The following is a 63,321-nucleotide window of genomic DNA, read 5'->3' as shown; positions in this document are numbered from 1 at the left end:
ACTGGAACGAGATGTTTTTGCTGTACATAGAAAACGTTAGTACATTAGTCCCCGCTGCCTCAGCCTTGTATACCCTGGCAGGCAGCAGCGTGCAGAACGACAAATCTTCGAAATCCTATATAGGCAGTCTTGCAACAGAGCTTCACTGGGGCGATGCAGCGATACGAAGTATAACTAGGGGAGAAAAATCTGAACTAGAAATGGGTTGATTTGCAGTTGCACCTCCTAGATGTTCACCTGTTCGTGGTGCAGAACAGGACCTACTCGGTGCTGGCACCTGCCGTGTGGAATGATCTTCTGGCAGAGATTAGGTGGCTGCTACCAGAGGCCTTTCTCCTGGGCATAGCTGACCAATCAGTGTTAAAGAAGGATGGAACTTTCTTTATGTACGCTACAACAGCAGCAAGAATACTTATTGCAAAATATTGGAAGACACAAGATTTACCCACTCTGGAAGAATGGCAGATGAGGGTGATGGATTACATGGAATTGGCGGAAATGACTGGCAGGATCCGAGACCAGGGAGAAGAGTCAGTGGAAGAAGACTGGAAGAAATTTAAAGACTATCTACAGAGATATTGTAAAATTAATGAATGTTAGAATGATGTTGGATTGAAATTAAGTGGTTTCTAGCTGTAATGGTATAAAAGAATATGAAAAAATGGTTTTTTATAAGTAAAAATTCAAGGTAATAATAATTTAAGATTAAAGATCAGGGTAAAATAAAGAGGGAAAGAAACTGCTGAACTAATAAATAGAACTGGAATACAAAAAAGGGAGGTATGAGGAGGTCCAGGAAACAAGAAAATGAAAAATAAGTGATGAAAAGATTGACTGTTTTTAACTGTTTTTATTTGTATTTTTTCTTTTTTCTTTTTCTATTTTGTAATATTGTAAAAACCCTAATAAAATTTTTTATATATATAAAAAAAGAGATTAGGTGGCTGCTCATGTGGGACGGTTTCCGCAGGAAGTGAAAAATGTGCTTGTTTACTTGGATGTATTCCTGACCGTTTCTGCTGCTATTTATTATGACCATTATTATTTATTTTTATTCACAAAAAAATAAGCGAAGCACCAAACTGAAAGTAAGGGGGAGGGGGAAGACAGTCACAAGGGCAGGAGGAAGAAAATTGCAAGATATAATAATCATCATTAAAAACTTAAAAAAGAAAGAGTAGCAGAAAATATATTCCATAGTGCAATGCAAGGTGCATATCTGCACCAAACATCAAATAATCATGCAGGTTGCCAAATAAACTCATATTCAATGCAAATATGCATGAGATTGTTTGGTGATGTAAATAACAAAGTTTCCCCAAGCAGAATCAAAGTTGGGGGGGTCCATATCACCCCTGGCGATATGTATTTTATGAGTCAGGGTTTCCCCCCCTGGAAATGGCAATGGCGATGACTTTTTAAAACAGTAAAGGTAAAGGGACCCCTGACAGTTAAGTCCAGTCCCGAACGACTCTGGGGCTGCTGCGCTCATCTCGCTTTATTGGCCGAGGGACCCGGCATACAGCTTCCGGGTCATGTGGCCAGCATGACTAAGCCACTTCTGGCGAACCAGAGCAGCGCACGGAAACGCCGTTTACCTTCCCGCCAGAGTGGTACCTATTTATCTACTTGGACTTTGACGTGCTTTCGAACTGCTAGGTTGGCAGGAGCAGGGACCGAGCAACGGGAGCTCACCCCGTCATGGGGATTCGAACCGCCAACCTTCTGATCGGCAAGCCCTAAGCTCTGTGGTTTAACCCACAGCGCCACCCGCGTCCCTTTTAAAACCATAGATCTATTTAATAACAAAACGTGTCCTTCCCAGGGTTTTTTGTTTTAGGAGGAACTCGCCAGAACACACTAGTTCTTCTACCCTTTGAGAGAGCACTAGATGAGCAGCAATCACTAGATATAAAATTGATTGTTGGGAAGTAAGATCCATCATCACCATCAAAAATAGATACCATAGCCTAGTGTCCAATGTAACCTGTTTGCTGATATTGACTTAGTTTCCCCTCCCCTTTCTTTCTGCTGTTCTGATTCAGTTTCGATAATTGGGTGTTACTGATTATATTATGTTATATTTTATATGCAATCATCCATGGAATCAGCAGGTGCCACAGAAATAAAAAGACACATATAATTCCTCCAAGTAAAAAAATAAAATCCTGCCGCGTTGCGCTCCCAGACCTCGTTTTGCTGCCAAACAATCCTTGCCCTTAATGAAGAAAGCAGAGTGAAGGAGCCACTGATATTCAATTATTATCAAATGGCTACTTTATTTTTTTAAAAAATAAAATAAATAAAGCTTAAAAGAATGGGACAATAAAGAAAGAGAGTGTAGTTGCCTTGGCAACTACCGGTAGTTTGTTTAAGAAACCCAAGAATGCAGAACTGAATAAATGGATGCCTGCATATTTATAGTGGAATTCCACGTTGGAAAGATTATGTGGTACAAACAGGCAGTTTAAAAGAATTCATGTCCTCTCTACCTATTAGGAACGCATCTCCAAGATGTTATTTTTTAAAATATTCATTTCAGGAAAGCAAGGAGGGAGGGAGAAGAAGAAGAAGAATTGGGAGAGGAGGAATTGCGCTCATAGCAAATGTCAGCCTGATGAACTAAAGATGAGATGAGCAACAGTTTATAGATACACAACCGATCAGGACAGGAGCAAGCAGCTGTTCGACAACAAACCTTCAGGAATGGACTTCACAGGCAAGGAGAGGGCACAAGAGAACAGCGCCACCATCTCTGAGTTGAGGAAAGAGCTGCCGATTTGTCAGAAACCATTCCTCCTGTACCCGATACCCAGGATGTGAGTCTCATTGCTTGTGTAACCAAAACAGCACCATTCATACACAAACAGGGTGCAGGGAACATAATCTGCAGGTTCAAGGCAGCCCTAAGGTTTGCCAAAGGGACACGGGTGGCGCTGTGGTCTAAACCACTGAGCCTTGGGCTTGCTGATCGAATGGTTGGTGGTTCGAATCCCTGCAATGGAGTGAGCTCCCGTTGCTCAGTCCCAGCTCCTGCCAACCTAGCAGTTTGAAAGCATGTCAAAGTGCAAGTAGATAAATAGGTACCGCTCCGGTGGGAAGGTAAACGGCGTTGCAGTGAGCTGCTCTGGTTTCGCCAGAAGCAGCTTAGTCCTGCTGGCCACATGACCCGGAAAAAATGTCTGCGGACAAATGCTGGCTCCCTCGGCCTGTAAAGCAACATGAGCACCGCAATCCCAGAGTTGTTCACGACTGGACTTAGCTGTCAGGGATCCTTTACCTTTATATTTTTAATTGCTTTAGGTAAAATCCTTAGCTGCAGAAATACTCTGTGCTGCAACGTTTTGTTGCAGATCACATGCACACACACTTCACTAATTTGCATAGACTGTTCTGCTATCTCTTCTCTTGCTGCATCCTAAAGGATCTCCAGGAGAGAGATCCCTTGATCCAAAGGCAGCCCAAGGTGGGGGAAAAATGGCAGTGGAAGAGATAAAATTTATAAGCGCTAACTGGTAGGTGAGGTTCTGATGGAAATGTGCCCAAGATTGGAAGTCCTGACGCCGGCAATGGAACAGCATATTCTCCACAGACCCCTGAAGGCAGCAGGCCAGGGTCAGAGGGCACAGGACAGGCCAAGTGGTACACACAGCTCTGCCCTCCAGCCTCTCTCTCTCTGGGCTGCATCAATAGGAGTATAGCATCTAGATCAAGGGAAGTAATAGTGCCACTGTATTCTGCTCTGGTCAGACCTCACCTGGAGTACTGTGTCCAGTTCTGGGCACCACAGTTCAAGAAGGACACTGACAAACTGGAACGTGTCCAGAGGAGGGCAACCAAAATGGTCAAAGGTCTGGAAACGATGCCTTATGAGGAACGGCTAAGGGAGCTGGGCATGTTTAGCCTGGAGAAGAGGAGGTTAAGGGGTGATATGATAACCATGTTCAAATATATAAAAGGATGTCATATAGAGGAGGGAGAAAGGTTGTTTTCTGCTGCTCCAGAGAAGCGGACACAGAGCAATGGATCCAAACTACAAGAAAGGAGATTCCACCTAAACATTAGGAAGAACTTCCTGACAGTAAGAGCTGTTCGACAGTGGAATTTGCTGCCAAGGAGTGTGGTGGAGTTTCCGTCTTTGGAGGTCTTTAAGCAGAGGCTTGACAACCATATGTCAGGAGTGCTCTAATGGTGTTTCCTGCTTGGCAGGGGGTTGGACTTGATGGCCCTTGTGGTCTCTTCCAACTCTATGATTCTATGATTCTATGATCCCCACCCCTGAATTTGCCGCCTGAGGCAGCTGCCTCATTCTGCCTAACGGCAGAGCCGGCCCTGGGCCATAGCTGTCAACCTTCCCTTTTTTTGTGGGAAATTCCCTTATTCCAGCACTGTTTCCCACTGCTATCCTGGATTGTTAGATACCCCATAGACCGTCCCTGGGACAGGTGAGGCTGCTGATCCCTTATTTTCGAGGCTGCTGACCCCTTATTTTCAAATCTGAAAGTTGACAGCTATGCCCTGGACAAATAAGAGATTCAGTTGTGCAGGACACAAGCAACTGGGAATGGGAGGAACTTTTGCTGACGCGGTTCATATGCTTCCAGATATTCGCCTTTGTGAGGGCAAGAAGCTTCCTTAAAATCTGAATGTGAGGTTTACTCAAGCACTGCGCCGGATAAACAGGAATCCTTTGCGGGATAGGTTCAGGAAGACGCAGCGAGGTTTTTCTCGCTAGCTTTAGCCAATGGGCACAGATTGCAACGATTGGGAAAGGAGAAACCACACCAAATGTGACTGGGGGAAAAGATTTGACCTCACTCTGCACCATAATGTCATTCTGTCTTCTAGCCTGGGATTGAATTATCTTTTCTTTGTCTCCTCTTGAAAGTGCGCCTATCTAGTATTTCGCTTAGCACAGTTGCATGATTGCAGGAGAGGTTTCTTTCTTTGGTGGGTATTTCTGTTTCCCTCAAGATAAGGACAAGGCCAGAGTCCCGCCAAAGCTCCCAGGCGCTGGGTGTGCCATACAGCTTCTCACAGAGATCGAATTATCTTAAGCTTTGACCTGTGACAGCCTCAGAGACTTACCCTAATCTTCTTAGCTCCTTATGAAATGTGTGGCTCCTTAAAGGCTTCTCCTTTCAAAGACAAGACCTGCTCCTCCTTTCGCAGTTAATGAGAAACAGGAAAATAGACTGATCCACACGGGAATAATTAATGCCACCCCTACGACATAGGCTCCCCCCCTCTCCCAAGAGAAGGGTTCTGGTGGATGAACTTCTCTGAATCAGCTAATGTCATGTCCTTGTTTAGGTCCCTGGATTCATTCTATTCTGCCTTGGAATACTGTGTCCAGTTCTGGGCACCACAATTTAAGAAGGACGTTGACAAGCTAGAAGGTGTGTAGAGAAGGGCGACCAAGATGATAAAGGGTCTGGAAAACAAGCCTTAGGAGGAGCAGTTGAAGGAGCTGGGTGTGTTTAGCCTGGAAAAGAGGAGACTGAGGTGAGATATGATGGTGTTGTTTAGTCATTTAGTCGTGTCCGACTCTTCGTGACCCCATGGACCAGAGCACTCCAGGCACTCCTGTCTTCCACTGCCTCCCGCAGTTTGGTCAAACTCATGCTGGTAGCTTTGAGAACACTGTCCAACCATCGCGTCCTCTGTCGTCGCCTTCTCCTTGTGCCCTCCATCTTTCCCAACATCAGGGTCTTTTCCAAGGAGTCTTCTCTTCTCATGAGGTGGCCAAAGTACTGGAGCCTCAGCTTCACGATCTGTCCTTCCAGTGAGCACTCAGGGCTGATTTCCTTCAGAATGGAGAGGTTTGATCTTCTTGCAGTCCATGGGACTCTCAAGAGTCTCCCTCCAGCACCATAATTCAAAAGCATCCATTCTTCGGTGATCAGCCTTCTTGATGGTCCAGCTCTCACTTCCATACATCACTATTGGGAAAACCATAGGAAAACCATAACCCTCTTCAAATATCTGAAGGGCTCTCACATGGAGGAGGGAACAAGCTTGTTTTCTCCTGCTCTGGAGGGTAGGACTCGGACCAATGCCTTCAAGTTGCAAGTAGGAGGTTCTGATGAAACATCAGGAAGAACTTTCTGACAAAGCTGTTCAGTAGTGGAACAGACTCCCATGAGAGGTGGTGGACTCTCCTTCCTTGGAGCCTTTTAAGCAGACGTTGGATGGCCATCTGTCAGGGATGCTTTAGCTGAGATTCATGCATTGCAGGGGGCTAGACAAGATGACTCTTGAGGTCCCTTCTAACTCTACAATTCTATGTTTCTACGATCCCACCCCAACCCCCTCTGATCACAGAAGGACCATTGACATATGGCCCATGGAATGTTACCCTTGGGTGAATGTGGCCCTCAGTCTGAGAAAGATGCTCCTGGCTATAACAACAACAACAACAACAACAACAACAACAACAACAACAACAACAACAACAACAACAACTTATTATTTCTACCCAGCCCATCTGGCTGGGAATCCCCTGCCACTCTGGGCGGCTCCCAACAGCATATTAAAAGCACAATCAAATATTAAAAACTTCCCTGAACAGGGCTGCCTTCAGATGTCTTCTAAAAGTCTGGTAGTTGTTTATTTCCTTGACATCTGATGGGAGGGCGTTCCACAGGGCGGGGGCCACTACCGAGAAGGCCCTCTGCCTGGTTCCCTGTAACTTGGCTTCTCGCAGCGAGGGAACCACCAGAAGGCCCTCTGTGCTGGACCTCAGTGTCCGGGCTGAACAATGGGGCTGGAGACGCTCCTTCAGGTATACTTCGCCGAGGCCGTTCAGGGCTTTCAAGGTCAACACCTACACTTTGAAGTAAGCCTCACCTCAGTGTCCGGCTGAACGATGGGCTAAATGGAAGTGGCAGCTGAAGAGGGAAATTTTCTTAGGCAAAGGGTAAATTTATGCAGCAGTAAAGTGATGGAAGGGTTTCACCTGTCAAATGTATGACATCCATACTGTGAGTGAAACTGAGCAGCAGTGCATGCGTTCAATTGCTTCTGCAGCATGATTTGCAGAAGCGAACCCCCAAAGCATCTCTCTTACAGAATAACGCAATTTGGCTTTTCAGTTTACTGTGCAATAAAAGTCGGAGGGCGAAGAGAAGATTATTACGAGGGCCTTAGGAAATCGCACCATCAGTGCAGGATTTTCTGGGAACAGTTAGAACATGCCGTTAAAAAAGTTATGGCATAATAAAAAAAGTGACTTAGACCATCAAGCAGCCAAGAAGGAAAAAACTGCAGATCCTCGGAGCCAGAAAAGCCACGCTGGAAAGCAGATGCGGTCTGCCGTTCTCAGGGCCACCAATTATTATTATCATTTATTAAATTTGTATATCACCTTTTATAGATCTCAAGGCAGTTCAAAGCATAAAAATGCAAGATGAAAACACAAAATACAGAATAAAAGCAAGAACGAAACAAAAAAATAATCTGTGCTCCCTCTACCCATTCCCACAAACATATTATTAGTAGTAATAATATATTACTGTTATTATTAAACAGACACGAACCTGGAAGTGATAGAAAATGTCATTCAACATGTCGTGAAAAGGGGTGGAGAGTGGGGACAGGGTTTGGTATGGTTATATGCACCCCACTGACGTACTTGGGGGCCAGGAACGGAACCCCCATGCGAAATGGTTTTTGACTGTACTACACTGAAATGTTGAAATGTTTCTTTGCTTGTTCCAGAATCTTCCCAGATAATATTGGGAGCCCGAGAACATGTGTTTCAGCAGCATAATCCTATGTATCTCTAATTAGCAGTACATTCTCAGACCCTCCAAGTGCCCCTGTTTGATAGGGGTAGTCCCGGATTTACAGAAGCTGTCCCGGTTTCTGATTTGATCCCGGAATGTCCCGCCTTTCCTTAAGATCTCTGTATTTTCATTGGAGAAATGTGGGAGGGTAATAATAATAATAACAATAATAAAATTTTATTTATATCCTGCCCTCCCCAGCCAAAGCTGGGCTCAGAGTTGCTAACAACAGTAAAAATAGCACGGTTTACATAAAATCACAATCAATTAATTGAAAGGCATTCTAAAATCAGTTCAGAATAAAAATAATGGGAACTTCTGGGCTGGAGTTCTATGAAGATTACCGAAGGAGGGGGTCAGACTGTGCCTTGGCCAAAGACCTGGTGGAACAGCTCTGTCTTGCAGGCCCTGCAGAAATACGTCAAGTCCCGCAGGGCCCTATTCTCTTTTGACAGAGCGTTCCACCAAGTCGGGGCCACAGCTGAAAAGGCCCTGGCCCTAGTTGTGTGGCATCTGAATATAGACTGCATTTTTAATCAAGGCATATATTGGCTTATATTTGATCAGGTTCCTAAATTAAATGGGCTTAGATTTTCAAATGTTTCATGCCAGGCAAGAAGGCCAGCTGTTTATAGAGAAAACCTTGGCCATTCTCCTAAGACAAGGGGCCCCCCTTTGATTTATAGCAGAAAACAATTCTCAAAGTCATAAAAGCTGGAATTACAAGTTAAAGAGCAAGGTTACGGACCCAACATAATTAAGAGTTAGTAAACAATAAAATAAAACCATGTGCCTTAAACTTGAGCCAGATCTTCTTTCTAAGGTTAAAAGGCCAAGACCAAATGGAAAAGCATCTAGCTGGCAGAAAGAGAGGCTTTTTGGGAAGTCTTTTTAAAGCATTTTTGGGAAGTCTTTTAAAACTGTTTCTTTCTTAAACTGAGAGAGTTTGAGGAAGAGCTAATGGAAACGAAGCAGCTGGCTGAAGGGGGGGGGGGATGTAAACTAAAGAACCTTCTTTAAAAACTGTTTTTTACTGAGTTCCTTCCTTTTTACTTTGAGAAGCTTTATTCTTTTAAAAGGTTACCTATGATAATGTATGAAATATATTATCTTAAATATATTGGTTTAAATGTAATTATGCAAAGGATCTAGAAAGAAAGAAATGTTAAATTCTTATTTCATAGAGTCATATTGCTGTAGGAGACCAGGGGGGCAGATGAGCCTAGCTCCCTGCCAGAAATGAGACGCCAATCGAGCACTCATGACAAATGGCTGTCAGACATTTGTTTAAAGACCTCCAAAAGGAGATATTTCATTGATGATGCATGAGAATATGAACCCAAGGTCTCTGACATCTGTTCAAGATAAAAATTTAAGATTAACCATTTGTTTTAGAAGGCAATAGGGCAAGGAGGGCAAAGAGGTGAGCTGGTAATTAAGATTCCTTGTTGAGACACATGTAAAGATATATTAATACTTGTTTGCCAATTATAAATGGAAGGAAATATAGCTCTTTGTCTCCCATAAAAGGCAATAGGAAATGAGTGTATTTTTGTGATTGGTCATACCAATCAGCCAATAGGAATTCCAACCAGGCTGGTTGGACAGATGCAGCCAGAGGAGAAGCAAAGGGGGCTGGATTAAGGAAATATAAGTGCTGGCCATAATGGCAGGAGGCCAGGCCAGAGCTTGGTAATCATATACCACTGTGCCTCACATTTATTTGTCTGACAAATAAATTATTATTTTAATTTCTCTGTTGCTGCGTTGAATATTTCATTCCAGCTAAGCGTTAACCACAAGCAGGGTGCTACATTTTATGGTGCCCTGTGACTCGGATAAGTGGTCTGCTGGAACGCAGCCCCTTCGCCTACTGAGCAGGGTACAAGACAGAGGATCACTCACTGCCTACTCAGCGCGCAATGGAAAATTTTTTTCCAGGGGAACGCAGCAGTCTCGTCTGTCTGATACCCTGCCCACCGACGGCGACGGACCGGGGGGAAACGGAACCAGCTAAGGGTAAGTGCACTAAAGGGTTTTGGCCCTCCAATTAATTGGGAGGAAGAGAAGTCCTGATCAAACTTCTGCGTCTCAGTAAAGGGGAACTGAGTACGCTAGGTGGCTGGGTACATCAGATGGTGATCTGGTGTAGGGAAAAGGGAAGATTGGGAGGTAGAGTGTGGGTGAAGTATCTTGCGCATTGCATGTGTGAGAAAGTACAATGTGTAGCTGACCTAAGTGTGGAGTGAGTGCTACTTCGTTTCCCAGTAAGGTGTGTGTGTGAGTGACTGAGTGGATACTTCACAGGGCCATACAATGGGAGTTGGGGGTTCAAAGGGGGGAAATACACCTCTTGAATGTATGTGAAATAATTTTAAGAAAGCCTTCTCAGGGGCATATGGAGTCAAAAGGACGCCAGAGCGCTTGAGAACGTTATGTGAACTAGAATGGCCAAAACAAAATACTGAATGGCCATTTCAAGGAACCTTTGATATAAATTTAGTAAGCAAACTTTGGTCTAACATCACCAAAGAAACTGGAGGGTGCCCAGAACAATTTTCATATATAGATTCCTGGCTGAGCACATTAAATAAAAATCCTCCATGGATAAGGGAATGCAAAGTCCAACGATGCAAATTATTGGCTGTAAAAGCCAAAGCTAGGAAAGGAATCTTGCCAAACAAATTCAAACCCTCCACCAGTTGTAACCCCAAGGCAAGAAAGTGGAATGAATAATGGGGGTGGAGTCATAGAACTTGATTCCTTGATAGATTATGATAAATATCTTCAGGAGGCATTGGAGTCCTATAATGAAGCCCAAGCAGAAGTGGTTATTCCACCTGTGAGTCCCAGTAGAACTCCATCTACAGTCTCTTTTAGTGGAGCAACTGATTGCCTACCCCAAACCCCTGTACATCCAAGTCCTAGAGAATTATTACAGAAGTTACAGGGAGACCTTAATCGGTCAGCAAGCAATACAGCCAGGCGTATTAAGCTGCTAAAAGAACGCCTTGGGACAAATACCATCCCCTATGATTTGAGGCCCCTAGAGCAAAGTGAAGAAAAAGGTCACGTAGTAGCCCCTCTCAGAAGAGTATTTGATGCACTTAAGGAGCCTGTGCTGGTTAATGGGCAACCTGGACCAAGGCCACCTCGAACTTCGACCCTGCAATGTATTCCATTCACAACTACAGTCTGATGAATTGGAAAACGCCCCATCTTTCGCAGAAAAACCTCAGGCTATGATGGACTTGGTGACTTCAATAGTAATACTCTCTTCACCACTGAGGAAAGGAGAGACATAATTGAAAAGGCACAGATATATTTGCGTGAGCAGGCCAGAGTGGGAAATATTTATAATATTGACCGTCATCTCCAAGACAACTTTCCCTTGGAAGATCCTAATTGGGATCCAAACAATGCAATTCACCTGGCCAGACTTACCACCTACCGCCAGACGCTTGTGCAAGGTATTTGCAGGGCATGCCAGAAGCCCACTAATGTGTCTAAAGTTTCAGGAGGGTAGATGTGTTACCCATAACACTGTTTCGTGTTCGGTGCGCACCCACAAAAAGACTTAAGTTGTCACCTTTTGAGCTCCTGTATGGGAGGCCGCCCTCCTTTGTTCAGGATATTCCAACTGACCTCAAACAAATAGGAGACCATGTGACACAGGGATAAGTGCAATCTCTCTCCCGTGTTTTTGTCTCTCTCCCGTGTTTGTTTGTTTGTTGTTGTTTTTTTCTTAACAGGTGGGCCCTCAAGCACACGCCGTGCAGCATTGCCAAGCCGATTCATCAGCTCCAGGCTGGCATAGCATATGGGTGAAAGAGTGGAAAACGTGATCCACTTGCACCTAAGTGGCGTAGACCTTACACCGTCTTGCTTTCTACTCCAACAGCGGTGAAGGTAACTGAGGTGACCCCCTGGATTCATCACTCTCGTTTGAAGAAGTCTGAAGGCAGTTGGACGTGCAAAGGTGACCCCTCTAATCCTTTAAAATTGACTCTTTCTAAAAACCCCTGTATCTAGCCCTACCGGTAACGGGTTAGGTCACGGGCAACATTAGACGACCGGCCTGCTGCAGCCACAACTTGGAAGCTGGCTGACCTGCGCACGCCTGAAGCTTGAGGAGCGTCTGAACCAGCGACTGTGAGCGGGAAGATTCTCTTATACAATTGATTGACTGCCCCCTTGTGGAACAATTATCAGAGATATTACACATTGGGGATCCTTGGGATATATGTTTTGGTCTTGGTGGTTCCCCATTTCTGTCACTGGGGGAATTATATTGGGACTAATAGTTTTATGCTATCACAATAAGGTAATCTTTTGTGGAAGGAATGCATATGCTAGACATCAACATGATTTTATTATTAATCCTGATCTCTTGGTAAGGGGAAGGGTCCTTGAATCTGACCAAATTTGCTAAATATGGATTCAGCTATGACCACAATATGTGGGTAGGTTTAGCTGAAATGGTAGCCAATGTTGCAAATAGGACCAATTGCCTTGTTTGCTCTCTTGGGCCAGATGATTCAGAGGGAGGTATGCCCTTATTACCGATACCATTAGATGCCATTGGTATGGTAAGCGAAATGCCACACCAAACAGAAATACAGAATTCCCCCGGATGGAACTCAACTAAACCATTACAGTTACACCTGTACAAGGGGAATTCTGTGTACATAAATCATCAGATGCAGCTGATTCTACCATGATAGGCTCTTCTCATTGTCACTATACTTGGGATTATATTAAGAATAGTCATACCTGGGCACACGGTACTACCTATCGAACTCGGAATACCTTGCCCTGTGCACCTCCTTTTATTCATGCATGGAAAGTGGTATGGAACATAACTGTGACAGAGAAAGGCAATCTAACATACTGCACTGTGAACTCTCTGCCTCTTTTGATATTTCGCCTTCTGTACTCCACGTACCAAAAACCTCAGACCCGATGGTTGTGGTGGATATGTGGAGAATGGGCATACAAGAAACTCCCTTCCAAATGGAGTGGGACTTGTTTCCTGGGACGGGTATTACCACTAATGTGGATTTTGCCCACTAGTTCAGCTAAGCGAACACAAAGAAACGCTGATATTTCTCATATAGCAGGAGGAAGTACCCAAAGTTGGAGCGGTACTGATGATTGGCCACCAGAGCGCATTATAGCCTATTATGATCCTGCCTCCTGGAATCCTGGTGAGCTCATACAAGGGGCATGGGATCCTATTTATAATCTAAACAGAATAATTCGATTGCAAGCAGTAGTGGAACTTGTAACCAATGCAACGGCCCAGAGTTTGAGACTTATTGCACGACAGTTGGATGACTTGCCAAGCAGGGAGGCCTATGTGGAGTCTTGAACTTGACAGGGAATGCCTGTTGCTTTAACATTTCAGATAATGGTTTTATGTATGGTGCCATGTATCATCTCATGTTTTAGGAGTACAATTAGCAAGATGATTTCAAATGAAACTTTACCTCATATCATGGCACTATATAGAGCCTTACCTCAGGAATATGATGTAGATCAAGCTATCAAGGACGCTTTGTAGCCAGGTCCTTGAGCTTGAAAGGGGGGAATGTGGCATCTGAATATAGACTGCATTTTTAATCAAGGCATATATTGGCTTATATTTGATCAGGTTCCTAAATTAAATGGGCTTAGATTTTCAAATGTTTCATGCCAGGCAAGAAGGCCAGCTGTTTATAGAGAAAACCTTGGCCATTCTCCTAAGACAAGGGGCCCCCCTTTGATTTATAGCAGAAAACAATTCTCAAAGTCATAAAAGCTGGAATTACAAGTTAAAGAGCAAGGTTACGGACCCAACATAATTAAGAGTTAGTAAACAATAAAATAAAACCATGTGCCTTAAACTTGAGCCAGATCTTCTTTCTAAGGTTAAAAGGCCAAGACCAAATGGAAAAGCATCTAGCTGGCAGAAAGAGAGGCTTTTTGGGAAGTCTTTTTAAAGCATTTTTGGGAAGTCTTTTAAAACTGTTTCTTTCTTAAACTGAGAGAGTTTGAGGAAGAGCTAATGGAAACGAAGCAGCTGGCTGAAGGGGGGGGGATGTAAACTAAAGAACCTTCTTTAAAAACTGTTTTTTACTGAGTTCCTTCCTTTTTACTTTGAGAAGCTTTATTCTTTTAAAAGGTTACCTATGATAATGTATGAAATATATTATCTTAAATATATTGGTTTAAATGTAATTATGCAAAGGATCTAGAAAGAAAGAAATGTTAAATTCTTATTTCATAGAGTCATATTGCTGTAGGAGACCAGGGGGGCAGATGAGCCTAGCTCCCTGCCAGAAATGAGACGCCAATCGAGCACTCATGACAAATGGCTGTCAGACATTTGTTTAAAGACCTCCAAAAGGAGATATTTCATTGATGATGCATGAGAATATGAACCCAAGGTCTCTGACATCTGTTCAAGATAAAAATTTAAGATTAACCATTTGTTTTAGAAGGCAATAGGGCAAGGAGGGCAAAGAGGTGAGCTGGTAATTAAGATTCCTTGTTGAGACACATGTAAAGATATATTAATACTTGTTTGCCAATTATAAATGGAAGGAAATATAGCTCTTTGTCTCCCATAAAAGGCAATAGGAAATGAGTGTATTTTTGTGATTGGTCATACCAATCAGCCAATAGGAATTCCAACCAGGCTGGTTGGACAGATGCAGCCAGAGGAGAAGCAAAGGGGGCTGGATTAAGGAAATATAAGTGCTGGCCATAATGGCAGGAGGCCAGGCCAGAGCTTGGTAATCATATACCACTGTGCCTCACATTTATTTGTCTGACAAATAAATTATTATTTTAATTTCTCTGTTGCTGCGTTGAATATTTCATTCCAGCTAAGCGTTAACCACAAGCAGGGTGCTACAGTTGAAGCCAGCCTAACCTCCCTGTGGCCCGGGACCTCCAAGATGTTTTTATTTGAAGACCGTAAGGTCCTCCGTGGGACATACCAGGAGAGGTGGTCCCATAGGTATGGTATGGAGTTAATGGACCCCCCCAAGCCGTCTGAAGACAGCCCTGTATAGGGAAGCTTTTTTACATGTTTAATGTATTATTATGTTTTTATATATGTTGGAAGGCTCCCAGAGTGGCCGGGATAACCCAGTAAGATAGGTGGGGTAGAAATAGAAAATAATGATAATAATGATAATGATAATGATAATAATAATAATAATAATAGGATAGGATATCCCTACTTTCATTGGGGAAATATTGGAGGGTATGCATTCTGTTAAATTCAGTGGCACCTACTCCAAGGTAAGACTAAGTGCTTTCCCATATTTTTGATTTCAACAGGACAGCTAATCACACGCTTTTGTTGAAACAATCACAGCTTTGCTTTGATTGCCATGGGGCAAGATCCAGCCCACTGAAACCAATGGGCCCCCCTACCAAAATCGCTTTACCCAGGCTGATCTGTTTCTTGCACTTTGATGCTGTCCATGTTTACTTGGGAAACTCCCGCTGAATTTGGCAGGCCTGTCTTCTGGATGTGAACGCTGAGGACCGGAGCTGTCATCTTGCGCTCAGCAGCGAGGTCACGATCCGGACTGACATTTTCAGTCAAAGGGAGAGTCTCTCGGGCCCTCAAACGGCATTAGGTTTCCATGCGTTGGCACGGAGAAAGTTAAAAGGAAGAATTCTCACAGTGTATGTTACTGGGGATTTATTTTAAGTCCCTCCCCCCCTCCCCGCGAATTCTCAGGGTGGGTTATCCCGAGAAATGATCGGATGAGAACACAGATTAACAAGCAGCTGGGTCTTCCTCTTCTGAGCCTCTGGGACACGGGACTGACGTCACTCCCTGGCGTGACCAGGGTCCACCACTGGCTCTGATGGCCCCAGTCTCCCCAGGGAGTGTCTATTTACTGCCCTGCTCCCTCCAGGATGAAGCAAAGCCTCTGAAATTGGAGGCTTGGGAAGGGCGAGCCAGCCTCCCGATGGGTTTGAAATGTCTTTTGAAGGGCCCTGCGAAAAAAGTGGATGTAGAGTCATACCTTGGGTTACGGACGCTTCAGGTTGCGTTTTTCCGGCTTACAGATGCGAACCAGAACGGGTACTGCGACAGTCGCGCATGCGCAGAAGCGCTAAATTGCACTTTGCGCATGCGCAGCGGCACTTAGGGCTGCGAACGCTGTGGGTTGTGAACATGCCTCCCACACAGATATAATAATAATAATAATAATAATAATAATAATAATAATAATAATAATATATTTATTATTTATACCCCGCCCATCTGGCTGGGTTTCCCCAGCCACTCTGGGCGGCTTCAATCAAGTGTTCAAAACAATACAGCATTAAATATTAAAAACTTCCCTAAACAGGGCTGCCTTCAGATGTCTTTTAAAGAGAAGATAACTGCTTATTTCCTTCACATCTGAAGGGAGGGCGTTCCACAGGGCGGGCGCCACTACCGAGAAGGCCCTCTGTCTGGTTCCCTGTAACCTCACTTCTCGCAATGAGGGAACTGCCAGAAGGCTCTCGGTGCTGGATGTCAGTGTCCGGGCAGAACGATGGGGGTGGAGACGCTCCTTTAGGTATACAGGACCGAGGCCATTTAGGGCTTTAAAGGTCAGCACCAACACTTTGAATTGTGCTCGGAAACGTACTGGGAGCCAATGCAGATCTCTCAGGACTGGTGTTATGTGGTCCCGGGTGGCCACTCCCGGTGGCCACTCCTGTTGCAAACATGCCTCCCACCAGATCACGTTCGCAACCCAAGTGTTCACTGTAATTGTTTCAGAAGGCCTTCTTTTTCACCCATCCAGGCAGACCTGCCTGATGCTCAGGCACACCTCTGTGGCTATCAGTGCCATAGAGAGAACGGGGCCCTTGAAACTAACAAAACCAATTTCAGCAGGGTCAAATGTAAAGTTCTGCAATTAGGCAGGAAGAACCAGATGCACAAATATAGGATGGGGGACACCAGGCTTAGTAGCAGTACATGTGAAAGGTATCTAGGGGGCTTGGTGGACCACAATCTTGACATGAGTCAACAGTGTGATGCTGCAGCAAAAAAGGCGAATGCTATTCTAGGCTGTGTCAACAGAAGTATAGTGTCCAGATCAAGGGACGTCATAGTCCCACTCTATTCTGCCTTAGTCAGACTGCACCTGAAATACTGTGTCCAATTCTGGGCACCACGATTTAAGAAGGATGTTGACAAGCTGGAAGGTGTTCTTATAGTCCTACTAGCGTAATTTGTTGATTACAGCTGCTCTTCAAATAATTCATATACTTCTTCCAATCTTCTGTAAATCTCTGGTCCCGCAGGTTTCGAATCCTTCCTGTCATTTTGTCCAATCCTGCATAGTCCATTAATTTCGCCTGCCATTCGTCTTTCGTCAGAAGTTCTTCTTGCTTTCATTTCTGGGCTAACAATATTCTTGCCTCTGTTGTTGCATATAAGAACAGTATGACACCTCGTCTATTAATGTCTTGGCCTATAATACCAAGTAAAAATGCTTCTGGTTGCTGTGGGGAATTGAACTCGGGTCACCATGTTGGCTCATGCCATTGACTCATCAACCCCAGTAATGTCCTCTACTCTGAGCGGCTCTTCAGAGTCTGAAGGTGCAAGGAGCCTGGGCACTGCTGTACAGCGGTACCTCGCAAGACGAATGCCCCGCAAGACAAAAAACTCGCTAGACGAAAGGGTTTTTTGTTTTTTGAGCTGCTTCGCAAGACGATTTTCCCTATGGGCTTGCTTCGCAAGACGGAAACGTCTTGCAAGTTTGTTTCCTTTTTCTTAACACCGTTAATACAGTTGCGACTTGACTTCGAGGAGCAACTCATAGAATGCGGTGTGGTAGCCTTTTTTGAGGTTTTTGAAGACTTTGGTGATTTTTGAAGCTTTTCCGAAACTTTCCCGACACCGTGCTTCACAAGACGAAAAAAATCGCAAGATGACAAAACTCGCGGAACGAATGAATTTCGTCTTGCGAGGCACCGCTGTACCTGAGAATGGCTCTCCAGACAAGCAGGAGTATATACGGCTCTTGAATATTTCCCACTGCATAGAACCACCAGCCCGGGAGGGATTCTAATAGCAGCCCGGGAGGGATTTGTACCAGGAAAACAGCACTGAACAGTTTCTGCCCAGTGCTTTACCCACTTGCTGGTCTCCACTCAAAAAAGCCACCAGAGAAGGGTGCTTAACCCTTTCTCGTTTCTTGTTCTCCACTCCAAATCCCCCTTAGATTTGGGATGGGTGTGAGAGTTGAGCAAAGAAGCTGTAGAAGAAGAAGAAGAAGAAGAAGAAGAGTTTGGATTTGATATCCCGCCTTTCACTCCCCTTCAGGAGTCTCAAAGCGGCTAACATTCTCCTTTCCCTTCCTCCCCCACAACAAACACTCTGTGAGGTGAGTGGGGCTGAGAGACTTCAAAGAAGTGTGACTGGCCCAAGGTCACCCAGCAGCTGCATGTGGAGGAGCGGAGACGCAGACCCGGTTCCCCAGATTAGGAGACTACCGCTCTTAACCACTACACCACACTGGCTCTCCAGCGCATTATGTCCCTCCTTTCCTCTCTCGAGCTACTTCTCACTGCCAAACGGTTACCTCCCAATGCAGTTTTTCATATACATGTGCTGAAAAGCTGTTGGGAATTTCGTTCCGCCGCAGGCAAAATTTCTTTCCCAGCCCGGAGATTCTTTTAAGTGGAGCTTTCAGGAACTGAACCTGGGACGTGATGCATGCGAAGAATGTACTTGGCTACTGAAATGCGTCCCCTTCTCATGACCTCCTGCACCCTTCTCGTGGGCCCTTCACTGCTGAGTTCTCAATTTGAATCAGAAACTGAATTCTTGCACTTGTGGAAATGCACCAGAGCTGCTCAACATGTCCTTGAAAAGCAGCTGGCTCTGCGTCAGAGTATAATGCCTGTTGCCTGTGATAATTCGCAGGTGTGCAGCATCACATGGGGGAAATGCCACAGGTATCGCCTTTTAAATTTTTGCTAGTGAAAAGAACGCTGCTAGGATTGGCTTGTGTGTTCCAAGAGTCAGCGCAGTGGCAGCAACAACTTGGAGAGGGACAGGTTTCATGAGCATCAGAGTTCCCAGATTCTTTCTCCTTTCGATATCTTAATTTCAGTTTTTGAAAAACCCAAATTGTTTACTTTGTCCCATAGATAATATCAGAAGCCGCCCATAACTGTCTTTGTTTCTGTAGTACCACTCTGGATTCTGTGCTTAGTCAAACTGTTGCTGTTGTTGTTTAGTCGTGACCCCATGGACCAGAGCATGCCAGGCACTCCTGTCTTCCACTGCCTCCCGCAATTTGATCAAACTCATGTTGGTAGCTTTGAGAACATGGTCCAGCCATCTCCTCCTCTGTCGTCCCCTTCTCCTTGTGCCCTCCATCTTTCCCAACATCAGGGTCTTTTCCAGGGACTCTTCTCTTCTCGTGAGGTGGCCAAAGTCTTGGAGCCTCAGCTTCAGGATCTGTCCTTCCAGGGAGCACTCAGGGCTGATTTCCTTCAGAATGGAGAGGTTTGATCTTCTTGCAGTTCATGGGACTCTCAAGAGTCTCCCTCCAGCAGCAGAATTCAAAAGCATCCATTCTTCGGCAATCAGCTCTCACTTCCGTACATCACTACCAGGAAAACCATAGCTTTTACTATACGGACCTTTGTTGGCAAGGTGATGTCTCTGCTTTTTTAGATGCTGTCTAGGTTTGTCATCACTTTTCTCCCAAGAAGCAAACGTCTTTTAATTTCATGGCTGCTGTCACCACCTGCAGTCAAACTACTGTTTGGCAAACGCTGAAGAACCATGAGGCAATTCCGAGCTAAATGCACCAGTGCCCTGACTTGATATAAGGGATATACAATTTTAACAAACAACACCCATTCTGCTCCACTGCGGCAAAGCTTTCCATGCCTAAAGCATATTGTAAATGGTTTCAGGGCGCCTGATGGGAAGTAATTCATGACCGAAACAAATGAAGTAATAATAATCCTCCTTCTTCTTTCGCAATCACCTGTAGCCAAGTAAGATTGTCTTCCATGAACGTGGTCTTAACAATTTCAAATGTCTATATAAGGGCTTGCACACCATTATTCGGGGTCCCTCCTGCCTCCTGCTTGTGGTGAGTAGGGACCCTCTTGCAACAGTTTAGTAAAGATCAGGCTTACTAGCCATTTTGCTTCTCAATATTCTCTGGTTGGCCTCTGTTATTTTCTCCGACTGATGGAGAACCTACAAAAGGACTCTATATGGGCTCTTGGGTACCCCATGAGTGAAAAGGAGCAGTTTTTTCTTATAACAGTAGAACTAGAAGAGAAGATAGAAGCAGGAAGAAGTAGAGGAGGTCCTGGTCCAATTCCGAGAACAATTCAAAGTGTTGGCGCTGACCTTTAAAGCCCTAAATGGCCTCGGCCCAGTATAGCTGAAGGAGCATCTCCACCCCCATCATTCTGCCCGGACACTGAGATCCATCTCCGAGGGTCTTCTGGTGGTTCCCTCACTGCGAGAAGCCAAGTTACAGAGAACCAGGCAGAGGGCCTTCTTGGTGGTGGCACCTGCCCTGTGGAACGCCCTCCCACCAGATGTCAAAGAGAACAACAACTACCAGACTTTTAGAAGACATCTGAAGGCAGCCCTGTTTAGGGAAGCTTTTAATGTTTGATGCATTACTGTATTTTAATATTTTGTTGGAAGCCGCCCAGAGTGGCTGGGGAAGCCCAGCCAGATGGACGGGGTATAAATATTATTATTATTAGCTTTGGGTCATTTAAGTATGCAGGCCAAGGCCGTTTCACTCTCATATAATTTGGGTACATAAGTCTTTCTCTGACATTGCCTGCCTTCTAAGTGGCTTTTAAAAATCATCTAAGGTCCATTTTCCCAACTGCATGTTTAAGCGTCCAACTGCAAAATTGGAAAAAGAAGAAAAAAGCCCTGCTCATTAAAACCAGCTCACATTACTTGCTGGACCCCCTGGGCAAATAAATATGCTTTCACCTGATGGCAGAATGACATTGCAGCTGGTGCCAGGAGCTTTCTGCCAGCATCGGATGGGCAGGCAAACTGCCCGTGGGAAACTCCTGGCGAGGTGGAAAGCAGGCTTTGGCTTCGGCGCCCAGATCAGCAGATGGGCGGAAGAGCCACAGCCAGCTTTCTGAAGGCACTGGGTGCACGAGTGACTTCCCTGCAGGGAAACTTGCTTGCACAGCTGATCTGGCAGGGTTTGGCTCCACTGCCCGTCAGTTGATGGGCAGCAGAGCCAAAGCCCACCTTACAATGCTGTTGTGCAATCAGGAGTCGGGGTGCAGTGCCAGATTTACATACAGTGGTACCTCTGGATGCGAACAGGATCCATTCCGGAGCCCCGTTCGCATCCTGAAGCGAACGCAAGCCGCGTTTGTGTGTGCGTGTGTGTGGCGATTCACTGCTTCTGCGCATGCGCGTGACGTTCTTTTGAGCGTCTGCACATGCGTGAGCAGCGAAACCCGGATGTAATGCATTCCGTTACTTCCGGGTCGCCGCGGAGCGCAACCTGAAAACGCTCAACCTGAAGCAACTTTAACCCGAGGTATGACTGTATAAGCTAAACAAGCTATAGCTTAGGGCCCCACTCTCTTGGGGGCACCCAAAAAATTTAAAGGGAAAAAACCCTGGATGTACATTTCCAAAATACAGAGGAGGACATCAGCGAGCTGGTGGAGGAGCACGACCACGAGCTGACCACCCAGGAGCTGGTCGAACTGCAGGCAGAGGCTGCGCAGGAGCAGGCCTCACTGGAAGAGGAGGAAGCAACTGAGGAATGGCTGTCCTCCAAAGAACTGAGGGACATTTGCCTGAAGTGGAAGGATGTGCAGGCTTTTGCACAGCGGCACCACCCTGACAAGCACGTGGCACATGACCTTGTGAACACTTTTGATACGAGGGTTATGTCGCCTTTCAGGGAGGTGCTGAAAAGGCGGATGAAGCAGCAGACCATGGACAGGTTCTTGACCAAGAAGCAAAGAGTGGAAGAGGAACCTTCTTCGAGTGGTCCCCCAGAGTCTTAGAAAATGTACTGTACACTTTGTTGATTTTTAAATGTTTTTCTGTCATGTTTAGAAACTTAATTTATTGTTCCTTCAATTTTTGAAATGCTCTTTACAGTATGTGTGACTTTAAAGAGCACTTAATAAACTCTTGTTGTACCAAATTTGGCTTTATTTGGACTTTTTTTGACCATAGGAACGCATTAATTGAATTTCAATGCATTCCTATGGGATTTCGTGCTTCGCAAGACGAAAAATTCGCTAGACAAAAAAACTCGCGCAACGAATTAATTTCGTCTTGCGAGGCACCACTGTATAAGATAAAAAACAAATAGAATAAAACCTACACACAGCAACAGTGTTTTGTGTTGTGTAGGCTCCTATGATGTAAGCAATGGGCCCCTCCTGCTAGCCTGCTCCCTAAAATATCACTGGTTGGCTCATTTCTGTATATGGGGTGCCTACATTCTGCATGGACTGGTCACATGACAAGATGTGCAAATGGCTTTTGATACCTATTAGGTCCATAAATTACCATATAGCATATATTCAACACAAAGAAACCAGCGACAATTTGTTGTTGACAAAGGACAGCTGGACGTATAAAGGGCCCCATTACCTTCAGTAGCTTAGGTGCCAACTTGAATAAAATATGGGGGGGGGGGGGAGTATGCCGTGCCCTGCATAATCGATCACATGACTCTGCTATAAGAATTCTAAGGGCTCAAATATCAAATAAATGTTCATAAATGCACATGGTGAACACACACATGTAAGCATATAAACCAGACGTCTAAAATAGTACAGTGGTACCTTGGTTCTCAAACGTAATCCGTTCTGGAAGTCCGTTCCAAAACCAAAGCGTTCCAAAACCAAGGCGCGCTGTCCCATAGAAAGTAGTGCAAAATGGATTAATCCGTTCCAGACTTCTAAAAACAACCCCTGAAACAGAAATTTAACATGAATTTTACTATCTAATGAGACCATTGATCCATAAAATGAAAGCCAACCCAACAGGGAAAAAGATAAGTTTTAACCAATAATGGATCTTCAGAATCTGGTCCATGGGGTCACGAAGAGTCGGACACGACCAAACGACAACATTTGTTCAAAAGTTTAACTATGTGACGTCTTGACTTGAGGAAAGTTAGACAAAGCCCACCGTTTTCATATTTCTGGCAGACAGCAGAGTTGCAAACCCCCTGAGGATGTTCCACTTACTGCTCCCTTCTTGAAGAAACATTTTAAATATGAGTTAAGGAGTTTTTAATCCACATGAGAGCGAGTAAGACATCGGGATATCTGCTCCTAAGTCCTAAATCCCCAAACATCCTGGATAATCACAGGCAAGCAACTGAGTTTCTCTGTTTTGTCTCGTCGGTGCCAAAAGCATCTTTCTTCCTGTCAAACGATGCAGCTGGTTTTACACCTCAATTGGACTGGCAAGGTAGATGCCATCTCCTCCTTGGCTGGTTGCTCCCACGAACGCCTGGCATAACACCAGCATCTTCTGCTTATGTGGTTTGGGTGGGTTTTAGAAATTATACTGACCGCACCTCCTAATGCTGTAAGCTAGTTAAAGACATATTTGCTGATTAATTGTGTGAGTTTCAATAAGCTAACTGAGCAACTAAGATAGGGTTGCTGTATGTTCAGAATTCCTGGACCTATCCGGAATACTGCGAGTAGCGTTTGGGCGGAAATTGGTGAAATGTCTGGGGAAATCTGGACATATGGCAGTCCATGTCGGCAGTGTCATTTTTGCCGGTTTTCCTCAGAAATAGCTCAAAAACGTCAACTGGAGACAAAGCTTCACCTGGTATGCCCCACTGAGGACCTTAAGGTCCACAAATGACAACACTTTGGAGGTCCCACGTCACAAGGTGGTTAGATAGGTCTCAACCAGGGCCAGGGCCTTTTCAGTACTGGCCCCGGTCTGGTGGAACGCTCTGTCACAAGAGACTAGGGCCCATGACATCTTTCCGCAGGGCCTGCAAGACAGAGCTGTTCCGCCTGGCCTTTGGTTTGGACTCAGTCTGACCTCCCCTTGTGGTCTTGATTTATGAGCTACTTTAAAATGAGGCTGCATTTTAAATGGCATTTTAACCTGTATTTTGAAGAAGTGTGCATGCACACAAAAGCTCATACCAATAACAAACTTAGTTGGTCTCTAAGGTGCTACTGGAAGGAATTTTTTAAAAAATTTTGCTTTTTTAAAGTTACTGAATGGTACAGTGTGAGGTATTATCCAACCTATGCCTGATGCTCTGTGAGATGAACTACAGAACACCTTGGTTACGAAAAAAACCCCATTGAATGTACCTTGGATAGATTGACTGGACTTGTGTTGATAATGTTGCAAAAGGTAGTACCTTAAGCACTGGTGCCACCTAACGTCCATTTTTCAAAAAGCAGAGAGGAAAAAAGCAGACTCATTATGCATGTTAGAGATATACGAAACTGCCAGACCACTGGCCCATCCACCTCTGGTTGGCTGTGGCTCTCTAGATAGGCATCTTTTTGGGTGCTGTGACCAACTCTCTAGTTCAGTAAGGCTAGAGCGTGGAGACATTGCTTCAGCAATGGAGCAGCTCAGACTCGCAGCTTATATATCCGCTGGGGATTGCACTCCTTCCTGGCTTTCAGCCAAGCCCTGATCTGGGCAGTTGATGCTCCCCCTGTTTCTCTTCTCAGAAGGTAGGGACATGGGTGGTGCTGTGATCTAAACCACTGAGCATCTTGGGCTTGCCAATCGTAAGGTTGGCAGTTCAAATCCCTGCGACAGGGTGAGCTCCCGATGCTCTGTCTCAGCTCCTGCCAACTTAGCAGTTTGCAAGCATACTAGCACGAGTAGATAAATAGGTACCGCTGCGGCAGGAAGGTAAATGGCATTTCTGTGCACTCTGGCACTTGTCACAGTGTCCCGTTGTGCCAAAAGCGGTTCAGTCATGCTGGCCGCATGACCCGGAAAAGCTGTCTGTGGACATACATTGGCTCCCTCAGCCTGAAAGCGGAGATGAGAGCCACACCCCACAGTCAAATTTGAATGGACTTAACCATCCAGGGGTCTTTTACCTTTACTGTTACCTTAGCTCTGAGAAGGTACAACAACAACAACAACAACAACAACAACTTATTTATACCCCGCCACTGTGGGTGGCTCCCAACAGAATATTAAAAACACAATAAAAGATCAAACATCAAAAACTTCCATAAACAGGGCTGCCTTCAGATGTCTTCCAAGAGTCAAAAAGTTGTTTATTTCCTTGAAATCTGATGTGAGGGCATTCCACAGGGTGGGTGCCACCACCGAGAAGGCCCTCTGCCTGGTTCCCTGTATCTTCACTTCTCGCAGTGACGGAACCGCCAGAAGGCCCTCGGTGCTGGACCTCAGTGTCCGGGCTGAGTGATGGGGGTGGAAGTTTTGGTCTGGGGAGGGCCAAGCACTGACATGCCTCCACCCAAGATCCAGTTCTGGGTGGAGATGCCAGGGAATGAACTTGAGATTTTCTGCATTCAAAATGTGCCTTCTCCTATTGAGCTTGGAGCTCCCTTCCCATAGCAACGTGACTCTGTGTGGGATCTGCTGCTGGGCTGCTTTTCCTTCCCCAACTTTCCACTAGATGGTTCTTTCACTCTTCCCAGCATCTGTTCCAGAATGGATGCCACTGTCCCTATGCAAGCCCAAGATCTCTAGAAGATGGTTTCTTGCCTCGAGTGCTGCTGCTGCTGCCGGCACTGCTGTTGCCAGCCTGCAAAATGAGAGCACCACCAGTTCCTTTAGATCAGGCATGGCCAAACTTGGCCCTCCAGATGTTTTGGGACTACAACTCCCATCATCCCTAGCTAACAGGACCAGTGGTCAGGGATGATGGGAATTGTAGTCCCAAAACATCTGGAGGGCCAAGTTTGGCCATGCCTGCTTTAGATTAAGGATGAGGAAATTGTGGACCATCAGATGCTGTTGAACTACATCTCCCACCACCCCTTACCACTGGCCATGCTGGCTAGGGATGATGGGAGTTGGAGTGCAATAACATACAGAGGGCCACTAGTTGTCCATCCCTGTTTTAGATGTTCCAAGATGGTGGGAGAGAATGCAGACTTCCACGTATAACAAAATGAATTTCAATAGGGACAAACGTAAGCTTCTAGGCAGGAAGAACCAGCTGCACAAAGAGGAGATGAGGGACACCTGGCTTGCAGTAGTACATGTGAAAAGGATCTAGGGGTCTTAGTAGACCACAATCTGAACATGAGTCGACAGTGTGATGCTGCAGCGAAAAATGGGAATGCTATTCCAGGTTGCATCAACAGAAGTCTAATGTCCAGATCAAGGGAAGTCCTGCTCTGTTCTGCCTTGGTCAGACCAGAAGGATGTTGACAAGCTGGAACATCTGCAGAGAAGGGTGACCAAGATGACCAAGGGTCTAGAAGCCAAGCCTTAGGAGGAACGGTTGAAGGATCTGTGTATCTTTAGTCTGGATAAGAGGAGACTGGACCACAGTTCCCATCATCCCAGGCCACTTGTCCTGCTAGCTAGGGATGATGGGAGTTGTAGTCCAAAAACAGCTGGAGACCCAACTTTGGGAAACACTGTTCAAGACCAAGCATTAGGAACAGGTGCTAAGAAAGGCCATAGCTCAGTGGCAGACTTATCCGCCCTGCAAGCAGAAGGTCAAAGGTTATATCCCCAGCATCTCCTAACAGAAATCCTCGAGAATACTTGAACTAATGGTATAATAAGGCACACACACCCAAGCTCCTTAGGAAACGAAGCCTGATGAGGAACGGTTGAGGGAGCTGCGTATGTTTAGCTTGGGAAAGGAGACTAAGAGGAGATAGGATTGTTGTTGTTTAGTCGTTTAGTTGTGTCCGACTCTTCATGACCCCATGGACCAGAGCACGCCAGGCACTCCTGTCTTCCACTGCCTCCCGCACTTTGGTGAAACTCATGCTGGTAGCTTCGAGAACACTGTCCAACCATCTTGTCCTCTGTCATCCCCTTCTCCTTGTGCCCTCCATCTTTCCCAACATCAGGGTCTTTTCCAGGGAGTCTTCTCTTCTCAAAGTATTGGAGCCTCAGCTTCAGGATCATAGAATCATAGAATCATAGAGTTGGAATAGACCACAAGGGCCATCTAGTCCAACCCCCTGCCAAGCAGGATCTGTCCTTCCAGGGAGCACTCAGGGCTGATTTCCTTCAGAATGGATAGGTTTGATCTTCTTGCAGTCCATGGGACTCTCAAGAGTCTCCTCCAGCACCAGAATTCGAAAGCATCCATTCTCCGGCGATCAGCCTTCTTTATGGTCCAGCTCTCACTTCCATACATCACTACTGGGGAAACCATCACTTTAACTATACGGACCTTTGTTGGCAAGGTGATGTTTCTGCTTTTTAAGATGCTGTCTAGGATTGTCATTGCTTTTCTGGAGACAGGACACCCATTTTCAAATATCTGAAGGGCTGTCCCATGGAAGATGCAATCAGCTTGTTTTCTGTGCCAAAGGTTGGGGCCTGTACCAAGTTACAAGAAATCAAATTCTGACTAAACACCAGGAAGAACTTTCTGACAGTGGGAGATGCTAGACAGTGAAATGGTCTCCTTCGCTAGGCTGTGGACTCTCTTTTCTTGCAGGTTTCTAAGCAGAGGTTGGCTGGTCATCTGTCATGGATGCTCTTGTCGAAATCCCTGCATTGCAGGGAGTTGGACGATGAACACCGGGGTTCCTTCCAATTCTACAGTTCTGTGTTTCTATGACAGCGACTCTGCACACCCCACTAAAACAGGGACCCTTAACTGGCAGGCATCCCAGGCTGTTAACTGAAGGCTAATGAAACCTAACGACAATGTGGGATGCTCAGCAGGGACGCTAATTCTCTTTCTGCAGTGCTGCCTTAATTCACAGTGCAAGATTTACTGGCTGCCATTTGCTCCTCTGGCCTCCTGCTTGGCGGTGCTTCGCCTTGCTGCCAGCTCTGGGGTGCCTGCAGACGGTGCCAGCTTGACTGGCAGGTTGACAAATGCCACTCATCTCATCTTCTTGGTGCAAAAGGTCGCCGTGAGCACTGCTGTCACAGCCAAGATAGGAAGAAGGGATGGAAATCTGGGCACGCTGGCTTTGTCTAGTGACTCATTCGCATGCAAGCTGGGAACCTAGAAACCACCTTATGCCACCTGCTCTGTCTAGCTCAGTATGGTCTATTATTATTTAATTAAAAATATTATCCTTGGGGGTGGGGTAGGGGAAGGGGTTATTGCTTTGTTTCGTTCTTGTTTTTAATTATGCGTCTTGTGTTTTTATCTTGCATTTTTATGCTGTGAACTGCCCCAAGGTCTTTGGATGAAGGAAGGTATACAAATTTAATTTAATAATAATAATAATAATGATAATAATAATAATAATTGTTATGTTGTGGGTGAACATATCAGATGACACAGCAATTCTCCAAACAGCTCTTGTTTATTCACAGGTCAGAACACAACTGAACTGAAGGGTTCAGCCAGCCTGCTTATATAGAGCTCCAGTACAATGTAACTGTAACAAATTTCTGTAACTATCCAATCACTGAACGTCACTTTCGATCCCTTATTTGCATATGCGGACCTGAACTATCTACAGTATCCCCCGCTGGCCCAGGGTGAGAACTTCAGTACATAACAATAATAATAATGATACAGTGCTGATCTCGCCCTGACCTAGCCACTGTGATCCACGCGACGGTCATCTCCAGACTAGATTATTGTAACTCACTCTACGTGGGGCTGCCCTTGAGACTGACCCAGAAACTCCAGCGGGTGCAGAATGCCGCAGCGAGACTCCTTACGGGGTCCTTGCTGTGGGATCACATTCACCCAATGCTATATTAGCTGCACTGGCTCCCGGTGGAGTACAGGATCAGGTTCAAGGTGCTGGTTTTAGCCTTTAAAGCCCTATATGCCCACGACTCTCATACCTACGGGACCGCCTCTCCTGGTATGTCCCACCGAGGACTTTATGGTCTTCAAACAAAAACATCTTGGAGGTCCCGGGCCACAGGGAGGTTAGGCTGGCCTCAACCAGAGCCAGGGCTTTTTCGGTTGTGGCCCCGACTTGGTGGAATGCTCTGTCACAAGAGACCAGGGCCCTGTGGGACTTGACATCTTTCCACAGGGCCTGCAAGACAGAGCTGTTCCACCAGGCCTTTGGCCAAGGCACAGCCTGACCCCCTCCTTTGGTAATTCTTCACAGAACTCTAGCCCAATGGTTGCCATTAATTTGATTTGAACTGATTTTATAATGAATTGATTTTAGAATGCTGTATTATTTTACTGTTGTTAGCCGCTCTGAGCCCGGCTTTGGCTGGGGAGGGCGGGATATATTATTATTATTATTATTATTATTATTATTATTATTATTATTATTATTATTATTATTATTAGCTATGTCCCTTCCCATCCTTCAAGGTTGACTCCAGGTGAGCTTTTCTGAGGATGCATCCCAAAGGTCAGGGGTCTGCAGTCCCAAAGCCCTGTCTTAGCTGAGGATTGCTCAATCTGTCAGTTGGAGTTTCTCTCAGTTTCTTATCCCCCACCCCAGTGTTAAGTCCAGGTGTCCACATATCAGTTTCTGATTATTATTTTTTTAAGTCCTCATGGAAACCCACCAACATTTCAGTGCACTCCCCCCCCCCCATAATGCACATTTTTTGTACATGGTTTATAATACACATGTGCTTGGAAGCCATTTCCCCTAACGGAATGCCTTCCGGTACGTTATTGTCACTCAGATGTGATTTATAAGGTGCACATCGCCCTAATACAGGAGTAGGGAACCTCCGTGCCTCTCTGTCTGGCCCTTGGGACTCTCTAAAGACTAGGCTTCCTTTCCCCAGGCCACATCTACCAGTGGCGTACTGGAAAGGGTTACTTCCGGGTTTCGCAGCTCACGCATGCGCAGATGCTCAAAATGACGCCATGTGCATGCACAGAAGTGGCAAATTGTGACCCGCGCATGCGCAGACTCAGGTTGTGTTCTGCTCAGGTTGCAAATGGGGCTCCGGAATGGATCCCGTTCTGTTACGTACTGAGTTGAATAGGATTCAGAATGCAGCAGTCTGATTGGTCCTAGAACAATAGGATCCAGAATGCAGCAGTCTGATTGGTCCGCATGAGCCACCCAATCCAGCTCCAGGTGGAAGTGAATCAGCAACCTGATTGGCCTGTAGGAACAGCCAATCAGGCTCCTGGATGAAATGAATCAGCAACCTGATTGGCCTGCAGGAGCAGCCCGGAATTAGCCAATCACGTGGGGCCCATTGTGTAAATAATGTATAAATAGCTAGACGTTTTGGGGGAAGTTTCATTCATTGCTACTACGAGCTGAATAAAGACCATGAAATTCACACTCAACTCCGAGAATATTTCACCATGCTGCCTCCATCCTTACTTCCTTGTGGGCTGGGTGAGACCTCGCTTCTCAGCCAGCTGGGGCAGGGCATGTGTGGGCATCCAAGGAGAAGGATAGGGGCATTTCATTTTGCGTATTGCTCTGAGAGCAATTAGGGACACAGGTGGCGCTGTGGGTTAAACCACAGAGCCCAGGACTTGCCGATCAGAAGGTCGGTGGTTCGAATCCCCGTGACGGGGTGAGCTCCCGTTGCTCGGTCCCTGCTCCTGCCAACCTAGCAGTTCAAAAGCACGTCAAAGTACAAGTAGATAAATAGGTACCACTCCAGCAGGAAGGTAAACGGCGTTTCCGTGCGCTGCTCTGGTTCGCCAGAAGAGGCTTTGTCATGCTGGCCACATCAGCCAACGCCGGATCCCTCAGCCAATAAAGTGAGATGAGCGCCGCAACCCCAGAGTCGGTCACAACTGGACCTAATGATCAGGGGTCCCTTTACCTTTACCTTTTACTGGGAGCAGTTAGGTTGTTTTGCATAAAAATGCGAACTGACTGCAATTCCAGCCCCCATCCCTAATCTTGCATCGGTGGCGGAATCTGAAGGACGGTCTCTGGAGAAGATTTCAGGGTCTGAAGATTGAGGTATGCTGAGCATAAGCCACATGGGGCTTTAGCAAGTCAGAGATAGCACTTTGAAGTGTCCCTGGAAGTGGGCAGGAAGCCAGTCCGGTCTGGCTGTCTTGAGTGACAACGTGCCTTCATTTAGAAGACTCTTTCTCTCTTTTTTCTTTTTTTTTTGGATTTGCATTTTATTTATTTGTTAACATTCTTATATTACCTCAGTAAACGCTGTCATATTACATTACAGGACTTACTATAATTTCCAACATGTATACATAAATTATATACAAATTTTATATACCTAGAAAGAAAATTGGAGGAGACTCTTGAGAGTCCCATGGACTGCAAGAAGATCAAACGCATCCATTCTTAAGGAAATTAGCCCTGAGTGCTCACTGGAAGGACAGATCCTGAAGCTGAGGCTCCAATACTTTGGCCACCTCATGAGAAGAGAAGACTCCCTGGAAAAGACCCTGATGTTGGGAAAGATGGAGGGCACAAGGAGAAGGGGACAACGGAGGACGAGATGGTGGGACAGTGTTCTCGAAGCCACAAACATGAGTCTGACCAAACTGCGGGAGGCAGTGGAAGACAGAAGTGCTTGGCGTGCTCTGGTCCATGGGGTCACGAAGAGTCGGACATGACTAAACGACTAAACAACAACAACAACAACAACAACAACAGAAAGAAAATGAAACAAATAAAAGAACAAAAAAAACCCCCCAAAACAAAACAAAAGCACCCCCCCCAAATCATAACTAGACTTGCTGTCTTTCCCGTTATATATTCCTTTTTTTTTTTTTTTACAAATGAATGTACTCTTATTATTGTATATTTCTTTACCTATTATCCAATACATTCCTATATCATATGTGCTTTTAGTCTTATTTCTCCACTCAGTCTCACTCCAGCGTCAATCAAATGCTAGCATAGGTAGCGAACCTTTACTGTATTTTTGAACATGTGTTTTATATCTATCCCACTTTTCCATAATTTTTTGTTTCTCGGGGTATTTGCCTCTCGGGGTATTTGTTAACTGCGCCATTTCAGCAAATTCCTGCAGCTTGTCATGCCAGTCCGTTATAAATGACAATAACAGTAGACTCTTTCTCTGATCGCTGCGCCTCCGAAATGCTGAAACTCAGCTAACTTCTGGCTCCCATCGTCTTCCACTGGAGGGCACTGGAGGGCTGTGTCAAAGCAGACACTCTCAGCTGCCTGCCCTCATTTCTCCCCTGCTAAAGGTTTGGCCCTAGGGGGTATCTCAAGAGGTGCCTGACAGCATTAAGGCAGGCACCACCATTCTCAGAAAAGGGGGGGGGGCAGGAAGATTCCAAGGAGAATGCTGGGAGAGAATGGGAACTGCAAGGAAACCTGGTATTGCAGTGAGAAAGAACACAAGGCAGAAGTTTCAGGAAGCATCTTTCCAAGAGCAGCAGGTAGAGGAACTGAAATATACTCCGAGTCGAGAGTGGATTTCATGCTCTTTATTCAGCTCATAGTGGGGAGGAGGAATGGAAGTTCCCCCAGGATGTCTGCTTTATATACATTATTTACACAATGGGCCCCTCGTGATTGGCTAATTCCTGGATTCTCCTGTAGGCCAATCAGGTTGCGGATTCACTTCCACCTGGAGCTGGAATGGGTGGCTCCTGTGGACCAATCAGACTGCTGCATTCTGGACCCTATTGTTCTAGGACCAATCAGACTGCTGCATTCTGAATCCTATTCAACTCTGCACATAACAGGAATTCTGATTCCTGATTGTCCCTGCATGGCTAATTCTGGGAGCATCAGGCAAGCAAGGGCCGGGAACGCAACAGAAATGCATTGTTTCTGCTAGTTCAGAGGTGGGGAGCCTGTGGCCCTCCAGACAGAATAATAAAATCATGGAACTGTAGAGTTGGAGGGGACCTTGAGTGTCATCTAGTCCAACCCTCTGCAATGCAGGGATTTCAGCCCAAGCATCCATGACAAGCATGTGACAGCCCTTGAGATATTTGAAGAAGGCTATCCTGTCTCCTTTGTCCATGGAGTTTTCTTGGCAGGGATACTGGAGTGGCTTGCTGGTTCCTGCTCCAGGTGGATCACATATGGTCAAAACTCTCCACTATGACCTGTCCATCTTGGGTGGCCCTGCACGACATAGCTCATAGCTTCCCTGAGTTATGTCTCATGAGTTATGAGTTTGACCAAACTGTGGGAGGCAGTGGAAGACAGGAGTGCCTGGCGTGCTCTGGTCCATGGGGTCACGAAGAGTTGGACATGACTAAACAACAACAAATCCTGTCTCTTCTCAGTCTCCTCTTTTCCGGGCCAAACATACCTTCAACTTTTCCTCATAAGGCTTGGTTTCCAGACCCTTGATCTGGGGTCGGCAAGGTTTACCTCGCCTGGGCCGGTTCGCTCCAGTGGAGATCCCTCTGTGGGCTGGATTGTGCCTGCATGTGAGCATGCCCACGATTTCCAGTGTCTGCGCAGATGCGATTTCCGGCGCTGCAGAAGTGAGTCCCTGCACCGTGGTGTGCCGGTTTAGCGCAGCGTGTGGGGACTTGCCAAGCGGGCAGCTTAGTTCGGGGGTGGCTGGTGGGACAGTTAAACGACCCCCGCGGCCCACTTGTGGCCCATGAGCCTTAGGTTGCCTTCCTTGATCATCTTGGTCACCCTCCTCTGCACACATCCCAGCTTGTCAACATCCTTCTTAAATTGTGGTGCCCAGAACCCAAATACCTACGGGACCGCCTCTCCTGGTATGCCCCGTGAAGGCCTTAAGGTCCACAAATAACACTTTGGAGGTCCCAAGCCTCAAGGAGGTTAGATTGGTTTCAACTAGGGCCAGGGCCTTTTCAGCACTGGCCCCGACTTGGTGGAATGCTCTGTCCCAAGAGACTAGGGCCCTGCGGGACTTGACATCTTTCTGCAGGGCCTGCAAGACAGAGCTGTTCCGCCTGGCCTTTGGTTTGGACTCGGTCTGACCCTTATGTTTCCCTCCCCTTATGATCTTGATTTATCAGCTACTTTAAAATGAGGCTGCATTTTAAATTGGATTTTAACCTGTATTTTAAATTGGGTGTTTTCTTTTCTTCTCCCCCCCCTCTCTTTCCCCCCTATTATGTTTTTACTGTGATTTTATTGGTGTTAGCCGCCTCTGGCCGGGGAGGGCGGGGTATAAATAAATTTATTATTATTATTATTATTCCAAGTGTGGTCTGACCAAGGCACAACAGAGTGGTACCATTACTGCCCTTGACTTGGATTTGTTGATGCAGTCTAGAATAGTATTAGCTCCGTCAACGAAAGAAGAATGGCCGAAGAAATTAATGGACTATGCAGAACTGGACAAAATGACAGGAAGAATTCAAAACCTGCAGAACCAGATATTTACAGAAGATTGGAAGACGTACATGAACTATTTGAAGAGCAATTGTAATCAACAAATTATGCTAGTAGGACTACAAGAAGTTTTGTAAGGAGGAATATATGAAGTGCTACAAAGTAGATAAAGTTATGAGTTTTAAATGTAACAGGGAAAATAAGAAATGTCTACTAAGAGATTAAAGGTAAAGGTAAAGGGACCTCTGACCATTAGGTCCAGTTGTGGTCGACTCTGGGGTTGCGGCGCTCATCTCGCTTTATTGGCTGAGGGAGCTGGCGTACAGCTTCCGGGTCATTATTAAGCCGATTCTGGCGAACCAGAGCAGTGCATGGAAACGCCGTTTGCCTTTCTGCCGGAGCAGTACCTATTTATCTACTTGCACTTTGACGTGCTTTCGAACTGCTAGGTTGGTAGGAGCAGGGACTGAGCAACGGGAGCTCACCCCGAACCGCGACCTTCTGATTAGCAAGTCCTAGGCTCTATGGTTTAACCCACAGCACCACCCGCTTCCCACTAAGAGCTTAGATTGGAAGTAAAAAAATTGAGTAAGATGGTAAAGTATGTTTAATTACTGTTAAAAATGGTATGTTAAAAATTTAATAAAAAATTATTTAGCATTAGCTCCCCCCCTCCCCACTGTATCATACTGTTTGAGTCATGCTAAGCTTGTGGTCTACTAAATCAGTGGTTTTCAACCTTTTTGAGTCCATGGCTCCCTTGCGCAACTACATTCTTTCTGTGGGAATTAGGAGCACAGTTATGTCAGCCCTTGCCTGCAGAGCTGGCAGCCTCTCACCCTTTTTTTGAACACCCTCCCTTGTGGAGGGTTCCCTCAGCTTCTTCTAATCTCCTTCTGGTCCTGCCCACCTCCTGCCCCAAAGAGAGGTTCCATCTTCTCACTGCCCCATAGGGGCCTGGGACTTGCCTGTCCATTCCCAACAGCAAGGGCTGGTGGCCTGGCTGGCTGGACTTCCTCGCCCATTTGCTTGCTTACTCTAATGCCGCCTTAGCTCCAATTAGGTCCAGTCGTGACCGACTCTGGGGTTGCGGTGCTCATCTCGCTTTACTGGCCGAGGGAGCCAGCGTACAGCTTCCGGGTCATGTGGCCAGCATGACTAAGCTGCTCCTGGTTCGCCAGGAGCAGCGCACAGAAACACCATTTACCGTCCCACCACAGCGGAACCTATTTATGTACTTGCACTTTGATGTGCTTTCGAATTGCTAGGTTGGCAGGAGCAGAGACCGAGCAATGGGAGCTCACCCCGTTGCAGGGATTTGACCCGCCGACCTTCTGATCGGCAAGCCCTAGGCTCTGTGGTTTAAAGCACAGCGCCACCCGTGTCCCTTATCCCCTGCATATTCAACCAATCGCTGCAAGCTATCTGTGCTCCATAACAATGACATCACCAGAAGTCTTCCCACCAGCTTTATTGAGCCCTCCCATCTTCTCCCTGCCCCAGGACATCATTCTTTGCCGGAATCACTTCAAATATTGATTCTTCCTGAGCGAACTGCCGCGTTCTGGGGAGTTTAGCTGTAGCAGCCTAGAAGAGAAAGAAGTTTTTATGCTTAAAATTCATTTACCGGTTTGAGAGGCCCATTTCATTTAAACAGCAGTGATAATTGCAGCTAAAAGCACCTCGCCATTAGAGCGTGTCTCATTAATCACCTTGGCCTGCCAGTGTGGAGTGGAGGAGGCATCTATCCGTACAGAGGACGGATCGGTACTGCTCAGCCTGGCCACCATTCATAGTAATTTGATAAGGAAAAGAAAAGAAAAGCACATTTATCTCAATTAACGGCAATGAGCTGTAAATTATAGGAATTTGCTTTCCCCCCCTCCCCGGCAGGAATGTTTTCTCCCCAATTACTTTTCAAGTGGCAATTTATTCTGTTAAGAGGTTGACAACAAGACTTGCTCTCCTTTGGACTAGTTTAAGTGCCCCAAAACACAAGCAGGGCAGCTGAACGCCATGAGCATTACTTGGTTGCATTTGCATAGCAGCACATAGAATATATTAGAAGATCTTTGGGGAAAATAATAATAATAATCATAGAATCATAGAATCATAGAGTTGGAATAGACCACAAGGGCCATCGAGTCCAACCCCCTGCCAAGCAGGAAACACCATCAGAGCACTCCTGACATATGGTTGTCAAGCCTCTGCTTAAAGACCTCCAAAGAAGGAGACTCCACCACACTCCTTGGCAGCAAATTCCACTGTCGAACAGCTCTTACTGTCAGGAAGTTCTTCCTAATGTTTAGGTGGAATCTTCTTTCTTGTAGTTTGGATCCATTGCTCCGTGTCCGCTTCTCTGGAGCAGCAGAAAACAACCTTTCTCCCTCCTCTATATGACATCCTTTTATATATTTGAAAATGGCTATCATATCACCCCTTAACCTCCTCTTCTCCAGGCTAAACATGCCCAGCTCCCTTAGCCGTTCCTCATAAGGCATTGTTTCCAGGCCTTTGACCATTTTGGTTGCCCTCCTCTGGACACGTTCCAGTTTGTCAGTGTCCTTCTTGAACTGTGGTGCCCAGAACTGGACACAGTACTCCAGGTGAGGTCTGACCAGAGCAGAATACAGTGGCACTATTACTTCCCTTGATCTAGATGCTATACTCCTATTTAATAATAATAATAATAATAATAATAATAATAATAATAATAATAATAATTCATTTATACCCCGCCCATCTGGCTGAGTTTCCCCAGCCACTCTGGGCGGCTCCCGATGAAATGTTAAAAACAGTACAGCGTTAAATATTAAAAATTCCCCTAAGCTGGGCTGCCTTCAGATGTCTTTTAAAGATAGGATAGCTGCTTATTTCTTTCACACCTGAAGGGAGGGTGTTTCACAGGGCGGGTGCCACTACCGCGAAGGCCCTCTGCCTGGTTCCCTGTAACCTCACTTCTTTCAATGAGGGAACCACCAGAAGGCCCTTGGTGCTGGACCTCAGTGTCCAGGCAGAATGATGGAGGTGGAGACGCTCCTTCAGGTATATAGGACCGAGGCAGTTTAGGGCTTTAAAGGTCAGCACCAACATGTTGAATTGTGCTTGGAAACATCCTGGGAGCCAAAGCAGATCTCTCAGGACTGGTGTTATGTGGGCAGGTAGGGTCTCAGCCTGCGTACCAGATGGAGCTGGTAGACAGCTGCCCTGGACACAGAATTGACCTGTGCCTCCATGGACAGCTGTGAGTCCAGAATGACTCCCAGGCTGCGCACCTGGTCCTTCAGGGGCACAGTTACTCCATTCAGGACCAGGGAGTCCTCCACACCAGCCTGCCCCCCGTCCCCCAAGAACAGTACTTCTTGTCAGGATTCAACCTCAATCCGTTAGCTGCCATCCATCCAACTGCCTCCAGACACTCACACAGGACCTTCACCTCCTTCACTGGTTCTGATTTAAAAGAGAGGTAGAGCTGGGTATCATTGATGAACACCCAACCCCCTGATGATCTCCTCCAGCGGCTGCATGTAGATATTAAAAAGGTAGCTAGACATGCTAGCATTATAATCAGGAAAGCTAACACATGTCTAAATGCACCCAGTGGCTTCCATTGCACCTGAGAGCAATGGCGTAAGGCTGCCATTGTGGCAAACACACCTCTGACTTCCCAGCTCTCGTTGATGGTCTCTTCTCTATAGCATTTGCCCTCCGAGGCGGCTGTCTCACTCTGCCTAATGGTTGGGTGCCTATGCTTTGAGCAGAGGAACGCGTATGTGAATCGCGTCCAATTTAAGGAACTTGCCTTGTTTGTGGCGGGCTCCTTCCCCCCTCCCAACCCCAGCTCAAAAGCCACACTGACTTCTCCACTTCCTGTCAATAAAGCAGCTGGGGAGGGAGATTGGCATTAATGATTCAGAGCAAACAAAAAGCAGTCGATAGAAACCTTGTTGGTAATTGCACAATGAGAAATCCAGTAGTCCTCTAATTTGTGCCCCAGAGCTCTGATTGCTCCTATTAACAGGGCCTTTGCCCACACGAAAGAGTTTCTTTCCACTGACTTAACTGCTTCCACATCGGGGCTGGGAGCTGCGTAAGCTCAGTTTCAGGGTTTGCATTCCGAGTATATACATGACTTAAAACTAGGCAGCTCGCCTTGAGCAGGGTTAATTTTACTCTTTGGCCAATTGTTGTGCTAATAATCCTGATGAGTTTGGAGTGGATAGCGTCATTATACAGTTTAGCCAATAGGTGGCACTGGACTGAGCTGAATAAGTTCGTATAGAACAGGGGTCTGCAACCTGCGGCTCCGGAGCCGCATGTGGCTCTTTTACACCTTTGCCGCAGCTCCGGGGCGGATACTAGCGAGGGGAGGAGGCGCACTGTGCACCCCGACACTCCCCACTCTGGTGGGCGCTGTACTGGCTGTGACGTCGCATGGGGGCGGTGCGTGCGTTAGTCACGCACCGTCCCGACATCACCTTCCCGCCCGCCCGCTACATTGTAAGGGGCATGTACGCTGGTCACTGCATTGAAAGGGGGCATGTACGCTGGTCACTGTTTTGAAGGGGAGTGAAGAACACACACACACACACACAAAAAGGTAGCTTGTTGATTTAACGTTTATTTCTATGAGGAGGAGTAATTCTGAGGGGTCAAACAAAGAAATAATAAAAAGTGACAAAAATGTTATTTTTATAATGACGAGTTTTGCGGCTCCCAGTTGTTTTTTCTTTGGAAACGGGTCCAAGTGGCTCTTTTTGTCTTAAACGTTGCAGACCCCTGGTATAGAACATAAGAAGAGCCTGTTAGAATTAATAATAATAATAATAATAATAATAATAATAATAATAATAATAATAATTTATTTATACCCCACCCATCTGGGCGGCTTCCAACCAAATATTAAAAACAATACAGCATCAGACATTAAAAACATCCCTAAACAGGGCCACCTTCAGTTGTGTTTTAAAAGTAAAATAGTTGTTTATTGCCTTGACATCTGCTGGGAAGAAGAGTTTGGATTTGATATCCCGCTTTATCACTACCCGAAGGAGTCTCAAAGCGGCTAAATCTCCTTTCCCTTCCTCCCCCACAACAAACACTCTGTGAGGTGAGTGGGGCTGAGAGACTTCAGAGAAGTGTGACTAGCCCAAGGTCACCCAGCAGCTGCATGTGGAGGAGTGGGGAAGCGAACCCGGTTCACCAGATTACAAGTCCACCACTCTTAACCACTACACCAGGCTGCCTCCCAGTGGGAGGGCGTTCCACAGGGCAAGCGCCACTACCGAGAAGGCCCTCTGCCTGGTTCCCTGTAACCTCACTTCTTGCAGCGAGGGAATCGCCAGAAGGCCCTTGGTGCTGGACTTCGGTATCCGGGCTGAACGATGGGGGTGGAGACACTCCTTCAGGTATACAGGACCAAGGCCAATGGCCTTTCTAGTCCAGCTCATGTTCTCTCCATGGCCAACCAGAAGTCTCTATTGGGAAACCCTTAAGCACAAGAGCACCCTTGCTGCCTGCCATTTCCATTAACTGGAATTCAGAAACAGAGGCGCCAGCTTCTCTAGAGGATTGTGGGGTGGGGTGTGTGGGGTGGGGTGGTGGGAGACACAACGTTATGCAACATCCTCTGAATATTGAGGGGCCCGGCCCCCTAAAAAAATATATTCAGGGAGCCAAAGCTGCCCCTCTGCCCCTAGGAATTGGCGGCTATGTTCAGAAGCATGCCTGTGTCTGAGCATGGAGGCAGAGTATAGCTGTCATGGATAATGGCTGCTGAGAGCTATTCTCTAATTCTCCTCCCAGAATTAGTTTTATCTTTTTTTTTTTAAGCCATCCAGTGGCAAAAGGGTAAAGGGGCTTGTGCTGTGCTGTTTTTATTGCAATTATTTCTATGTTTTTAATAGATCTTGTGTATATATAGTTTTAATTCTATTGATGTTCATTTTTAAAAAATGATTGTTTTTCTATGTTTTTTGCTGTTCTTATTTTGTTTGTAAGCTGCCTGTAAGGGAAAGAGGTGGGTATAAATAAATAAATCATTGTGATCAGGACTATTTTTCTAGAAAAAAAAGGAACTCACCACAAACTCCTCCTTTGTTCTCATATATAAAAAAGGTCAAGGTAAAGGACCCCTGGATGGTTAAGTCCAGTCAAAGGCGACTAGGGGGTACAGCGCTCAACTCGCTTCAGGCTGAGGGAGCCAGGGCTTGTCCACAGACAGCTTTTTGGGTCATGTGGCCAGCATGACTAAACCGCTTCTGGCACAATGGGACACCTTGACGGAAACCAGAGGGCACAGAAATGTCGTTTACCTTCCCGCCACAGTGGTACCTATTTATCTACTTGCACTGGTGTTCTTTTGAACTGCTGGGTTGTCAGGAGCTGGGACAGAGCAATGGGAGCTCACGCCTTCGTGGGGATCGAACCGCCAACCTTCCCATTGTCCAGCCCAAGAGCCTCTGTGGTTTAGACCACAGCGCCACCCGCGTCCCTCTTGTTCTCATATAATGGCAGTGGCACCCACTTGAGAAGTGATGTGTCACGGTCAGGTTCACGGGTGATCAAAGTCCTGACAGGGGACTTCAGGACCGGAGGCAAGATGGCGGGGTGGGAGCAGGAACGGGGGTCCAGAAGCCAGGAGTCAGGAAGCCAGGAGTCCGAGGGTCAGAGAGCCGGGAGTCAAGAAGCCAAGGGTCCGAGGGTCAGGAAGCAAGGAGTCACAAAGTCAGGGGTCCAAGGATCAAGAAGCAGGGAGTCAAGAAGCCAAGGTTCAACGATCAGGAAGCGTGTTGCTGTGGCAAAGAGCCAAAGGGAAATGCTGACCTTATATCCCCTCCTGGCTGTTGCCACCAGGTGCTGTAAGTTACCAAGCAGCTTCACCTGTGTGGCCACGCCTTGCCTCTTCAGAACAAACTTAGGAAGGCCCCAGTCCTGCAAAGTCCTATCGGTCACAGGGCCTGGCTCCTGCACACACACCTGATATGATGGACCTGAGTTCTTTTCCGACTGAAAAACACACACATCATCATCTTCTTCACCAGACTGCAGAGAGGATTCCCTGCTTTGAGTCTCTTTGCCCTTAAAGATGGCAGAGAGGACACAGATCCACTGACTGCTTTTCCGATGCCAACAGCCCCACTTCCCTTGAGTGGCTGTTCCGTATCCAGAATCCCTGAGCCAGCAGGACGTTTTGACTTTAATGCTGATGGTACATGACTCATATTCTCTTGCAGGGCTCCCTGGGGACCCATTGTTTCCTGATTACCAAGGTGGATGCCAGCCCAAATGGCGGGGTGATTAACACCTGGGTCTGGGCCCCAGTGATGGAATCCTCAGCTGGGATTTTTATCAGCAGCTGTTGGCAGTAAATTGTGGCTAATGCAGGTGTATTAAGGAGGCGTGAGGACATTGTGGAAGGGAGGGGGAAACGGACTAAATCTTGCAATCAGCCAAATGGGATGGGCGTGCATTTGAGGGGGGAACAGGAAGGTTAAACGTTTTGCAAGCGAAGGAACCCTTAATCCCTCTGCCCCACATCAGGAGTGACCTGATGCAGATCTCCTCCTTTCAGGACGGTTCAAGACAATCCCACCATTCAGCGCTTCCCATAACTCTTGCTGAACTGAAGGCCATGATAAATGCAAGCCAACGTCTCCGTGGGACACTTTGGAGTCAAAAGATCAATTGCTTAAGGATTTTGGCTAGGCAGAAGGTTTTAGGTCACTGGGGATGAAGGATTGCAGCTGAAGCTTTTGGCTTAGTGGGCAGCTTCTGGATTAAGGAAGACGTAGGCTTGGTACCAGAAGTCCACCTCCCCTTAATTCCTTCTCTGTGTGGAAAGAAGATGGAAGTCAGAAGGGTTTTTTGGGTAGATGGTGCAGTGGGCGACTAAGAAAACCTGAGCAGACGCATTAGAGGATGAGAGAAAGTCATGGAGGATAAATCTGTGCACGGCAAATGAAATCTCCCATTCAGAGACTGCATATCTCCGATGGCCAGATGATGAGGAGCAAGGAACTGGGAATAGCCGTCTCATTTGTGGCTCGCTTAAAAGGTTTCTGAGGGGTCTGGCTTGCTGCTGTTGGAGCCGTAGTGTCAAGTCAGGTAGACCTTTGGTCTAATTTGGCGAGAGGAATCTCAATGCATCTATGAACTGGGGGGAAGAGATAAGGAACCAGGAGCATGTCGACCTTCCATAAAGACTCAATGGAGGACTGGAAAGCAATGGGAAAAGATTCAAGAGTTTCCCCTGGAATTTTTCTGCTTTTGGGGGTGCCAAGCTGGGGTTTATTCCTCCAGATCACCACACAAAACCAATGGTGCCAACACATAATAATAATAATAATAATAATAATAATAATTTATAACCTGCCCATCTGGCTGGGTTTCCCCAGCCACTCTGGGCGGCTCCCAATCAAATATTAAAAACACAATATAGCAGTAAACATTAAAACTTCCCTAAACAGGGCTGCCTTCAGATGTCTTTTAAAAATAGTTGTTTATTTCCTTGACATCTGATGGGAGGGTGTTCCACAGGGCGGGCGCCACTACTGAGAAGGCCCTCTGTCTGGTTCCCTGTAACCTCACTTCTCGCAATGAGGGAACCGCCAGAAGGCCCTCAGCGCTGGACTTCAGTGTCCGGGCTGAACGATGGGGGTGGAGACGCTCCTTCAGGTATACAGGACCGAGGCCATTTAGGGCTTTAAAGACCAGCACCAACACTTTGAATTGTGCTCGGAAACATACTGGGAGCCAATGTAGATCTTTCAAGACCGGTGTTATGTGGTCTCAGCGGCTGCTCCCAGTCCCCAATCTAGCTGCCGCATTCTGGATTAGTTGTAGTTTCTGGGTCACCTTCAAAGGTAGCCCCACGTAGAGTGCATTGCAGTAGTCCAAGTGGGAGATAACCAGAGCATGCACCACTCTGGCGAGACAGTCCACAGGCAGGTAGGGTCTCAGCCTGCGTACCAGATGGAGCTGGTAAACAGCTGCCCCGGACATGGATTTGACCTGTGCCTCCGTGGACAGCTGTGAGTCCAAAATGACTCCTCTATCATCCAACTTGCTGGCAACATCACACCTATCTGGCCCTGCATCAGGGGAGCTGCTGCTCTGATGATTAAAGAGTCAGACCTTGGGTAATAGGAGCCTAAAAGAATCTCTTCCTGTTTTTATGCCAAGCAATTCAGAAGTTGTGTGAGTAACCAGCTTTGAACAGGTTAAACCCTCACTCCTTCTTGACTAGTATCATCAACCAGATTGAAAAGGGTTAGATAAAACCTGCCTCACAGGGAAGGTGTGATAATCCCATAGGTTTTGCTGGAAGACCAAGTCCTTCAGGCTATCTCCTAGCCTTGAACTCTTTCTGTGCCAGCTGAATCGTAGGATCATGGAATTGGAAAGGACCCAAAGGTCATCCAGACTAACCCCCTGCAATGTAGGAATCTCAACCAAAGCCTCTGTGAGAAAATGCCTCCGACTTCTGCTTAAAAGCCTCCAAGGAAGGAGAGTCCACAACCTTCTGAAGGAATCTGCTCCATGGTTGAACAGAAACATCTTCCTGATGTTTAGTCAGAATCTTGAGAGACATCCTGGCTGGTACCTCTTTGCAGAGAGTCTTGATTAATCTTGACAATAAAGCTGCAGACCTGGCTAAAGCCTAAATGAAGGAAAGGAAGACTGCTTCTCTTTCCGAGGGACCGTGCATCTTAATAAAAGGAAGCATTTCCCTGCTTCCTGGAAGCATCCCGAAAGGCTGGATCACTATGGACTAAAGCAACCTTCCATGGAGAAGTCTGAGGCTGAATCTACACACATATAAAAAACGTTGTGAAAATGTTTTTTTTAAAAAAAGTTTTAAAATATACATGGAATTTCCCATTAGCTCACTAGCACCATCTAGTGTCACATTTGTATAATGCACTTAAAACGTTATATTTGCAGTTGTGTAGCTGAGTCCTTGATGAGATCAATGTGGGACAGTTAGAGTGGAGGGCTGAATCAAGCAGGAATGCCTTGTGTACCCAGTTATTGTCAAAGGCCCCCTTTTCTTCCACCAGATCCAGGCTTGAAATGTTGGAGTGAAGTTGCATAACCAAAAGCACAGATGAAGAGTTCTTGAGACTTCCTGCATTAAGTTAATTAACTGTCGTGCCGCAGGGTGAAAGAGAGAGCTGCCATTGGGATGTCTCCGCCCAGTCAATCTATTTTCAGTTAAGGCACTCTTGCCCTGGTGACAAAAGGGGGTGAGTTTGGAAGTTCTTCAGAAATGCAAATAGAATAGACCTGCCCTGATTACTAGAGTCTATTAGCAATGTGCCCTTGCCTCACTGCAAGGGGACGAGTTTTGCATTCTTAGGTAGGGCAGAAGGAATTTTTGATTTAATGAGGATGAGGTGTGCTTTCTGACTGATAACAATTTATTCCAAATGGGGATAATTTGCTGAAATAAGGGCTTTGCTCGTAATAGATTTTAAAGCAGATTCTGGAACTGGGGCAGGGTGCAACCTCCTGCTGTCGCTTGCTGTGTACTGGGATTGTCACTCGTGCACCGGGATGTTCCCAGTCTGCCATAAAGTTATTGTTATGGCTCTGAGCCAAATCAAATTGCAAATGTAGTTTCAGGGCTCGTGCAAAGTTCTACCGGAACCAAGTTTCTTGGTAAGACCCACCTTCTAGAATGGGGTGAGCACCCTGTAACCTGATGCTCTCTGTATTTTTGGACCACAACTCCCACAATCCTTTGCCAGTCAATACTGGGGCTGATGGGATTTGTAGTTTGAATCATTGAAGGGCACCAGGTTGGGGAAGTCTGCTGTAGAGTTTTGTGTATCCAAGGTGTGTCATGGAAGGGTTAGCTATCCTTTGCAAAACTGAGGACTTGGGACAATCAACTGCTAGTTTCCTACTGGGAGCTAATGGTTGTAAAATGTTAATCGGAATGTAGCTTTTGGTAGTAGTTCACCAGAGGAAAAACACCCTTGTATTGCTATTACAAATTCGGGAGTGTTGCAGGACTGGTGGTTGTGCTTCAAGAACCTGTTTGCTTCCACTATATTCTGCTTGTGTACACAAGGGCCGACGCTGATGCCGAAATCCAGCATCGCCTGAGCTCTGTGAGTGCAGCTTTCTCCCGATTGAAGTGCAGAGTGTTTGAGGACCGAAACATTCGCAGGGAAACCGAAACGCTTGTTTACAAAGCTATTGTGCTACCAACCTTACTGTATGCCTGTGAAACATGGACCACTTATAAATGCCATCTCCAACTCCTTGAAAGATTCCATCAATGGTGTCTCTGAAAATTTTTACACATCACTTGGGAAGACAGGTGAACTAATGCCAGTGTACTGGAAGAAGCAAAGATCACCAGTGTTGAAGCAATGATTCTTCAACGTCAACTTCGTTGGACTGGTCATGTTGTGCAGATGTCTGATGATCGTCTTCCAAAGCAACTACTCTTTCCCCAACTTAAAAATGGAAAGTGTAATGCTGGTGGTCAACAAAAGAGGTTTAAAGACTGTCTCAAGGCAAATCTTTTAAAATGTAGTATAAACACCGACAACTGGGAAACACTGGCCTGTGAGCGCTCCAGTTGGAGAACAGCCTTTACCAAAGGTGTCATGGGCTTGACACTTGAACTCAGGACGCAAGGGAGAGACGTGCTAAGAGGAAGTCACACTTGGCAAACCCTCACCATGATCAACTCCTGCTTGGAAACCTATGTCCCCACTGTGGAAGGACGTGTGGATCCAGAACTGGCCTCCACAGTCACCTACGGACTCATTGTTTAAACCGTGTTTATGGAAGACAATCTTACTCGGCTACGAGTGATCGCCAAAGAAGAAGATGGATAGTTTAACAAAGACCCTGTAAGTCTCCCTCCACACAGGGAAGCCAGTTTGGACCCCAACTGTGCAAGGTGAGCCAATGGACTCTTTGTAAGTGTGTCGGTATCAAACCTCAGATGAATAGTTTTGCAAATTGCTGTTTCATCTTTTAGACCGCAATGAAAGCCTGTAAATAAATGCACATACCATCGATACAATATTTGGCTGCAGTATGTGTGTATGTTTTAGTGCTTGGAGTAAAGCTCAGATATGTTGAATTGTATATTAAACTGTATATTAACTATTAAACTGAACCAAATGCCTTTATGAGTGCCCACGGCAGTGATCTTTCTTTAAGGAATCATTTTAACCTCAGCATGAAAAGGAGACATTTTGAGTCAAGAGATACTTTTTTTAATTATTTTTTTTTAATGACAGCTTTATTACCGGCATTTCTCAATGGTGGGATCAAGGGCATTATCAAATATAATTTACTTTTTCTCATTACACTTCAAAATTGGCCCTCATTTGGAGTGAAAATGGGTGTTCGCTGGCAGAATCTATAACTGTAAATCTGCAGCTCATCAAATGAAACTGTCCCCAAGAAATCTGCAAATGCCATTTTCTGAAACAAGGAGCGTCAACAGAGGCAGGAGACACTGCATTTGGGCTAATATTAATGTATTTTATGGCCAATAATTCATTTTATTGTAGGTCGGAGCTATCAACAGTGAATTAACTGAGTAGTCTAGATGGAAACTCCATGTCCAAAGGCAGTATACCCTCGAAATATTAAAGGTAAAGGTAAAGGTACCCCTGCCCGTACGGGCCAGTCTTGCCAGACTCTAGGGTTGTGCGCTCATCTCACTCTATAAGCCGGGAGCCAGCGCTGTCCGGAGACACTTCCGGGTCACGTGGCCAGCGTGACAAGCTGCATCTGGCGAGCCAGCGCAGCACACGGAACGCCGTTTACCTTCCCGCTGGTAAGCGGTCCCTATTTATCTACTTGCACCCGGGGGTGCTTTCAAACTGCTAGGTTGACAGGCACTGGGACCGAACGACGGGAGCGCACCCCGCCGCGGGGATTCGAACCGCCGACCTGACGATCGGCAAGTCCTAGGCGCTGAGGCTTTAACCCACAGCGCCACCCGCATCCCTATGTCCAAAGGCAGTATACCCTCGAAATATTAGGGGAAGATAAAACATGATGTGGCCAGGAGCTTCTGGAGGCATCTAGCTGATCACTATCAGGGGGACAACCCCCCCGATTCCTCACGCCTCATTGTGCTCATGCTTATAAGTGTACAACATGAAACTGACTCTTGTGGACAATGCTACTTTTGCTAGGCTACTGGAACTGGGCACATTATGCCTTGAGTTATTGGACGGCCTTGTAGGGCCTACAATGGAAAGCTCCTGAAATCATAGAATTGTAGAGTCGGAAGGGACCCGAAGGTCATCCAGTCCAGCCCCCTGGAAGATAGGAAATTCAGCTAAAGCATCCATGCCAAGTGGTCACTCAACTTCTGCTTGAAAACCTCCAAGGATGGAGAGTACACCCCCTTTCAAGGGAGTCCGCCGTTCCACAGCTCTGACGGTCAAAAAGTTATTCCTGACATTTAATCAGAATCTCCTTTCTTGCAGCTTGAATCCATTGGTCCCAATCCTTCCCTCCAGAGGAGGAGAGAACAAGTGTGATGGCCTGGGACTCAGGCTCGGAACCAGAGGAGACTCAGTATGCACTGGATCCTTTGCCTCAAGCATCATCTGAAGTCTGGGGTCTGATCCTGAAGAGTCCCAGTCTGCACCGGTTCCCCTGCAACAAACACCAGCTGGGCTGAGTCAGGGGCCTGAGCCTGCCCTGGCTCCAGATGCAGGGATTACCTCGTTGCCTTCAGCTGGGCCAGCAGTTAAAGCTGCTCCAATACCGGTTGGGTCAGGGGAGGCTGAGAAGGCCTCTTGGTCTAGTCACCCACCAACATCTCCCGAGCTGCAGAGACTGAGGTCTGAGAGAAGGAGAGACCTGAGTACTCACAGGAGGAGTGCTCGCCTTCAGGCAAAACAGGGAGGTGAGTCGCTGGGGGATCAGGACCGGCTGCTACCCCGACAAAGATAAAAGGCTGTCGGACCCCGACCCAGGTAGTGGGAGCAACATTGCTGTATGCCAGATCCTGCCTGAGATCCTGTACCTGTCCTTGCCTGGTTTCCTGCCTCGTGTCCTGCCTTGGCCCTCTCGGACTGACTCCTAGCAAAACCTTTGGATTCAGGTCTGGTCCTGGACTGCGTTTCATAGGTTACCCCCAGGCCCAGCACAACAAGCAAGCTCCCTCCTCCATGTGACAGCCCTTGAGATATTTGAAGATGGCTATCATATCTCCTCTCAGTCTCCTCTTTTCCAGGCTAAACATACCCAGCTCCTTCAACCATTCCTCATAAGGCTTGGTTTCCAGACCCTTGACCATCTTGGTCACCCTCCTCTGCACACATTCCAGCTTGTCAACATCCTTCTTAAATTTGTGGTGCCCAGAATTGGACATAGTATTCCAGGTGTGGTCTGACAGAATAGAGAATAGAGAATATTACTTCCCTTGATCCGAATACTATAATTCTGTTGATGTAGCCTAAAGTAGCATTAGCTTTTCTTGCTGCTGCATCACACTGTTGACTTATGTCATGCTTGTGGTCTATTAAGACTCCTAAATCCTTTTCACATGTACTCCTGGTACACCAGAAGGGATGATTTTGTAAGAGTTGTGGAACGGACTCCCTCTGAAGGTGGTTTTGAATAAGAGGATGCATAGCTATCTGTCATAGATGCTTTAGTTGAGATTCCTGCAGGGAGCAGTTATGGACCACAGGTATGAAGTTTACGGCATGTAATGCCTTAAGAGAGAATCTAATGAAAATTATCTATAGGTGGTACATAACACCAGTCAAGCTTGCAAAAATCTACCATTTGCCTGATAACAAATGCTGGAAATGTAAGGAGACTGAAGGTACATTCTTTCACCTTTGGTGGACATGCCCAAGGATTAAGAACTTCTGGGAGATGATCTATAATGAAATGGAAAAGGTATTTAAATATACCTTCCTGAAGAAACCAGAGGCCTTTCTCCTGGGCATGGTCGGCCAATTGGTGCCAAAGAAGGATAGAACTTTCTTTATGTATGCTACAACAGCAACAAGAATACTCATTGCAAAGCACTGGAAGACACAAGATCTACCCACCCGGGAAGAATGGCAGATGAAGCTGATGGACTACACGGAGTTGGCAGAAATGACTGGCAGAATCCGTGACCAGGGAGAAGAGTCGGTGGAAGAAGAGTGGAAAAAATTTAAAGTTTATTTACAGAAATATTGTAAAATTAATGAATGTTAGAAGGATGCTGGAATGAAGTTATATGGCTCTAGCAGAAATATTATAAAGAATTAAGTAAAAATAGATTGTTAATGGGTCAAAGTGGAAATTTAAGGTTAGATTGTGATAAGATAAATTATAAAACAAAAATTAAGAAAGGATTTGCTGAAATAGCTAATTGAACAAGAATACAAAAAAGGGAGGTGTGAGGAGGTCGATGATACAAGTAAATGAAAGGTAGAGATATAGGGATATTGGATGTTTTAAAATGTTTTTGTTTCTCTTGTTGTTTTGCTGTGTTGGTTTTTGTTTTTTCCTTTTATTTTTGATGTATTGTGAACTTATTATTTTTTTTTTGTTTTTCTTTCTTTATTCTGTATCTATTAAACCCTTAATAAATATCTTTTAAAAAATATATAGTTGAGATTCCTGCATTGCTCGATGATTCTCAGGGAATCTCATCCAACTCTCCAATTCTGTGATTCTATGGCAGCTTCTGTAGGACATCCGACTGGCGAAGCCTGGCTTACAGAGTCGAGAGCATCAGTTTTGCCATCAAGGAACCCCTCGCCTTTAAAAGAGCACAAGCAAGAATCCCATTTACAACATCGCTTGTATGTACATGATTGTTCCTTGAAGGTCATTATTTTTCTGGGCTCCATGGAAGATTCAAGACCTTCAGCCATCAATGGAGACATTATTGCTGTTATTCAATTACATTTCTATCTGATTCCCAGCCGTTTTGAAGGAATTTGACTCTGCTTTAATGAGCCGATCGCTAAGCAAACAGACCGCTTAGGCCTCGTCAGGCTTCCCTTCCAATATGAGGCATGTCACTTGAATTGATAATTGGGATTTTTTGTTATCTGCAGAGCTGGAACGAGCTGAAGCATGAAAGGAAGGGGGGGCAGGCCTAGTGCTGACTTTTCTCTGCTATATCTGGAGGTGGCTGGAGGATGGATGGCGATTAACAGATTGAAGTTGAATCCTGACAAGTCAGAAGTACTGTTTTGGGGGGACAGGGGGCTGGTTGGTGGGGGACTCCCTGGTCCTGAATGGGGTAACTGTGCACCTGAAGGACCAGGTGCGCAGCCTGGGAGTCATTTTGGACTCACAGCTGTCCATGGAGGTACAGGTCAATTCTGTGTCCAGGGCAGCTGTTTACCAGCTCCATCTGGTATGCAGGCTGAGACCATCCCTGCCCGCGGACTGTCTCACCAAAGTGGTGCATGCTCTGGTTATCTCCCGCTTGGACTACTGCAATGCGCTCTACTTGGGGCTACCTTTGAAGGTGACCCGGAAACTGCAATTAATCCAGAATGCAGCAGCTAGACTGGTGACTGGGAGTGGCCGCCGGGACCACATAACACCGGTCCTGAGAGATCTGCATTGGCTCCCAGTACGTTTCCGAGCACAATTCAAAGTGTGGTTCTGATCTTTAAAGCCCTAAACGGCCACGGTTCTGTATACCTGAAGGAGCGTCTCCACCTCCATTGTTCAGCTTGGACACTGAGGTCCAGCGCCGAGGGCCTTCTGGTGGTTCCCTTGCTGTGAGAAGTGAGGTTACAGGGAGCCAGACAGATTGTTCGAAAACTGAAAACTCAAAACAGAAGCCTCAATACGGAAGCCGTTTGGCATGTTCGACTTTCGAGGCTTGTTCGAAAACCGAAGCATTTACTTCCGTGTTTATGGCATTCGAAAACCAAAACGTTCGTCAACAGAGACGTTTGAAAACCGAGGTACCGCTGTACTTGTTTACTCCCATGATGCCCCTGGGAGAGTACCAGTGGACACACACACACTGCCTCAAAAGTCACTCCTGAATTGTGAAAGAGGGGAGGCAGTTTGCCGCCCATTTTGCTGCTGCCTCCACAATTCAGTTTGAGCAGAATTACATAAGAAGAGGTCCTCTGGATCAGGGCCGTGGTTCATCTAATCTAGCATCCTGTTCTCACACTGGCCAACCAGATGCCCATGGGGAAGCTGCAATTAAGATCCAAGCATGTGAGCACTCTCCTCTCCTCTGGTCCCCAGTGTGATGGCCTGGGACTTGGGCTCGGACTCGGAGCCAGAGGAGTCTCAGTCTGCACCGGATCCTTTGCCTCAGGCATCATCTGAACCAAGTCTGGGGCCTGATATTGAAGAGTCCCAGTCTGCACATGTTCCCCTGCAACAAGCACCAGCTGAGCCAAGTCAGGGGCCGGAGCCTGGCCTGGCTCCAGATGCGGGGATTACCTTGTTGCCTTCAGCTGGGCCATCACTTACAGCTGCTCCACTACCAGTTGGGTCAGGGGAGGCTGAGGCGGCTCCTGGGTCTAGTAACCCACCGATGTCTCCCAAGCTGCAGAGACTCAGGTCTGAGAGAAGGAGAGACCTGAGTACTCGCAGGAGTGAAGGGCCTCAGAAATAGAAATTCCAGCATGCTGTTATCAAAGCCACTGTTACAAGATGGGCATGGCCATAAGCAGGGAGACAAACAAAGAATGAGTAAATTAAGAAGTGTTAACCTTTAAAAGGAGAAACATGGAATGTTAGAGCCTGATTGGATAAGAATGTAAAGTCTCACTCTCTGTTTTTTTGTATAGTCTATAAAAAGTGGGCGCACCCTGACTGGGGTGTGCAGATTGCGAACTTATCGCTCTGTACCTTTGTTCTGCATATGCATAAATCCTGTTGAATCCTGCAAGGTTGGTTGCCACTTCATGTGAATCTGTGCAGATATGGAAAATGTCCAAGAGGAGGAGTGCTCGTCTTCGGGCAAGACAGGGAGGTGAGTCAGCGGGGGATCAGGACCGGCCGTTACCCTGACAAAGATAAAAGGCTGTCGGACCCCGCCCCAGGTTGCGGGAGCAACATTGCTGTATGCTAGATCCTGCCTGAGATCCTGTACCTGTCCTTGCCTGGTCTCCTGCCTTGGCCCTGTTGGACTGACTCCTCGTGGAACCATGGATTCAGGACCAGACCTGGACTGCGTTGCTTGGGTTACCCCGGGCCCAGCACACCCAGGAACTGGAATTCAGAGACATGTTGCTTCTGACAGTGGCAGTAGAACATATTAAATGCTAATAAAATGCTACAAACCCAGGAATTCTTGGAAAGAAACTGTGGAACAGACGGACCTCGGGGCCCATCCAGTAGGATTCTTCTTGTATAAATTTGGGAGGAGGTGGTGATGAGGAGGAGAAGGAGACGTTTGGAATGGCAGTTTCCACGCAGCGCACTGATGTGTTACATTTCTCCCGTTAAAAATAAATAACCCTCCAGCTATTGAAAAGGCTACATTGCTTTTTTCAGAACCAAGCCGCAGTTTTCTTTTTATATTTTATTCCACCCCACCCCCCAATATTGACATTTCAATTTATGCTAATTTATAGCACTTAGGGAAAAAAGCACATGCCTGCACAAACACACGCAAAACAAAACAAAACCGACTGAAACTTCCAGACAGGCTTGGAGAGAGAGAGAGAGTGAGAGCGAGGAAATTAAAATTATATGAAGCTGACGCTTCTGCTAAGATCACACACCATGCTCTCCGCATATTTGCAATCACTGGAGCGTGGATTCGGCTTGTATGGTACTTAATTAGTTTCCCCAACAAGTGGCTCCAATGCCTTTTCAAAATCCGAAGACCTTTGTTGACGCTCAGGCGGCGCCGTGTGCCCACACAAGGAAATAATCAGGGACTTGGCGCCATCTGGAAACCTGAAAGGAGTATATTTTGCAAAAACGTCCTGAAGATGTTTGAACACAGATGTAGCACCCACAGCTCAGTCTGCTCTCTCTCCCCCTCCCTCTCCCTCTCCCTCTCCCTCTCTCTCTCTCTCCCCACCCCCCTTCTTAAAGAGCTCTTGCAGGTGTCGGACAGTTTGGCATTTTAACGTGCAAAATTATGTTGGATGGAGTGCTGCAGCCTCTGCGGAATGCTAAATTCTGTGACTTGCGTACCGCATGCAAAATCGAGAATATATTATTTTGCATAATATATTACCCATTCTCCCTCTTGTTCTGCGAAATTCATTCAGTTTCATTTTTATTTGTCAGTGATGAGTGGGGGATAGACCCTGAAGCACCGTCCCTAAATACTGCAAATCAGATTTATCCACTTTTCCTCTCCTCCTGGTCTTGGAGAACAATTAAAAGTGGTGTGTGTGCAAAAACGTAGTTCTGTTTATATTGAAAATAAAATCCCTGCACCAAATGAAGGAAACGGTGACGCTGGTGCTGTAAACAAAATCTGCCCTTTTCCCCATATGGGGTATTCAAGAGCCCATATAGAGTCCTTACATAGGTTCCCTATCAGTAGGAGAAAAGAACAGAGGCCAACCAGAGAATATTGAGAAGCAAAGCAGCTAGTAAGCCTGATCTTTATTGATCTGTTGCAACAGGGTGCTCGCCTCACATGCAGGAAAGGAGGAGGAACCCAGAACAATGGTGTGTAAGCCCTTATATAGACTTTTGAAATTGCCACCCTGTAGATCAAGACCACCCCCAGAAACATCATACATACATCACAGAAGGGGTGGTCTACAGCAGAAATCTGAGTGCTTTGTTTACCTCCTGTCTGCCAGGTTACCTGTTTAATGGTCACTTGATTGGATTGCCTGGGGAGCCTGGCCAGTCTTTTGTAATGATAAATACTTAGTTCCTGAGCCAGGTCACAGCCTCCCATCCTATTCATATCTTAAATGTGCCCTTAAGACAGGATTTGTGAAGGAAAAGACAATGGCGAGGCTTTTCCATTTTCCTTTGACCTTGCAGAGAAATCGTTTGCTCAGTTTGAGGAATAAAAATGGTTTCAGGTCGGTCTTCCTGTGCTGATTAATGTACGTGCTTGGTTGGTACACTTATGAACATTTAACATATATCTAAGACCTCAAAATTCCTATCACACTGACAGACAAAGCACTTCCTATAATTTTGAAGGAAAAGCTCACCGATTCGCTTTCAATTATTTCATTGCAATACTTCAGCCGTTTCTTAGGAAATGTTTGGAGTGTTTATTCCTTTATTGCATACCCTCCAGCATTTCTCCAATGAAAACAGGGACATCCTAAGGAAAAGTGGGACATTCCAGGATCAAATAAGAAACCGGGATGGCTTCTCTAAATCAGGGACGTCCCTAGAAAATAGGAACGCTTGTAAATGGAGCCTCTACTCAGAAGGAAGCCCCACTGTATGCAATGGAGCTTACTCCCAGGTAACTGGGTAAAGACTGGGCAGCCTTCCACTGCAATCCGAACCATTTTCACTCAGAACTAAGTCCCATTGAGTTCAGTAAGAATCTCTGGTATGTTCCTTGTCATTCTCACAGTTTCCATTATTATTATTATTACTACCCAGTTCCCCCCTCCTTTTTAGCAGCTTCCTGCTAAAATTTTATTTCCTTCCATTTATCTGTCAAATTTGTCGCCCACTGTAGGAATACAGTGGTACCTTGGGTTAAGTACTTAATTCGTTCCGGAGGTCTGTTCTTAACCTGAAACTGTTCTTAACTTGAAGCACTACTTTAGCTAATGGGGCCTCCTGCTGCCGCCGCGCCACCGGAGCATGATTTCTGTTCTCATCCTGAAGCAAAGTTCTTAACCCAAGGTAATATTTCTGGGTTAGCGGAGTCTGTAACCTGAAGCGTATGTAACCTGAAGCGTATGTAACCCGAGGTACCACTGTATTTCCATCTAAGCACATTTCCAGCATTAGCAAATACACGTATCAGCAGGTGTTTCCCTAAAATGTTTTCCCCGATACAGTGGTACCTCAGGTTACAGATGCTTCAGGTTACAGACACTTCAGGTTACAGACTCTGCTAACCCAGAAATAGTACCTTGGGTTAAGAACTTTGCTTCAGGATGAGAACAGAAATCGTGCTCCGGCAGCGCGGCAGCAGTGGGAGGCCCCATTAGCTAAAGTGGTACCTCAGGTTAAGAACAGTTTCAGGTTAAGAATGGACCTCCAGAACGAATTATGTCCTTAACCCGAGGTACCACTGTACCTGATCACATCTGCGTCCCCTGTCAAGCATTATGTCTAGTAACCAAATCTGTGAGAGGACAAACGGTCAGGGGGAAAACCCTGTCTTCTAGCCAAGAGGCAAAAGTTCAGGGAGATTGGGCACAACACTCCTTGGCACACTGTTGCATGCCGGGTGCGGGGTTTGCCTCAGCACAAGCGGAGCGTTACCTCCACAGCCCACAATTCCTTCCTTTGCCCCTTTTTTCTTTACAACAATCCTGTGAGGTCGGTTCGGTGGAGAGGTGGCAATTGGCTCAAGGTGACCGAGGTCAATGTGTGCACGATGTCAATGTTTGTGAGGAGAGCAAGCATGGGAGAAGCTTCCTGGTATTGAACAGAATGTCCCTGTTTTCATCTAAGGAATGTTGGAAGGTATATGCCATCATGGCTAGTGGCCAGTAAGCTTAACCATGAGGAAAATATTGACAAATAAACAGGAGCCGCGGAGGATTTTGCAGTGCACCTGTTATGTACTGAGTTGAATAGGATTCAGAATGCAGCAGTCTGATTGTTCCTAGAACAATAGGATTCAGAATGCAGCAGTCTGATTGGTCCTAGAACAATAGGATTCAAAATGCAGCAGTCTGATTGGTCCAGCACAATAGGATCCAGAATGCAGCAATCTGATTGGTCCTAGAACAATAGGATTCAGAATGCAGCAGTCTGATTGGTCCTAGAACAATAGGATTCAGAATGCAGCAGTCTGAGTGGTCCTAGAACAACAGCATTCAGAATGCAGCAGTCTGATTGGTCCAGCACAATAGGATCCAGAATGCAGCAATCTGATTGGTCCTAGAACAATAGGGTCCAGAATGCAGCAGTCTGATTGGTCCACAGAAGCCACCCAATCCAGCTCCAGGTAGAAGTGAATCCGCAACCTGATTGGCCTACAGGTGAATCCCGGAATTAGCCAATCACGTGGGGCCCATTGTGTAAATAATGTATATAAAGCAGATATTTTGGGGGGACTTCCTTTCTTCCTCACCACTATGAGCTGAATAAAGAGCATGAAATCCACTCTCGACTCGGAGTATATTTCAGCAACCCTCCCTCCCAAGAAAATCACAGTGAGATCAAAAGGGAGAGGGAGCTGGGAGAACAGGCCTGATGGCAAGGCGGATCGGGCCCTGCCTGTCACACCACTCTTGTTCTGGGAAGACAGAGTCATGTTGCACCATCTGAACTCACACTTCCCTTTGAAAGGCAGCACGACAAACTTTCCTTTCATCATCCCAGGACTGTCACTCATCTGTTTGCTTCTTCGTGTGTGGAGAAACATATTCATTATTTACCGGAGATACTGCGCATCTGAACCCACATTCTCCATTTTCTCTTTAAGTCTCTCGCACGCTTCTGCCAGGCTGGTTTGTTAGCTCTGCCGTCTCCTCTGCTTTTATGAAATGTTGGCAAAGAGCAAGTATTGCACCCCTGGAGATGCTAATGCCAGTCAAAAGTAGCAAAAGCAAGAACTCAGACCCTACACATCCTATCTCAGGCTTTAACTTTTATATGAACCTCTTGCCCTGTGGCCACCGAGACCACATAACACTGGTCTTGAAAGACCTACACTGGCTCCCAGTACGTTTCCAAGCACAATTCAAAGTGTTGGTGTTGACCTTTAAAGCCCTAAATGGCCTCGGTCCAGTATACCTGAAGGAGCGTCTCCACCCCCATCGTTCTACCCGGACACTTAGGTCCAGCTCTGAGGACCTTCTGGTGGTTCCCTCACTGCGAGAAGCCAAGTTACAGGGAACCAGGCAGAGGGCCTTCTCGGTGGTGGCGCCCTCCCTGTGGAACGCCCTCCCACCAGATGTCAAAGAGAACAACAACTACCAGACTTTTAGAAGACATCTGAAGGCAGCCCTGTTTAGGGAAGCTTTTAATGTTTGATGTATCACAGTATTTTAATATTTTTTGGGAAGCCGTCCAGAGTGGCAGGGGAAGCCCAGCCAGATGGGCGGGGTATAAATAATAAATTATTATTATTATTATTATTATTATTATTATTATTATTACACATCCCATCTCAGGCTTTAACTTTTATCCACATTGGGCCTGGGGCAAATCATTTATTTTTCAATTTTGATGGGCTTTTTTATTTATTTAAATCTTGTCTTCCCTTTTTATAGCTGAAATGAATCTGGGGAAATTCTCTTCTTACCTCCTCGCGTTTCACAACGTGTGTTTCTAAACCCGCACTTAACGATGACTAAATCTACAACTTTTCCAATGCGACATCTTGAGTTTTCCATAATCTCATTCCGCTTTAACAGAATGGCTTTTAATGCCAGCTAAAGTAGTTTTGAGCAATTTTTAAAATGCCACGTTTTATCCTCTTAAAGTTTTGTAAGTCGTGTAGCGACTCCTTACGTCATAAGCAACTGATGAAATTGCAAACATTCCCAAGAAAGAGAGTGATATCAATATTTCAACTTTCTCCGACATTCAGGTACTCCTTCCTTGGAGTTTTTGAAACAGAGGCTGGATGGCCAACTGTCATGGATGCTTTCGTTGTGATTCCTGCATTGCAGAGGGGTGGACTCTATGGCCACTGGGGTCACTTGACCCCACACACAGAGCCTAGGGCTTGCCGATCAGAAGGTCGGCCGTTCGAATCCCTGCGATGGGGTGAGTTCCCGTTGCTCGGTCCCTGCTCCTGCCAACCTAGCAGTTCGAAAGCACGTCAAAGTGCAAGTAGATAAATGGGTATCGCTCTGGCGGGAAGGTAAACGGCGTTTCCGTGCGCTGCTCTGGTTCGCCAGAAGTAGCTTAGTCATGCTGGCCACATGACCTGGAAGCTGTACACCGGCTCCCTCGGCCAATAAAGCGAGATGAGTGCTGTAACCCCAGAGTCGTCCACGACTGGACCTAATGGTCAGGGGTCCCTTTATGAGCCTACAATTCTGATTCTATAAATGTGTGTGTGTGTAGAAATCAAGGAGGAAAAGAAAGACTGCCACAAAAACAAGCATAAACAGCATTTAACTCCTTCCGTAGGAGCTATTCCACAGCTTTACTCCTAGATTACAGAATACAGGTTCTACAAAGAGCACTGTGGACGCATCCCATAATTCTCTGGTGTGGGAGGCATCACCCCACTGCCAGAAAGAAGCACTCGGTTTCCACGAAGAAGTGGTGGAGCCATTACTTAGTGGCTTTCCATCACGGTCAGTCACAATTCAAGTCCGGAGCCAATTTGGACTGCTCACTGATGTCGGCTTGTGGAAAGGCATTTGAGCCTGCAAAATGAAGGAAAAATGGGATTGTATTCCTCTCTCACACTTCCAAGGTCATAGCATAGCTCTGCCTCAGGAGACATGAGGTGCTGGTGGCTCATGAGGTGCCAACAGGCTCAACCAATAAAATCTGGCAGCTCGATCCAGGCAGAACAATTACGGTATATAAAATGTTCATTCTCACATACAATCTTCTTTTTCTTTGGCGATCCCTCATAGCCGAGTAAGATTGTCTTCCATAAACATGGTTTTAACAATGAGTCCGTAAGTGACTGTGGAGGCCAATTCTGGATCCACACGTCCTTCCACAGTGGGGGGACATTGGTTTCTGGGTGGGAGTTGATCACGATGAGGGTTTGCCAAGCGTGCCTTCCTCTTAGCACGTCTCTCCCTTTCGTCCTGAGTCCGAGTGTCTTCAAAGCCCATGACACCTTTGGTGAAGGCTGTTCTCCAACTGGAGCGCTTGCAGGCCAGTGTTTCCCAGTTGTCGGTGCTTATACTGTACATTATACTCACATACAATATCCCCAGCTCTGCACAGAAACAGGGGCATTGGTGCAGAGGGCTACTACAGCTTTGAGCTACAGTAGCCCCTACCCCACCCCAGCATCTCCTTCCATGCAAGCCGGCAGGGGAAGAGGAATGGGAATGATATCATTCTGGCTGGATCATTTGAGAAGGATCTGACTCTCCATGATTCCTTCACATTAACCGTAACAGAAGAAGACGGTTTGTCATCTTGCAGATTATCATATGCCACAAGCAAGAGGGAAGGTCTGAGCCGTATCCTCGACATGCCTGTAGGATAAATGATGAATTTAGTAAAATAAACAAGAGCTGAGTCCTGCTGTGAGACAGGATTTTTTTTTTAAACCCCTTCCAAGCCACCACCCAACATCCAGTTCTCAGCCATAAATATAGCTGCCAGGTCCCCAGTGTCAAAGGGAATCTCATCTCTTGACTCTTTGTAACTGAAGAACAGTTCCCAGGATCCGAGGCTGCCTCGAATCCATCATGCATATTCAGTAGCGTTCGGGGTCTCCAGAGTCAGTGCAGGGTCTGGCATAGCAGGAGGGAAGACCTGGGCTGCCCTCTTCCTAAGATAGCCTTGGCACAGGCTTCCAGGCCTTGGCATGCAGAACTGTCGCCATCCACTCGCGCCTGTTCAGTCGACCTGCCAGCAGCAAGGTCTAAGATGGTCTGGTTGTCAAGGGAGCAAGACTGCTTAGCAACTTCTTGCACAGGAAAGTCACCCACACTAAACAGTTCTTCAGTAAGGCCAGCCGAGCCTCTTGGCGTCCCCCAGGTTACCGGATGCAGTTTCCCTTCCTGCCACTACCAGGGAGGCACTGTGGAGCAGCAAGGCTTGTAGAACCAAGGGGTTCCATGGGTCATCTAGTCCAACCCGCTGCAATGCAGGAATCTCTTCTGTATGTAAGCTGCCACGGTCTGTAGAGGTAAAATTAGGGCAGAGAATACAGAATTCTGCAATTGTTAACATTTGTGCAAATGGGGTGTGTATATTGTTTATTTATCTATCGAAAGAAATCCGTGACAGATGGCCGCCCAACCTTTTGTTAAAAAAACTCCTGTGAAGGATAGCCCGCAATCTTCCAAGGCAGCCCATTCCATTGTCAAACAACTCTTCTGGGGCACCAGAAAACAAGCTTGCTCCCTCTTCCATGGGACACCCTTCAGATATTTGAAGATGGCTATCATTGTGAGAGATTTTACTTTCTTGTGCTCCATGATCACTGCAGATGGTGACAGCAGCCACGAAATTAAAAGACGCCTGCTCCTTGGGAGAAGGGCAATGACAGGCTTAGACAGCATCTTAAAAAGCAGAGACATCACCCTGCCAACAAAGGTTTGTATAGTTCAAGCTATGGTTTTCTCAGTAGTGATGTATGGAAGGGAGAGCTGGACCATAAAGAAGGCTGATCGCTGAAGAATTGATGCCTTTGAATTTTGGTGCTGGAGGAGACTCTTGAGAGTCCTATGGACTGCATGAAGATCCAACCTCCTGGAAAAGACCCTGATGTTGGGAAAGATAGAAGGCACAAGGAGAAGGGGACGACAGAGGACGAGATGGTTGGACAGTGTTCTCGAAGCTATGAGTTGGACCAAACTGTGGGAGGCAGTGGAAGACAGGAGTGCCTGGCGTGCTCTGTTCCATGGGGTCACGAAGAGTCGGACATGACTAAATGACTAAACAACAACAACAATCATTGCTCCTCTCAGACTCCTCTTTTCAAGACTCCCTCAACTGTTCCTCATAAGGCTTGGCTTCCAGAACCTTGATCATCTTGGTCGCCCTCCTCTACACACGTTCCAGCTTGCCAATATCCTTCTTAAACTGTGGTGTCCAGAACTGGACGCAGGACTCCAGCTGTGGTCTGACCAAGGCAGAACAGAGTGAATAATAGAATTCTAGAGTTGGGAGTGGTACTATTATTTCATTTGATCTGGACACTGAATTTCACTTGCTTTCCGTTCTTCCTTCTTACTGGAATGTTAAAATGTCCCCCCAGCTTCATTCACCTCTCTTTCTCTCTCACCACCTCCCTACATTATTCCTGCACGCAACTGCAAAGCCAGGAATTGCCTATTCCGAGCAATGACACTGTCATTAAATCGGGATTACAGGAAAACTCCCTCTTCCTTGCAGTAGTGGCGGCTCTGCTCTGAACTTCCCTTTCTTTCCCAGTAGGTGTTGCTACAGGTCTATGATACATACCGTTTCTCATGCTTCAGTAATGGGAAAGGATGGAGAAATTAAAAACAAGGTGAAGCCCCTAAAGTATGCGTATGTGTGCGGAGGACCTCACTTATTTCCTTTATTTAGAGAGCTTTGAAATAAAATTAGCCCTGTTTTTGGAGGGTAAGGTCGTCTGATGGCTGCTTGCTGCCGACAAAGGTCCATATAGTTAAAGCTATGGTTTTCCCAGTAGTGATGTATGGAAGTGAGAGCTGGACCATAAAGAAGGCTGATCGCCGAAGAATGGATGCTTTTGAATTCTGGTGCTGGAGGAGACTCTTGAGAGTCCCATGGACTGCAAGAAGATCCAACCTCTCCATTCTGAAGGAAATCAGCCCTGAGTGCTCACTGGAAGGACAGATCCTGAAGCTGAGGCTCCCATACTTTGGCCACCTCATGAGAAGAGAAGACTCCCTGGAAAAGACCCTGATGTTGGGAAAGATGGAGGGCACAAGGAGAAGGGGACGACAGAGGACGAGATGGTGGGACAGCGTTCTTGAAGCTACCAGCATGAGTTTGACCAAACTGCGAGAGGCAGTGGAAGACAAGAGTGCCTGGCGTGCTCTGGTCCATAGGGTCACAAAGAGTCGGACACGACTAAATGACTAAACAACAACAACAACAAAAGAATCAGGGGCAGATGTTTCTGAATACCAGTTGCTGGAAGCTACAGGAGGGGATGATGTTCTCGTACATAACCCCTGCTTGGCAGTTTTCCACAGCGGCATCTGGTGGCCACTGTGAGCCCAGGATGCTGGAGTAGATGGACCACTGACCTGATCCAGGAGACTCTTCTTATGTTCTAATGGTAGCATTACTTTCTACCTGTTGCTGCGTTGCACCTGTAGGCTTCATGTAGGCATCTCACTGGTCACCATGGGAAACAGAATACTGTGCATTGGATAGGTGTAGTATTGGTCGGAGGGAATAGGCATAGTCTTGGTTGGTTGTAACCTCTGCCTGGCCCCTCTGAAAAGGGGCATCTCATTAAAGGAAACTAGGGGAACCATTCTTCTGTCTGGACACCCAGGTGGGGGCAAGGGGCTACAGCACTCCCCAGTTGCAATCCAGTTGTCAGGGACTGGGCAGAGGAGGAATGGTGGAGACCGCCTCCCCATCCTGACCCTGCCAGGGAGGAGGAAGAGGGTATAGATTAACAACAGGTGTTTGAGGGAGGTCTCAGCTCAGAGACAGATGAGGGGGAAAGCTGGGAAATCATGGGAGAGCCAGAGCAATACCGGGCTGACACATTGTCATTAGAAAGCATTCCAGATCCTCCATCCCCCAGAACCCGGTGAGCCTTAAAAGTAGGAGAGCAAAGAGCTCAAAGACAGAGGGTGTCATGGTCCGGTTCACGGGTGAGCAAAGTCCCGGCTGGGGATGCTGGGACCAGGGGCAAGATGGCGGGGTGGGAGCAGGAATGGGAGTCCAGAAGCCAGGAGTCAGGAAGCCAAGAGTCCAAGGGTCAGAGAGCCATGAGTCAAGAAGTCAAGGGTACGAGGATCAAGAAGCAAGGAGTCATGAAGTCAGGAGTCAGAGGATCAAGAAGGAAGGAGTCACGAAGTCAGGAGTCAGAGGATCAAGAAGGAAGGAGTCACGAAGTCAGGAGTCAGAGGATCAAGAATCAAGGAGTCACGAAGTCAGGGGTCAGAGGATCAAGAAGGAAGGAGTCACGAAGTCAGGAGTCAGAGGATCAAGAATCAAGGAGTCACGAAGTCAGGGGTCGGAGGATCACGTAGCAAGGAGTCACGAAGTCAAGGGTCCGAGGATCACGAAGCAAGGAGTCACAAAGTCAGGGGTCCAAGGATCACAAAGCAAGGAGTCACGAAGTCAAGGATCTGAGGATCAAGAAGCAAGGAGTCACGAAGTCAGGGGTCAGAGGATCACGAAGCAAGGAGTCATGAAGTCAAGGGTCCGAGGATCACGAAGCAAGGAGTCACAAAGTCAGGGGTCCAAGGATCACAAAGCAAGGAGTCAC

At 46.4% G+C, this 63,321-nt stretch overlaps 1 long non-coding RNA gene across 1 annotated transcript; it reads left to right on the top strand.

Moving 5' to 3' along the window:
• The first annotated feature begins 8,290 nt into the window (after positions 1–8,290).
• Positions 8,291–13,820, top strand: LOC144328656 (uncharacterized). The gene is made up of 2 exons (XR_013393845.1): positions 8,291–9,806; positions 11,540–13,820. It is a non-coding gene; the product is annotated as an uncharacterized LOC144328656 (long non-coding RNA).
• The last annotated feature ends 49,501 nt before the right edge of the window (positions 13,821–63,321 follow it).

The sequence above is a fragment of the Podarcis muralis genome, chromosome 8 (genome assembly GCF_964188315.1).
Source record: "Podarcis muralis chromosome 8, rPodMur119.hap1.1, whole genome shotgun sequence".
Classification (NCBI taxonomy): domain Eukaryota; kingdom Metazoa; phylum Chordata; class Lepidosauria; order Squamata; family Lacertidae; genus Podarcis; species Podarcis muralis.
Note: the sequence above shows the minus strand (reverse complement) of the source record. Positions and strands in the feature narration are given on the sequence as shown.